The following is a 51,067-nucleotide window of genomic DNA, read 5'->3' on the forward strand; positions in this document are numbered from 1 at the left end:
TGTGTGAATTAAAAAAAAAAAAACTACTTTAAATAAGTGTCAAGTTGTTAGACATGCATTTATGTTTTTCATTTCATTTGGTTTCGAAAGCGTTTTACCATTTTCAAGACATTTACATTTAAAAAAAAGAAAATAAAAAATGACAATGAACAGTGTAGTAAAAAAAAAAAAGTCTAATATATATTTCGATTGCAGTTGTACACACACAAAACTGCAATCAAAATTATTCAACCCCCTGGAGACTGTAATGTAAGTATTTCTGACGATCCAGAAAAAATGCATCTATAACCATTTTGGGCTAATTAAAACGTATAATGTCAATATATAATGTACACCGATCAGGCATAACATTATGACCACCTTCCTAATATTGTGTTGGTCCCCTTTTGCTGCCAAAACAGCCCTGACCCGTCAAGGCATGGACCCCACTAGACCCCTGAGTCCAAGATGTTAGCAGCAGATCCTTTAAGTCCAGACTTGTTTGTTCAGCACATCCCACAGATGCTTGATTGGATTGAGATCTGGGGAATTTGGAGGCCAAGTCAACACCTCAAACTCATTGTGCTCCTCAAACTAGTGATGGGGAGATGAAGCCTTATGAAGCATTGAAGCCTTTCATCCAAGTTGTTCACAAAAGGGTTCATTTCTCGAGGCTTCATTTGCTCACAATACCACCTGGTGGCCAAAGTGTGTAAAACAAGCAGATACAGTACAGATGACCTGATGTGGTCAACCCAGGCAACGATTAGTTCTGTGAAACAAAGCAAAACCAATGTTACACCGTGTCTAGACCAGACGCGAGCGGCGCGGCGCGGCACGACAAAATACTATGGAACTCATTATAATCAGTGATGCTGTCTACACCATATGCATGGATGCGGCGCGGCACAACACGACAAATCCCCGACAGAAAACTGCTGCTGCGTTCTATTTAAGATGCATTGACACAAATTTCAAATGATTTTCAATGGTCGCTTTGTCCCGTCCAGTGTACTAGACAGACTTTAGCTGTTGCGGCGCAGACACTGTGTTACTCACGTAATAAACGTATTGGCTTGAAATGAATGGGTCTATCAAATGTGTGTAAATAGAGTCTTTGCCCATAACAGGCAGGAGGGGCAATATTATTAGTCTAAAACTGGAAAGTGGCCGAGTTTAACAGGGCAGAGGACTGTGAATTTACACGATTCGAACCGCTTCCTGAACCAGTCAGGCCAAGCGAGGCTTCAGACGTCATCAATGACGTCATTGCTCTAAAGCGATAAAAGCCTCGATACGCGCTTCACTGAAAGCTGCCGGGATTCCTCGACACACGCTCCGAAGCCTCGGCACAGAACGTAACATCACTACCTCAAACCATTCCTGAACCATTTTTGCTTTGTAGCAGGGCGCATTATCCTGCTGAAAGAGGCCACAGCCACTAGGGAATACCGCTTCCATGAAAGGGTGTCCATGGTCTGCAACAATGCTTAGGTAGGTGGTACGTGTCAAAGACATCCACATGGATGGCAAGACCCAAGGTTTCCCAGCAGAACATTGCCCAAAGCATCACAATGCCTCCGCCAGCTTGCCTTCTTCTCATAGTGCATCCTGGTGCCATGTGATCCCAGGTAAGCGATGCACACACACCCAGTCATCCAAGTGATGTAAAAGAAAACGTGATTCATCAGACCAGGCCACCTTCTTCCATTGCTCTGTGGTCCAGTTCTGATCCCCACTGTTGGCGCATTCGGCGGTGGACAGGGATCAGCATGGGCACCCTGCCTAGTCTGCGGCTATGCAGCCCCAAACGCAACAAACTGCGATGCACTGTGCATTCTGACATCTTTTCATCAGAACCAGCATTAACTTCTTGAGCAATTTGAGCTACAGTAGCTCGTCTGTTGGATCGGACCACACGGGCCACCCACGACCCTGTCGCCAGTTCACCACTGTTCCTTCTTTGACCACTTTTGATAGATACTGACCACTGTAGGCCGGGAACACCCCACAAGAGCTGCAGATTTGGAGATGCTCTGACCCAGTCGTCTAGTAATCACAATTTGGCCCTTGTCAAGCTCGCTCAAATCCTTACGCTTGACCATTTTTCCTGCTTCTAACACATCAACTTTGAGAACAAAATGTTCACTTGCTGCCTAATATATCCCACTCACTAACAGGTGCCGTTAGAGATAATCAGTGTTATTCACTTCACCTGTCAGTAGTCATAATGTTATGCCTGATTAATCTGTTACTGATACCAAATTACACGACAAAAAAATTGTAGTTAGTACTGTAATCTTGTACCAAATTGATATAAAAGTATCAATATACAAAGAGTAAGAAAATATATTCCATTCATTGTAATTAACAACATGAGGTGCATTAAACATTAAATTAAATAAAGGTTTCATAAACTGGGGTTAGTAAGGTAACTGCAGGCCCAGGGGTTTTAGAGTTAATGAAAAGCTAATAATTCATTAAATCATAAAAATGTAAAAATAAATAAATAATTTTAAAATAACATCAATCAAGATAAAACACTTACTAACAAAATAAAATATTTTATTTGTTTACCTGCATGCCATTAACCAATGTCATAGAAATGTGAACATTCAAATGTGATATAATTATTAAAATATTTATTTTAAAATCTCAAAGGTACTTCAAGTACATAAATTAGGCGAAAGAGGTTCAAAAGACAAAAAAAAGTTTGGGAATGCCCATAAATAAGAAATAATGTGAATTTGTGCATTTTAAAGTGTTTGAAAGACAACTCCAAAGACACATGGTTAAATAACCCACTGAGTGATAATTCAAATAAACATTAATGTGTTCATCAGTAGTTGATGCAATGTTGAAACACTTGAAATGGTTTTTGTAAATCCAGTGGTCAAATGCTGTGTAGCCACCTGACTAGTGAATGGTCTTTGTGAATGTCTACAAAACTGGAAGACTTGAGTGTGTATTAGCAGTAGGCTATTTTAGAAAGGAACATTTAAAAGATGAGGAATTAAGGAGAATCAATACATTTTGAATAATCTATTGCTATTGTGTGAACAATAATAATGTAATCAATAAAAAAGTAACTGTAGTCTTATTATGAGCATTTAAATATGTCATTTAATCTAATTACAAGTACTTAATTTTTGGAATCTGATTACGTAATCCAGATTATATGTAATCATTTACTAGCCTATCTGATCGTGCTCCTCCCGAATCTTGTTAATAAAACATCATTAATATATTATGATAACAAATAGCAACCATTAGGGACGGACTGAAGGTGGATAGTATGAATGCAGTCCGGACATACACCCTTATCGTCATGTGTCCTCACTTAAGGGCCATACAGACAAACATTGACAGCCAATCAGATTCTGACTTTAATGAGCTTGAGCATTTAAAGCAGCAGACAACAGCATGTGCTTATAATAAACCGAATGTCATGATCCATTGGCAGTTATCATTATAGATTTTATAGTTATCTTTCTTGATGTGAACAGGTACTTGCATCAGTCATGTCTTTTTCCTGCCATTCACAAGTCTTCTCCCGTGGCCTCATGGGTTAGTAAAATGTACATCAGATATGCACTTCAGAATAGGAACTAGTAAGTCACTTGGCTACTTTTTGCCTACTGTTTTTTTTCTTCATCCAGCACATATGTCAATCGGACTACAACTGGCCTTGGCACTGTGCATGTGTTTCAAAAGACAGAAGTGTTGCACGACATGTATTTTGCTACAAATATCTGATTATTGGAATGTGCCAGGTGAGTCAGAAATATTGTAATTACGATTCTGAACCAAGAAATGTCATATTTACAAGTGAAAACTCTGAACTGTACTGTAGATCAGAGGTTCTCAACTCTGGCCCTTTAGGTCCACTTTCCTGCAGAGTTTAGCTCCAACCTTGATCAAACTGAGTTTGAGTTTCAGCAATAGTGTCATGTATACTTGGCCAGATGAATATTGTAGCTGCCTATAAAACTTACTGTAGCTTAACCGCATGTAATCATACTTTGATATATTAGTTAAATTAAGCATCCAATTTAGAACACGAGAGGCTCAATTCTTAATTGAATTGTGACTGGACGCACAATTGATTTCTATAGTTCGATGTTAGTGTGATGTTAAACTACAGCAGCAAAATGCTAGGGACTCAGTCTAATACTCAAAAAGAAAATCACTTGTCCTCACCTACAGCTGTAACAATGTAAACTAAACAACTGAGTGAACGAATCCAAATGAATCTTTTTGGTAAACAGATTGTCACTGAGATGAGTCTTTCATAAAAAGTGTTTCATGTAATGTATAAAACCTGTCTTTTGATTAGCAAAAATGCACATTCTGTGCTTAAAAATCGCTCTTTGCTTCATTCACTGACTTTCCTAAGCCTGTATTGGCATGTGAGGCTGTGTACCTCTGAATAGCATGCGCTCACACTCTCCGAGGGGACTGTGAATGCTGCAGGCATATCAATATTTGGCTCCCAGCTTCTCATTCATGATTATTCAGAGGTAATGGAATATTTCAGAATCCTGTACCTCAGGCAAGCACACAGAGTATTTAAGTTTCTGAGGCTGAGGCTGAGGCGAGGCATACAATCAAGCGGCTCTGTTCGAGAACTTCCATTCACCTTACAAATGCAAAGGCATGCATGACCGTTGAGGAAGACTGGCAATGCTAATGATCAGAGGTAAACTCTGGAATTATGACATTGTGGGTTACCCTTTATTTAATCTTGGTTTAAGAGTGATGATCGGGCAGCAGTGAATCATGAGACATCCTGCCCCTGATCTGTTGATTTTGGCCCTTGTTATCTTGATCTTGTTGCACAAGAGTCCTTGAGGGTATCTATTGTCCCGGTTTTTTTCAGCTTCAAACCCTCTGGCTGTTTGTACTTTTCTACTGCTCCGCTCTAGTTCTTGTATCATGTATTGATTGGTTGGTCAGTCTCAAACCGAATTCACTTCATTTGGGCTCTGAGGAAATATCCTGCTTTGATTGGTCAGTATTGTTCTCTCGGCCAATGTCTAGCTGTGATTGGTGGATTTTGTCGCCTAAGGCTGTATTTGTGTGATTGGTTAGTGGTGTTTTGTTCAGGGCATCCACTGCCCCGGAGCTTATACACAGACCTCTGTACAATCTCCAAACAGCGAGTGCAAAAATAGTTCAGCATGATTGTTTCAACAAAAAAAGTCATTTATAAGGAGTAAAAATTAAAATATTGGGAAGCTGGACAACATAGACAACTGTGCAGTTCAAACATAAAAGATCCATACAATGTGACAGACGCAAACAGGGGCGGACTGGCCATCTGGACGTTCTGGAGAAGTCGGCCGTTGGCCTGGCTGGTTCATCATCAAAGAAAAAGTGTCAGATAAAGTGACGTTGACGGCCGACAAAAGGGGGCGCTAAAGCAATCTATTTTTGCTTATATAAGAAACCGAAACTGACGCAAAGGAGAGTGGGCTCATGATGGTAAGCAAAAGACTTGAAGATAAAGGCGGTTGGGAGAAGCTAAAAGGAAAAAAAAAGCGAACAGTTACATCAGGTTACCTTTGCTCGCCTCTCTCACTATACACAGCATGTAGCCTATAGCACTATAGTAAAATCCCAGGTCCGAGCGTCCACTTCTATTTATCACTCTGCAATGTCTGGCATGAATATTCCATTCATTCATAAAGAGACAGCAGCGATTCTACAACGGGTTACATTTGAGAGCTATTGAGTTAGAAAATAGAGTAAATGAAGTAGCCTATAATATGATTAGCCTGATTAACATGACACACACACACACACACACACACACAGAGAGAGAGAGAGAGAGACATATGAATACTCAAATTAAAGAATTCCGTTGCTTCAGGTTTCTAGATTCTAGGTTTATGTTTATCATTGTCATATACATTTTTCATTCTGCTCTTTTTATGTAGATTTCAAGTATTTTAGTTCATACAATAATACATTTATTTCAATCCTCTGTTAAAAAAAAATAGAAAGCATCACATATTTTGTAATGGTTTTACTGGCTGTAATGAAAATTGTATTGGTTTTAATGGAAACTGTAATGGCGCCTGTTGGTCTCTACTGGTAATTGTTCGCCTTCTATTCATGGCTTTTGTTAAAGCCACTAAATCCTAATGTAATATGTCCCAAAACACACTACAGGAAACCATTATTTAACGGTTTTAATGGTTAAAAGTTGATGGTTTGTAATGTTTGTTATGGTATTTGTAGTGGAAATCATTCAGATTTCTGTGATGGTTTCTATTGTTTTTGTCAGCAGGGTCACCATGAGTTTTGTGATGTTATTTGCCATAAATGCCATAGGACTGCTGTAATATTGTGAGATAGTAACAAATGTGGTGGGCCTATTTGGGAGAAAATCCAGGGCCGTTTTTTACTCCCAGTCCGTCCCTGGACGCAAAGAATAATTTTTTTGAGCCACATGGACCTAAATGTTTTTTTCTCATATGAAATCAGTTTAGAAATAAGTAATGATAAAACAATAGCACTTGCTTGCTATCATCACACAGTCATAGTGAAAAAGAAGTACACTTTAGTATACTTATACTGATGTTATTTTAGTATACTTATACATGTTGCAATTAAATGAAAATATATTATAATTTAAATTCAATTTAATTAATAAAAGTTATTAAATAAAAACTTTAGAATGCTTTTCTGACCCACTTAAGTACATCTTCATGTGTTATTTCATAATTACTTATGATTATACCACTAGCGTCCTGCCAAATACACTGACAAATATTTATGGTAAACAAAAATATTCTCAAATGTCATTTATATTGAGACATGTATTTAAACATATTATTACATTTAAACACATTTATAATGATGAAGTTACAATTTAGTAAAAAAAAAGATAAAAATTATAATCAATTTTAAAATATATTAACTTCCAACTTTCCAAGGGGAGCTAAAAATTATTAATTATCCTTTTGGGAAATCATTCAGTTAATCAGAATAAACTCTGGAACAAGAAATAGAGAATAATAAAGAGAAAGATTTAGACATTTAAATATCAAATAACAAATAAATAACAAATAAATGCTGCTGCAGATCATCTAACTCTGAAAACACAAGATTGGCGTCTTTTAACTAGGGATGCACGATACCATTTTTTCTGAACAGATCCAATACCAAAAATTCTGAGTATCGGCCGATACGATACAATAGTTTTTTTTTTTTTAAATCAATGTAGAATTTCCATACCTCTGTGTGTTGACCTGATCGTCACTGTTTTGTGTGTTAAACACAGTCTACTAAATATGGACAACTTTATTATAAAAAAAATAACAAATGAAAAATATAATCATAATCAATGACAAAAACACTATTATAAACTCCGTTAGTGGATAATTCAGCAGCAAAAGTTATTCTAGAAAAATCATGAGTAACAATGTTATAAAATCTAAACACTGGGTAATAAATAAAAGTGAATAAGTGTAGGACTGAACCTGGTAACATGTTACACATTGCTCTTTGTATTGTTGTAAAATACATTCATGAAAAACAAGTAAATATATTTATATATAAATATATACTATAAAATTAAAATACATTTCTTTTAAGTGTATAACATAGTAATGAGGCAGCAACATATAGGACAGAACAAGAAAGGCTATTAATAATCTTTCATTGTGCAAAAGTATTATAAATCAAATGGCGGCACAAAGCGCTTTATGCGCTACCGAGCGCAGAATGATGCGCTTGAAGCAACATGGAGTCACAGCGCACAGGCACAGCTAGTGCTCCGCATAGAAAAGTTCAAAGCACAAAGGGAAGAGATATGGATGCGTAGAAAGTAACATGATTTAGAAACAGCACTAAACTCCAGCAAGATAAAGTCCTTTTATGCAAAACACTGATCTTGAATATTGAATCATCTTAGAGAGTTAATCGTCTTGATGTCGTAACCGAACGCGACTTGCAGTTTGAACGCTGAATGGAGGATGACAGAACGCCGCAGCGGAGAGAAGAGTTTACGCAAACTTGAGTTTAATGACTTTAATATTCATCTGTGCCTCACATTAAACTATGGAACGGTTTCAGAAGACTTGGAATATAGTGCACAAAAACTTTATGGTGCTTTATAATGTTTTTGTTCCTTTCGTGAGGCTTAACAAACACAGAATAGTATACGCACAATATCGGATTTGGATCAGTTTCTCTGACTGATACCCCGATCCGGCAGAAAATTGCAATATTGGAGCCGATACCGATACTGAGTATCAGATCGGTGCCCTACCTTCAACCTCTGTTCTTTTCCTGCCAACTGCACTGGGTCTTTATATAGATGCTTATTCTACTACAGAGATGCAACCTCAAACGAGGCAAACACTAAACTCCCCTAGGCAGAGGCGGTTTTTTTTCTTCTAAAAGGCCTGTGTAATTTAAGCACAAAAACTCAAAACCATCTTTTCACTTATTAGCATTCCTCACTGCCTAAAGGAAAAGGAATTCACAAATGTAAAAACTAATTAAACTAGACTAAGATAAAATCCTCAGGTCTTCTGTTCAGTCTTTCCTTGTCCTTTTTTCTCATGTATTTTGTAAAATCACTAACAATAAGACACGGTATATTACATATAGAGTTATTTCCTTCCCTTTAGGCATAAACAATTACCATCAAACATTGGTGTCGGTAGGTAAGATTTTTTAAAGGTCCCATGACATGCTGCTTTTTGGATGCTTTTATATAGGCCTAAGTGGTCCCTAGTACTGTATCTTTTTGAAAGAAGTCCCTTACACTCACCAATACTGCATTTATTTTATCAAAAATATAATTAAAATTTAAAATAACCGTTTTCTATTGAAATATATTTTAAAATATAATTTATTCCTGTGATGGCAAAGCTGAATTTTCAGCATCATTACTCCAGGCTTCAGTGTCACATGATCCTTCAGAAATCATTCTAATATGCTCATTTGGCATTTTTTATATTAACATTTCTTAATATTACCAATGTTGAAAACAGTTGTGCTGATTAATATTTTTGTGGAAACGATACATTTTCTTTCAGGAATTTCTGATGAGCAAATTACAAAAGAACAGCATAATTGTCTTTACTGTCATCTTTGCTGAATAAAAAGTACTAATTTCTTTCAAAAACAATCTTACCGACCCAAAATCTTTGAACAGCAGGGTATCAACTGATTTTATAGCATGAAAAAAGTCAATCAAAGAGATTGATGAGCTTGGTTGACAGTTAGTGGTGGCCTTAAAACTCAAATCATGAAATGAATCACAATATACCAATTCCCTTTCTAAAGGAGTTTACTAATATTTAAGTGACATAAGAGCAAATGTGCAATTTCATACAGCCACACAAGAAGACTTACACATGTACTTAATAAAAAAAAAACAGCTTGTCTAAACACAGCCAGAAATTTAAAAATGACCAAATGCTCTGTACTCCAGACTGTTTATATATGTGATTGATTTTGAACACATATGTAAACATTTCCTGCACATCTGCACAGAATGAAGTATTAAGACAGTACACAGGATAACTCACAACAGAGGCGACTGTATGGACATGTGCAGGTACCTGGTTGGCCCCTGAGCCGGGAGCCTCCAGAGGTTTCCTCTTACGTGGCCCCGGGGCTGCCAGCGCTGCCAAATTTGCATCTCTGTGCTCCATCTGTGCCAAGTCCAACTGCTGCATCTAAACAAGGGCAAAAAAGAGAGAATGTGTGTTTGACAGTAGGGCTGCATGCTATTGGAAAAAACTCACATTGCGATATTTTGTTTTTCTGCGATATAAAAAAAAAAATCACTAGATGACTTGAATAGCTCTATTTGGGGGAAAAAATCAATGATTGGGGTGATTTTGTAGGTGAGTAAATCAGCATAGAAAATAAACAAATTACAAGCATAGATCAATATAATAGAACAAAGATACAAATTAACTAAACAGTGCTTTATATTTTTCAGGTAAGTCTAACAGTATTCAGGTACAGAAATTGAATAATCAAATGTAAAATAACAATGCATAGTCTTCACTGTATAAATTAAATCTAATAAATCTGTGTTAAAGCTTAAAGTGTTTTTCTCTTTGTGTTCTCTATGTTTTGTTGTTTAATTAACATTCATGACAGAAAGCAGGAACATTAAACTGCTGTGAACCAATATACTGTTACACATCCATTTTCTTTCTCAGTTGTTTACCTTCACCTAAGCCATAATCAACTGTGTTTACAAGGATACTTGCAGAGACATACATTTTGACATCATTTCGCGCGTATGTGTCATTTCAGGCACAAATAGACCTGGACGTGAACAGAATTCGGTGTTCCCTTTCCCTTGTTCCCAGTCACCGTGTCTACATCGGACATGAGCAGCGCGGTGCGACCATAGACTGTATACTATAATAGAACCCATTATAATCAGTGATGCTGTCTACATTGGATGCAGCGCGACTCGACAGAAACCAGACAGTAAACTGATGCCTCGTTCTACTTATGACGTACTGACACAAAGTTCAAATGATTTGCAAATGTCGCTTTGTCGAGTCCAGTGTAGAAAGACGTTGGGGCCGTTCACATGGCGCGCCTAAAAACGCGTGGAAAGCGTTGCTAAGCAACCGTGACCTGCGCTTTCCACGACGACCCAGAAGTTTCAACAAAGGATAAATGGATTTCCAGCACTGAAAATCGCGTGCAGTAGTTCTGCTACTAAATTCATTTAAAAATGAGTATCTCTGTACAGCTGTCGCGTCCGGTGTAGACAAGGTGTCTGTGTGTGAGCAAAGAAAACGATCAGTATAAATATAACGATCAGTATACTAAACATCGCACATCCTGCGATGTGACTATCGCGAATGCGCACATCGTGATATCGATGCTGAAACGATATATCGTGCTGCCCTATTTGACAGGCACTCAAAAATAAAATCAATATTTCCATTGGCTCACCCAAATCCACGTGGAATGTTTGTAAAAAAAAAAAACGGAAAGCTGTCATTGGTGATGAATTTTTTATTTTAGCACTATTGATTTTACCGATAGACTATGACAAAGAACCCAAGTCGGAGGCCTGTGCAAAAACACAAACATGTTACGTGCTCTCTAACACATGACTAGATGAGCGTTACCTTGTAAACAGACACACAACTCATCCAGAGGGCTTTCATTACATTCTGTTCTCTGTTTAGCCGCAGGCTTCAATTCCAGACCCAATATTAGACTCAATTAAAATGAGCCCCCAATTAGAAAGCCTTGTCTCCAGGGTATGTGTATGTATGTGTGTGGATTTGTCTATGTGGGGCACAAAAGGGACTTTATGAAGAGTATTGATCGTCCTCATTGCTATACAAAGGAGCAGAAGGAATGAAAAACAGGTTTTGGAGGAGGGATGCATGTATTTTTATTAACACCAACACACAGAAATCCCTTCTACCTCTTTGGCTCGCTGTTTCAGATGCTGTTGCTCTGAGTCTTCACTGTTAGCGCGACTCTACACGCAAATAGAGGGGGAAAAAAACAGTACATTTTAAATGGAGACTGATTCCTGGTGTTTTTTTCCTCTTTTGTTGTGTCTGCTAGTTACCCGGGCAATGCGGAGCAGTGCTTCTCGCTCCTCTTCCTCCCTCCTCTGTTTCTCCAGTCTTTCCAGTTGCTCCAGGAACTTCAGCTGACAGTGAATATCATTGGTCTGACTGTAGCGCCAATCATCCTCACCACAAGAAACACACACCACAGAAAACATTAGCATCCAACAAGACACAAAATTTGAAACTGTTGTTCACATCGGTTTATACAAGTCAACATGAAACTACCCATTTTGCATCCATATTGCAGTGTAATTGCAGGAAAAACAATAGTTGCCTAAAACAATAACTGCATCCAAAATCACATACATTCTCTGAGTTGGTACTTCTTTTGAGTAAGTACTTTGCAACCGTTAAAGTATGTTCTATGTAGTATGAATGTGTGTTATATGAATTTTATCTGGATGCACAACATTGTCATGTTGTTACTGTCATGTGACTTGTGTTATCAGTTGTGTTGCTTCAATGTCATTCACAATTCCTCTCCCATGGCCTCATGGGATGGTTAAGTGTCCATTTGATGTGCACTTCAGAATCTCTGTGGAGGTAGGTCATCATTTTACATACTGTTCTTTGTCTACCACATAACAGGGAAGCATGCATATTAAGACCCAGCCATAGCGTAGATATTTGACCATTTTGTGGTGCTGATTCCAAAAATAGCATGTCACACTTTGTGCATTTCGTAGCATTTTTTCTTTCCACAACCATTTCTAAGGTGAAGTCTTTTATTATCCCCTAATCAACCCCCCCCACAAAAACATGATTCCTATCTTCCTCTGAGACAGGTTACAACTATTTGTTCAATTCTCAGACAATTTTCAAATGTATGAAAATTTAAATGATACATTTTGAATATACTTATGAAAGTTTTGACTACTTTTGTTATTTTGCTAAGTACATTAAAGCTGACAAATATGTAACGTAAAATTCTTATTTTCTGGGGAAAAAACAACAACTGTTCATTATGGAAAGTTTTTATTGAAAATTTTGAACTCTGCATCATCAAAATAGGTAATACTTGGCTTTTTTTTTTTAACAGCATCTAACAACTCTGTAGTTGTTCTGGGAAGACTGATATGATATCAAAGTGTACTGATCAATGCTGCATGATAAGGATCAATTCTGATTTCATGGCATCTTCTCTGAACCCAAATTTTTGGTCCCACTTTACATTAGGTATCTTTAGCTACTATGTACTTATGTCAAAAATGTATTTTTTTTTAGGTACAGTGTACCTATTGAGTTCATGTTGAATTGCAAAAGACTTCAAACTTTTTATAAATTGCTGCTATTCAGGTGGGATACGGTTAAGGTTAGAGACAGGTTTGGAATTATGAGTAGATTTCAGTCATAGAGGTAGGGTTAATAGGGTAATTACAGATGGAACTACAAAAATTAATTAACGTTATATTTACAGGAAGGTAATTTTAAATAATTATTTTCAATAAGTGCACGGTATCAAATATTAATTGAAATCTGAGTACACAGTAGTTTAAAACACTTTATACTAAGTGGGTCAAAATTTTTATTAAGAAACAAGCTTTAATAAGAAATTATGAAAGTTTTTTATTTTCTCAATTACTTTGTCTACTGTTTTTTTTTTTAGGTAAGTTTACCTTATAAGAGATCTGTGGATGTTGTGCCACAATGGTTATCTTCTCCAGCAGGTCTTGATGCCTCTCTTGTGTCACCAGAGAGAGCAATTCAAGAACAGCAGGAGGACAGACCTCTGTGATACTCAAAGATCCACCTATGCACACACAATCGCACGTCTAAGTTGTAGTTCTAACATGTTAGAAGCACTCATTCTACTGACTGACTTAATCTGAATGTTATCAATGACAAGTTTCATTAATAATTTAAAATTCGGAACTCTTGTGGATCAATCCAGAATCACACAGAAAGTATAAAGATGAACCGGTGAATAAGAATTTTCACAAATCCAAATGGAATCGTTTATAGAATTCAGGACTGTATCTAAAATATTCTCATTCGATATGAGAAATGCCAACAGAACCTAATTTTTGGGAGAGTCGCAATTTTTTTAGGGGGGAAAATGTGCTGTGGTAAAATGTTAAATGGAGTTGAGATAATTCACTCTTATTTGTAGCTGAACACAATCAAATTAGCTTAAATGTATTAACATGTCAGATGTGCAACATGGGAAACAACTTTGTGAATGGCACATTAAAGTTCTGTGGGCACAGATTGCATGTATGCCTGATTATCACAGGGAGTTCTTCAGGAATCACATGAATCCTCCTCTAATTCAGCATTTGTACAGACCTATTTACTGCCTGACAGAAATGGAGATTGTGTAGAATTAGAGGCAAATGTCTTCATCGAGCTGGAATCCAGCTATTTTGTCGTTTTCCTCTGCTGTTTATATTGTATTCACATTTCCATAATGTCAGACATGCTTTGTTCCTGTTGGTCTGTTACGCTTGCCGAATAGACAGACATCTGCAAACACTCCAATTCCATCTCATTTTTGCCCTTTCTGCTGATGCGGACTGAGTTCCTGCGAGGCTAAGTCTGTCTCTTTCATTTCCACATTCTCTCTTTTCGTCTCCTCCTCCACACGACTCCCCCTACCTCCTGGCTATCTCCCTCTCTCCCTCCCTCCGCCTCTGTTGTCCTTTCTCTCGCTTGTTCCGACGCTTTTTTGATCAGTGCAGCAGAGTGGATTCCTGCCACTCTGGCAACTTTGCGCAGCTCGGCAGTCATTAGCATACTGATTAAGCAGAACAGGCTCATCAGAGATACCACTGATCAAAGACAGAGACTGCACTCGTGTGTCACAACACAGCGCAACATATGCCCCCCCAAAAAACACACACAGACAGGATGGAGGGAAATGCAATATCACTTTGAGTAAAGATACACTGATGTACAAAAAAAGCAGTTAATGCTATAGCTGAGGACAGTGAAACATGGAGGAATACAGCGTTCCAAAATGTTAGTTTTAAAACATTTTGCAATATTGAGTTACTAATTAAAAAGTTACTAATTACGGTACATGAGAAGTAATTGGTTAAGACTTTGTGTTACATTTTCTCACCTTTAGACACTCTTTCCTCCAAATTGGAAGTGCGCTGCATGGCGTTTGTTTTACTTTCAAAGTTCTGTTTTTTGCTTTTTGCAAACAGCTGGTTTGGTGTTTTAGCGGGTTTAAGCTAGTCTTAGCTGATTTAATATGGGCTTCAGCTACTCTGTCAGATTGGACAAGCAGGTGCTCAGTTGGTTTAGCTGGTCGGCAAGCTTTTCCCCAAGGCTGACCAGCTGAAAAATATTGAAAACCCCTCTAAAACCAGCCAAAAAAAAAAACAACAAACAGGTTTAGGGTCAGTGGCAATATCATATTTGATATATAAACTAGTACTATTTGATGCGACCTAATGTGTATTTACAAAGCAATTACAATTGAAGGAGACACTGTATTATGTACCTGAAAAATGCCTAATTGTTTATTATTATTAATCTCATGCTCAACTCAAAGTCAGCAAGACGCTGATTGTCATAACGGCCAAGAGCAAATTAATTTTGTTATTCTGTCTTCTATAATAAATAAATAATAATGAAAAATATATTGTGACAACACATATGTGTAATTGGAGAAAGTAATTAAATGGGTTGGGTGAAGTTACCGATCTGCAGCAATCGTGACTGAAGGGCTGATGGGAATAAAAAGGGCTCCTCTTGACAGGAGCGGATCACTGATCCCACAAGCTCGGAGCCAGAGGCCAAAATACGAGCGTTCTCCTCACTCAGATTCACGTCGGCCATGGAGGCCACATCATTAATGTCATCGTCATCTTTAAATTAAAGTCTGTCAAGAACACAAAAGGATAAGATTTCAATTTTGTCTAAAAATGAATACGCTAATGGTATAGCTCATCTAGAAATCTTAATCTATAGCGACATCGACTGCCTTCTATTCACATTCATCCTATAAAGAACCAATAAGCACATTCACCTGCTGTGCAGCAGGGAATGTCCGCAAGTCAGAGCTATTACCGGAAAGAGCCCGAGGTGCTGTCCTTGAAGCCGTGTGCATGCACTGGAAGGGGCGGCTGGAAAAAGTGTGTTTTAAACGCCTGAAGGTTGGACAGCCGCACAACAGCACCTGTGGGGACAGAATAAAAATACAGATATTTTTATCAGCTCAAAATAAATTGGGACACTTGGAGGTGAAAGACTCACAAAAGTAATAAAAGATCATCTAATCTTTCAGTGTATTGAGCTTTAATCAAAACGACGTTCATGTAATCCATATATATATAATTAGAATTATATGACCCCTTGGTAAATATGAGCAAAGAAGGCTATGACAAATTCTAAAAAAAAAAATAAAAAAAAATCTAACCTTTCATTGGGGTAAAACAATTGAAAGTGGGGGAAAAATCACATTATAAAATAAATGTTTTTCCACCAATACGTGTTGGCCATTATTAGCTCCCCTACAATTTTTTATGAATAAAGTATGTAGTATATTCCCATTCCCAAATGTTACATGTAAATGTCCAGCCATGACTTAAATAAAAAAAATGGTTGAACTTAACAAAATAGAAAGTGGCTGTGAGAAAATAGCTTAAGCATTGAAAATTCCAATTTCCACCATCAGGGCAATAATTAAGACATTCCACTTAACTGCAGATGTTATGACTCTGCCTGGAAGAAGAAATGTGCCTATATTATCCTAATGCACGGTGAGGAGGATAGTTTGAATTGACAAAGACTCACCAAGGATCACAGCACCTACATCAGCACAAATTGCTTGAGAGGGTTTAAAGAACCCCCCCCCAAAAAAAACTCCAGCATATTCAGTTGTCAGACGCTAATGGAACTTTAGACAGGACCTGGAACTGTTTTAACAGCATTTTTGATCAAATAAACACAGCCATGATGAGCATAAGGGACTTATTTCAAAAACATTGTACTGACTTCAAACTTTTGAATGGTAATACTACAGCTTATACCTGCTGGGTGAGTGTTGGTTTGAACGAGCATCTGTTTAGGTTGAGTTTGGCTCTGTGCAGGTAAGCCTGCCTGAGCTAATGTCAAAGACTGTTTGACGATTACTCCTTTAGGTTACTGGATCACCTGACAAAGTAAAAACAAAATCAATAAGAAGAAAGCATTCCTAAATAAATGTACAGCAATTTACATATACAGTAATAATACAGCAAAGATACAAAAATTATGCATATGAAAATATTCATAGAAGGTATGCTGTGTTTAGTCCACCTCGAGGACATTGTAGAAACCATTTTAGACAGGAGCACTTTCTGCAAACCCTCAGAGCACTTTCTGATTCTGAAGTAATCAAAACCTCTAAAGTCTATTCAGGTATATGGGAAATGAGCTTCTGTATTTCAGTGGAAATCCATCAAGACGTCCAATAAAATGGTGATATTAGATTACAGAAAAACAAATCATGACATTATTTGAATATGATAACATGTCATTCCTGGTAAGAAATGGGGTAAGACTCATGCATCTTTGTCTCTAGTGTAAAACTAATTTGGCTCTGCTTGGGCTTGTGGGATACTGGTGGTTTTAAGTGAATTAGCCTGTACACCGTGGGCGGTGGTGAGTTAACCAGGAAATGAAGACAAAGTGAAGAGAGGCTGTCATAAAAATGAACCAGTGTGCTGGGACGGAGGCAGTGTGAAATTAGAGGTTTCACTCTCACACAAACACACAATCTACTGAGTCTACTATTACATAAAACATCAAAACGGTGTATTCAGGATCCCCAAACACACATACCTGAATTCCAGACACCATACGGTTCACTACTATAACTATTGATAAAGAAATCATACCTGCAGATTAACATTAAAACGATGCACATCCAGGTTTGTTTCCATGTTGAAAACACGAACACTGAATGATCATTTGTTTTCCTTATTATCAGATTACTCTTCCGTTGTTTCATATAGGCAAACCCCTGAAATCATCAAGATGAATTACATTCCCGGGACTAAAAATGGGCCGGGGTTTACCAGCTGAGCCGTTCTGGTTGGCTGGTTGGGCTTGAGGGAGGAGCTGATGGAAGCAGTGGATATGTGGTTTGCGGCCTTGGTTGATGCTGAATCTGAGGGCTTGAGTTGGTCGCACTGCTGAATGAAGAGCTGAGAGTTTGTGGTGAGCTGACGGACAGCTGGCAGGCTCCTCTGAAAGAATTAATACATCAGCATCTCTGGTTATATGTCATACATGAGCTATGAAGCTCTGATAATAGATTTCATCTTAAAATCAGGTCAAAAATGAGGTCAGTACCCTCACATATACCCATATGACTTTGGTGAAGTTGCTGATAATATCTAAATGAGTTTTTCAAGTGAAGAAACTGCATTCACCTTCAGGAAAGGCACTAGATATGGTTGAGGGGATGATTTGAGCTCCATGTAGAGTTTTTCAGTAAACTCTTCTGCCTCTAGTTTCCCATCCTACATGTAGAGAAGAAAACAAATGCCCTTTCTGTATTGTGATATATTGATATTGAGCTCTGACATTCTGAGCCATGTTGGCCTAGCGAGTGCCACTCGATGCTAGCTTCATAAGAGTGACCAGAAAGTTTTTACATTTCTTCACATTCTCCAAGGTCTCCTGATGATAAAGAAAATTAAACATTATCAGTTTTATGATGCACATATTACAAATATTTAAAAATATTGGTATTGACTGATATTGGATATTTCATTTTAAACATCAAAATGTACTTTTAGATAATGTTCAATTAATGTTCAATTAATCTTTAAAAACACAACTTAAAAAAAAAAAAAAAAAGTTACAATTTTAGCAAATATACATTTTTCATACTGTACATACAAGTTGTGATGCCTTAATTCACTTGTAGCATTTATAACAACTGATTACATTTTTTTGTGTTTTATTTTTAGATTATTTAGACAAAAAAAGTGCAAAATTTTAATATCTGCCATTTATCGGACATAACATCAAATAATTATCTGCTTTTACGTATTGGCCAAATTTTATCCCTACTTTTCATAAAGTAAATGGAGGAATAATAACTTGAATATTGTTAGTAATGTTTCTAGATGAACACTGACTTGACTGAAGCAACTTAGGTTTATTTGATTATCCGTACATCAATTTTTTTGCCATGTGAGTATCACATATGTTACATCAGGCTTTTGATTAACCTTTATTCGTTCTTTTCTCAATCACCAATGTATTGCACTGTACTAAATGTTCTGCCCCATGCTTAAAACTAAAGTGTTTTGATAAAAAAAACGAGCATTTAAATATCATCTAACAAAGACATATTAATGGGAGATATTGAGTGACAACTGTTATTTATATGCATTTTCTGCAAGGAGTCTGCTATATTGTTATAAAAATCTCATGGATTTACATTACAAGCAATCAGAATTTCATCCTACTTGTTGGCCATATGAATATCAGCAAGCTCCATATTCTCATATATCATACTATATGAGCCATAAAAGCCTGGTGTACAATATATGACACAACAAAAAATAATTTTTTGTTTTGTTTTAAGATTAAAAAAAAAAAATATTTTGTCTAAAGTTTCCGTTAAAAAAAAAAAGCTTCTTTTCTGATTTTTATATCATAAGTCAGGCTTTCCAGGGTTAATATTAGTGTAACCCTACACACATAACTTGTAACACGAACTTACAGTTGTAACAGTGACTGGGGTTGATATTGTGTTTGTGCTGGATCTGGTCTGTACATTAGGAGACACCATACGTGGGGCATTACCCTGGGTGGAGAGAGCACCTTTGCCCACAGACTGCAGAGAAAATGAAACGCATAGACATGATTAGGTAGATGAAAGCAACACAGACTGACCTATATTTCTATTTAAATCACTGAAGGAAAGCTATAAATGCATTTCAGTCAACATCTTTCCCTGAAGTCAGAGTATGAATCATTTTTTTGTTTTGTTGTTTGGATCAATAATTGATGCAGCCAAAGTGAGTAATACCTTTACAGCAGAGGTATTAATTATGGTAGTTGCAGTGACAGAATTAGTCCTCTGGTTAAAGGTCCCCGGTGTGCTGCTGTTTGGAGTCATTTGACTGGCTTTGATAACAGGCTCCATGGTAGAGCTGGGCTTTCTGATGGCTGTCCCTATAACACCGGCTGGTTTAATAATGGTAGCTCCTGTTGTACATGATGGCATGAAAATAGCAGTCCCTGTAGCGGTGGGTGGTTTCTGAACGGCAGTCCCTGTAGTGGGGTTAAGTTTAATATTGGTAGTAGCTGACGCTGACAAATTAATACCCACAATATTTATTTTATAATCTTTTATATATCCCTCCATGGCATATTTAAGTCCCACTTGAATGGTGGTCCTTCTGTGTCCAAAATTTATCAAAAAGATAAAGGGACAACCAGGGGATAAATTGGGATTTGTTATGTGGGGGGGCTCTATGGTATCGAGCTTATATATATATATATATATATATATATATAACTAAGTTTTCACACTGACAGCTGTCATTGTAAGAGTGAGCAGCTCCGTTTGTTTGTCCGAGTTCGCAACAGTAACTAAGGGGGGCGGGGCTTACCGATAGGTCAATTACGAATCTTGCAATTCTGACTTTTTTTTCTCATTTCACTTTTCAAAGTTGTGACTTTTTTTCTCAGAAAAAAAGAGATGACTTTACATCTCACAATTATTTTGTATCTGCCACAAATTAAAAAAAGTAATTGCTGCTTATCATCACGCAATTGAGTTTTTTCTCTCAATTGCAGGTTTATATCTCACAATTCTGACTTTTTCCCTCACAATTTAAATTTTAATATATCTCACAAATTCTGACATTATTTCTCGGAGTTCTGAGTATGAATAATCAGTCTGAATTGTGAGATAAAAAGTTTTTTATACAAGCTCCAATACTTCTTATACAACCATATTAAATTTAAATGTTATCTAAAAAATATTTATTTTGTATTAAATATGTGTTTGTAGACACAATTAAATTAAAATATAATTGTATTAATATTAAAATATTATTTTTTAAGATAAATGCTAATATTCAAAATATAAAATGTGAATTATAATATATTAATTTTAAATTAATTCAAAAGTATTTGTATGACGCTTTTCATAATGAAAGATAATCATACATAAAACCTGAAAAAAAGAAAAAGAAAAAGGCATAACTGCTCATGCATAAACAAGAAAATTGTCCACGGACCCCATTTTGTCCCCCTGGTGATCCAAAGACCATAGTCTGAAAACCATATTTATCTCACTGGATCTTTGTTTATATTCCCAGCATTAAAAATAAGTGACCAAAATAACACACCTGTGAGGATGGGGGTCTAACTATAGCAGAGGCATTGGCACTAGCTGGTTTTGGCAGCATTCCTTGAGCCTGTGCCTGGGCCAGAGCCTGCTGAGAGATCAACATCAACTGCCCGCTGTCACTGTGGATTAACTGCATTCCTTCAGAGGCAGGGGAGAGAGTGTAAGACATCGCCAAGACTGATAAGTAGGCTTGATTGTTAAGTAGAGTATTACAGTTCGAATACACTAACAGACCAAGAAATTAAAAAGTGGATCCTGAATCCACCCGTAAAACTCACCTTGTGGGACCTGGAAGTTGGCAGGCAGCTGCAGTGGCATGGTCTGAGGTGTGCGTTTCATTGGTACACTTTGTGATGGGGTGGAAATCCTTGGCAATGTCACGACTGCCCCTTTGGCCGTGGTCAGTGTGGTGACCCCTGGGCTGGCTTATGGCCACGGAGCTTACAGAGACCCTTCCAGGCTGAGGAACCAGTGCCAAACTGGTGACCCCTGCTCCCTGAACATTAGACGTCACCACCCTGGCTCCTACGAGCACTGGTGTGGTGGATCTGATCTGTGCAGGGCCTGCTATGATCTTTGGAGCAGGTTCAGATGAGGCTGAACTGGAACTCATGACTGTTACAGGACGCTGACTAGCAGAGTTTGATGAATCTGCCTCTGCCTTCGGTTTTGGCTGTTCTCCTTCCCCATTAGGGGAAGCTAAATCTGGTTTGCTGTTTTCAGAGGTGTTAACATTAGCGTTCGAGTCTGACGTTTCTCTTTTCTTGTCTAATGAAGTGTCCACTGGATCCTCAGTGTTGCTTGTTTGCGCGTCGTTGTTGTTTTCTCCGTTCTCTGTTGGCGCACGAGACTGATCACTGTCTAATTTATCTGAACCCGATGTTTCTGATATTATTTAGTCTACTTTTTCGATGTATTAAACACAGATTGAATAATTTGGTAGAGAGGATAACCTTGACATGTTTTTCCATCTATTTGGTAGAATAATCAAATTTATATGTACAAATACGCGGGCGACATGACGGATATACAGCTTTCGCCAAGTCAGTAGTGATGTCCGGTTCGCGAACGAATCGTTCGATTTAACCGGTTCTTCTTAGTGAACCGGTTGAACCAGTTCACCAAATCTGACTGAATCATTTGAAACGGTTCGCGTCTCCAGTAAGCATTAATCCACAAATTACTTAAGTTATTCACTTTTTTAACATGGCTGACACTCCCTCTGAGTCGAAATAAACCAATATCCCGGAGTAATTTATGTACTCAAACAGTACACTGACTGAACTGCTGTGAAGAGAGAACTGAAGATGAACACGAGCAGAGCAGCCGGATAACGAACGTACACGCCCACTGCTGGAGCGGTTCTCGTTCTCGAGTCAAGAACCGGTTGCATCGGTTTTCGGATCACCAGTATACTGAACCTAGAACCGTTTCTTTCGGACACGTCCGATTTGAGAACCGATGAGCTGATGATACTGCGCATGCGCGATTCAGCGTGAAGCTACCGAACAGATTGCCTACTATGACTGACACAGCACGTCTGAACCGAACTGGTTCTTTTGGACAACTGATTCTGTGCTAATGTTATGAGCGCGGGTAAACCGAAGACTTGAATGAAGGGCAATCCGGCGAAACGTAAATTTACTTAATTACAAATAAACCGTAATGGATTATACATAGTAAGTGGAGCATATTTTCTGCGCTGATGAAGACTAATTTATTGACGTCATAACTGTAAAACATCCTAGTTTGCAGATCACTGCCTGTATATGTGTTGATGCTTTAGATACAAAAATCCAAATTGTAAGAAACGTATCAGATTATAATGATGTTTTAATTGACTGATGTTATGATTACTGACTTTATATTTGAATGTGTTAAGCCCGCGATAGACTTAACGCCATTACGTCATCGCCAATGACGTCATTACGTCGAGCGTAAAAGAACCGGTGAACCGGTTTTTTCAACCGGTTTATTGAATCGAACTGTCCGAAAGAACCGGTTCGCGGAAAAGAACCGAACTTCCCATCACTACAAGTCAGCAGTCGGAGGTGGAGATTTTGATTCACCCGAAGGATTCAAATCATTTGAATTCATCCAAACTATTCATGATTCTTCGGTTCTTTCATTGAGTGTTTCTGTACGCTACACAGTTACGCCAGTAGGTGGAGACAAGCGAATGTCTTTTTTTGTGTGTGAGTGAGTCAGTGAATCACTCAACTGATTCGCTAAAAGCACCGAGTCATTCAAGCGTTTGTTAATGAGATGCTTCGTTCAGTGCAGTTCCGAATCTTGTTTAGATTCAAACATCTTAATTGGCCCCTTTTCAGTCAAGGGCGTATTTGTTCAGTAAGATCCAACCAATGAAATGCTGACTTGAATGCCACTTGGTTGTTATACAGCCATGTTGCGTCCCAATGTGTCTACTTATAAAGTACACCCTTAAATTATGTACTCGTTTGGTGAAGAAAAAGTACATACTTTTGAGTGTGTAGTAGAAGAGTACGCAAGCTTTGGGACATACTATCATGTCACACAATTGTCTTTAAAGTCAGCATGAAACGGAAGTAGCGATTGTCTTTTTTTCTCTACTGTGACGTCTATCCGAGTGAAACGGCATCTGAAATGAGAGGGCGGGACTTGATTTCGTCCTTCGGGAATTGATTGGATCATTGGAAGTTGGGGCGTTGCTAACAAAATGGAGGTAGATCTGAATGCCAGTTTGCAGTTAGTTGTGGGGGGATTTCTCTCCACTGGATTCACTGCTGACACCCTAGCATGAAGAAATGTTTTATTTATTGAGGAAGACGATGACAAGAACGATCAACGGCACAAAACATGCCTAACAGCGCGCTCGCGAGAGAGAGAGAGAGAGAGAGAGAGAGAGAGGGAGAGAGAGAGAGGGAGAGTGCCTGAATGACTGAGCACGTCCTCCATCAGGTTAAGTCATATTCATAAAAAATTGTTTGCGATGTCCTTGTAATGTTGTGGTAATATCCTAATATCCTTTCAATTTTTAAGGGTAGTGTACTCCCCCATTGCTTGCGTCAGCACTGGTCAATGCTTTGATTTCTATAAAGTGAAGCATCAGCTTCAGCTTTTCCCCGTTGTTTATCCCAGTGTTTACCCCTCACGTCACTAGCTCCGCCCTTGCGCCATAGCTCGTGACCGGAAGAGAAGATGTGTCATTTTGAGGAGGGCGCATGCAGTATTCCATTAAAAATAAGAATTTTCAATTTTGATTTCATGCCAATTTTAATGGACCACTCTGTGACTCTGTCGCATAGTTACACGCACCCTGTCACTGTTAACTGGCCAGTCAATCATCTTTTCACAGTTAACGTCCTCTGCATTTAATTTCATTTAACTTCCTACCGTATTGAAGAGAAAAGAAGTAGCACGTTGATCTGCCAGCTGTGAGTCGTTTGAGAACTCTGCTCATATTTTGCATAATGACGCATTTAAAAGTTAATGGCCAAACTGATGTTTATAAAAGTTCACATTGTTGTTGTTGCAGATGAAATATAACACAGATAACATGAAATAAATATTTTATCAGGGTAAATGTTGATTGTTAGTAACTCGAATCCCTTTATCTAAACCAGGGGTGCCCAAACTCGGTCCTGGAGGGCGGTGTCCTGCAGAGTTTAGCTCCAACCCCAATTAGACACAACTGAACCAGCTAATCAAGCTCTTACAGGCATACTAAAAACTTCCCACCAGGTGTGCTGAGGCAAGTTAGAGCTAAACTCTGAGTTTGGGCACCCCTGATCTAAACCGTCTCGTGCACATCCGCCATGCTTGTAGTTTTTTTTTTTTACGCTTTTTATTCTTTGTTTGTAGTTCTGCAATCGGTCACTATATTGAATCCTTCGCCAAAGCGCAATGGATTGCATGGATCCACACTGAAAAAAAAAAAAAAAAATCTATCTTTGAAGCGAGAGAAAGTGAGCGCGTGGAAGTTAAGGAGAATGATTCACGAACAAAATGTCATGAGGTTTTCGCCAGTCGAATTGAATAATTGAATGAAAATTAATTGTACTCTTAAATAAATTCTTTAAGAAAAAGACAATCCCTTGAAACTTGTGCGTTATGTTGTAGCCATATTTTCCATATGTTAATACAGAAGTCTTTTTCAAAACTTTTATTAATAATTTCACATTACATTCTTCTACAAACTTTGATCTCATGGATTATAAACCAGTTTTAAGTGTAGCCGGACACTGTATATTTTTGATCAAAAAACAAAAAAAATTACATAATTTTTTTGTGTGTAATATTTAAAAGAAAAAATACTGCAGGTTACAACATATATTCATCTGACTGATTTGACAGTTTTCTATTTGAACTTGTCTGCTAAAATTATAAAAATGGAGAACAGTTGGGGAAATAAATATACTTTATAGTGAAATCTTTCAGATCATTCAGTTTCATGACTGCGTTTGTCAAAATGAGGGTTTGTCTAAGTCATATGATCCCTCAGAAACCCACAGCTGTGATTTACCCTTTATATGTGTGTGTGTTTGTGTGTATTTTTCTAATTAGTGCTGCTATTCCTCTCTGGTGTGATGTGCTATTTATGAGAGAAACATTTGAAGATTAGCAACATAAATTATTCATCAAACAGCTTACTAAATAAGTACTGTATGGCAGCTGAAATTCTTTACAGGATGTCATACATGTATATAGAGTGTAGCATTAGTTTAGCCACTTCCACTCCTAGCTGTCACGGTGAAGACAAATCCAGCAAATGTGCAGTCTGGCAGTCTTGAAGCTTTAAAACAAACCTTCACACAGAGAATCAAAATGAAGACCACTCAGTATAGCCAGAGAAGTTCAGAAAAATTTCCCATCTGAATTTCAACATATTTTTCCTTATTTGAAACGGTTTATTTAGGGGCAGTGCCAATGAAAAAAAAAGTCTCAGAGGATTACAACATGAATTAAAACATCCCTTATAATCAGTTAAAAATACCACATCCAGTTTATTGTTTGTGAGAGCTGGCAGCTAATCCAGTGGTTCCTGTTTGATTCGAATGACGGAGGTCGTGACCCCACGGTGACTTCTTTTGGTCTCTCTCCTCAGAACGTACTCACTGAACTGGGTTGAGTCCACACCACCTCCACAAGAAGCAGCAATCTCAAAACCTCTTTGCTGCAGTCGCTCCAGAACCTAATGAACACAAAAAATCCCAAACACACACCAAATTATTATCCTTTCATATTCTACCAACAGTAAACAATTAATATACACTATTGTTCAAACATTTGGGGTCAGTAAGGCTTTAATGGTTCTGAATGAAGTCTCATATTCACCAAGGCCAAATTTATTTGATTAAATTATTTTAAAATGTAATTTATTCCTGTGTTGGCAAAGCTGGATTTTCAGCAGCCATAGTCTTCAGTGTCACATGATCATTCAGAAATCATTCTAATATGCTGGGGTTTGGTGCTCAAGTGAGTTGTGCTGCTTAGTTTTTAGTGTCACGTTTGATCATTTTAATGCATCCTTGCTGAATAAAAGCATTAATTTCTTTCAATAAATAAATAAATAAAGCCTGACACCGAACAGTAGTGTAAATATTTTTCTCCACACAAATAGTTAAGATGTCTATTGGCACAGATGTTGCCTCTGAATCAACATTCTCTTGTCAACCTTGGCAGGTTGTCTTTACAAATGTGTTTATACAGCTTGAGATTCAAATGCAAAAAATTAGCAGAATGCTTTACTTGTTGGGATGCACATGTACTTGCTAAGGATGTGGAGCTTTAAAGATGCTGTACTATAAACAATCACTGTTTGAGAAGAACAGTGTGAAGACTTCAAATTTCTGCTTTTGTGTCTCACAGAGAGAGACATAGAGAAAAAAAAAACAGAATATGGATTTAGAACGACATGAGTAAATTTTGACTATTTTCATGTTTGTGTGAACTATCCCTTTAATTGAACACCCCTGGCACAAAATCACTGTCGTCTTCAGTTAGAAACACAACACAACAAAAGTGTTATAAACCATCTGTCCAGCAGCTCTCTCAACTGAACAAAATGAGATACTTAAACCACTTGCTTATTCTGTCTTTCTTTCTGTCTATTTCTCCGTCTCACTCTCTCTCACTGTTTCTTCCAGTCCTGCAGATATTCGCTCCACAGAACTGTGAGATCACATTCCATTAGTGTGCCTTGAGGATGTCCCTTCCTCTTTTTCTCTCCAGCACTGCCTAAATTTCCCTTCACTCCCTCCCTCCATCTACAGTTTTCCACCATCTTTCTCTTTTTTGGTCCCCACACCTCCCACCCACCCAACCTCTCATTTACAGGTCAAAGTTTCTGTCTGTCTGCACTGTGTGACTTTCCATCATGCTTTTGTCCTTCAATTCTCTTTTTCTCTCATTTTTCTTTCCTGTCTTCTGCCTCTACTTTTCTCAATCTCCTGCTTCCATTAGTGTGACGGCAAGTGCCAGGGGCCAAAAGATTTAATAAGCAAACAGGATTAGACAGCCTCTAGACATTTTGTTGTAAAATATACTCTTTTAATATATAATTAAAAATATAATCTTTACTTACAACTTTGAAAAATATATTTTTTTACTTAAGGTTTTCTTTTCAAGAAATTTGTTTACTTCAACATGATATCAGGACAGTTGTATCACATTTTTGTGTAATATTTTTGACTTTGTTTATGACTTGCATGGCTCGTGAATTCTCAAAAGTCAGTAAAAAAGTGATCAATACTTCATAAAAATGAATATTTAGTATAAAAATAAGTAAATAACTGGAATTGGCTGGTGTGTGAGTGGTGTTTAAGGTGTCACGCACCTGTACAGAGTTTAGGTGGCAGTATCCGTTTAGAGGGAAGCGAATGACGTGAGTGGAATCATGGTTCCAGCCTGCGTTGACGGAGTTGCACATGACGTCTCCTATCTCTGGGAAGATGTCCTCGATGAGGGCTTTATCACCGCTGAGAGTTATCCTCTCTCCCAGCTCGGGGGCAACGCGCACTACCACACACTCACACATGCGTGATGTGTACCTAGAGTCCTGCTCCGAACGCCAGTGCTCCAGCTCAGCCTGCAGAGGCTGCAGCTGGAAATATCGGGCCTCCTCATACAGCAGAGAGTAGTCCTACACACACAGATAGATGGCACAACTGATACTTAAGGAACGATTCACCTAGAAATGAAAAATCAGTCTTTGTTTATGGCTGTCTTTTTATTTTGTTTTTGGACAGCCCTTGGTCATTATATGAACTGTTGTATGGCAAGAAATGTGTAGTGATTCTTCAAAGTACTTTTACTTCTGTGTTTCATGAAAAAAAAAACAGCATATGGACAGAATGTTAATTTTGGGGCGAACTATTCTTTTATTAAAAAAAAGCCTATAATAATGCAGCATAAGATTTTAATTCCTACCTTAAAGTCATCTGGAATGAGCAGTTTTGAGGTCCTGAGGAAGTTTAAAATGTAGCGGAACATGTGTCCATCGCGATCTATAAAATAATGTTGCTTCAGGCTGTCCAATACAATGGGCTCCGTGCCATCAAACAAACGACCAATCCTGTGAGAGGAACAGACAGATGTTAAAATATTTAGATGAAATCGAACAACAACAACGATTAGCTTTCTTATGCAAGGTTTTTCCTCTCTCTCTCTCTCTCTCTCTCTCTCTCTCTCACACACACAAACACACACTGGTATTCCTATTATTATGGGGGCATTCCATGGGGACACATTAATGGTTTTTATACTGTACAAACTGTATTTTCTATCCCCTTACCCTAAACCTACCCCTCACACAAAACTTTCTGTATTTTTAGATTTAAAAACGTTTCTGTATGAAGTTGTTTTGAAAGACTTGCAGATTTCATTTGAAATGGTTACATGTGGTGTAACCATCAAGTAAAAAATAATATATTTTCTTTACACTGTACATACATGCGAGTATACACTACTTGATCATTATTTAAAAGAAAAAAGTATAATAAAAAGTATAAATAAAAAACTAAAATTTCAATATATTTTAAAGGTAAAGTTTTTTTTTTTTAATTTATTTTGGGGCGAACTATTCTTTTATTAAAAAAAAGCCTATAATAATGCAGCATAAGATTTTAATTCCTACCTTAAAGTCATCTGGAATGAGCAGTTTTGAGGTCCTGAGGAAGTTTAAAATGTAGCGGAACATGTGTCCATCGCGATCTATAAAATAATGTTGCTTCAGGCTGTCCAATACAATGGGCTCCGTGCCATCAAACAAACGACCAATCCTGTGAGAGGAACAGACAGATGTTAAAATATTTAGATGAAATCGAACAACAACAACGATTAGCTTTCTTATGCAAGGTTTTTCCTCTCTCTCTCTCTCTCTCTCTCTCTCTCTCTCACACACACAAACACACACTGGTATTCCTATTATTATGGGGGCATTCCATGGGGACACATTAATGGTTTTTATACTGTACAAACTGTATTTTCTATCCCATTACCCTAAACCTACCCCTCACACAAAACTTTCTGTATTTTTAGATTTAAAAAAAACTTAATTCTCAATAATTTATAAGCTTTTTTCCTCATAGAGGACCAAAAAATGTCCCCACAAGGTCAACATTTACTGGTATTACTATCCTTGTTGATCCCCATAATGTAGGGAATACCAGGTACACACACACACACACACACACACACACACAATTGATTACAAATATAGTTTATTTTTTCAGTTCAAAAATTTGGAGTCGAAGCTTGGAGTTCAAAAGCTTTTTTAATGTTTTTGGTGCTCAAGAAACATTGTTATTAATTTTTAAAAAGTTTAAAGGGTTAGTTCACCCAAAAATGAAAATACTGTCATTAATCACTCACCCTCGTGTTGTTCGAAATCCGTAAGACCTTCGTTCATCTTCGTGAAAACAATTTAGGATATTTTTGATGAAATCTGAGGGCTCTCTGACCCTCCAATAGACAGCAAGGTAACTACCACGTTCAAGGTCCAGAAAAGTACCAAGATGATCGACAAAGTAGTCCGTGTGACATCAGTAGTTCAACTGTAAAGTTACGAAGCTACGAGCTGACCCAGATCCGGCGTGATGACGTAATTACGCCGGATCTGGGTCAGCGCCGCCACACGCTCGCGTCATGATACTGTCGTTATTTTTGTTTTCTTTGCGCAAAAAAGTATTCTCGTAGCTTCGTAACTTTACAGTTGAACCACTGATGTCACACGGACTACTTTGTCGATCATCTTGGTACTTTTCTGGACCTTGAATGTGGTAGTTACCTTGCTATCTATGGGAGGGTCAGAGAGCCCTCAGATTTCATCAAAAATATCTTAAATTGTGTTCCGAAGATGAATGAAGGTCTTACAGGTTTGAAACAACACGAGGGTGAGTAATTAATGACAGAATTTTCATTTCTGGGTGAACTAACCCTTTAATATTTTGAATGTTAGCTTAATATTTCTGTGAGTTTCAGGATTTTTTATTAAGAAAGTTCAAAAGAACAACATTTATTTTAAATCGACATTTATTGATATAACTGATATTATATAAATTGACATGATTTTTTTTCTTTAATCTTTGGTATTTTCATACTTTCTTATTTGTTAGTATTTTTTTATTTTCCCATGTTTTTCCCACATTTATTTCTAATTATGATGTATATACAATAAAAAGTAACTATAACTAAGACTAATTCAAAGTTCATTCTCACATACAATCAGTCTGACAGCAGTTTCATGTGCTTCTCGACTGAGCAAGTTTTAAGATAAACTGCTCTAACCCAAATTCCCCAATATACTTCTATACAAATGTTGTCATGTGAAATTAATACATAGTGATCCTTTCCATATGTGTTGTAAAAGGCCAGTGGACTATTGTCTCTTAACTACAATAACAATGGTATTACCAATGTACTGTTTTTGCTTGCGCTTAAAGAGACGTCAGTTTGCGGAAAATAAATGATCAAAACAATCTGAGGGAAAATTGTGACTAGGTGTTATAATCCCTGAATATTGGGATTATAACACCTAGTCCTATTTTGAAAACTGCATGGAGGTTCTGATTTGATGGAAGTTTGAGAACCACTGTGCTAAAATATTCATTAAAACAATCTGAGTGTGCTCATGTAAATACATGAGCAGACTTTGACAGTTCTTTCGGTCAGCACAGTCTGCCTGAACTGTAGCCTGCATCTGCATCAGCATCACAGAGGGCAAGGCTGGAGGCAGCGACCATCATTGCTCCTGACGACGCAAATGTCATCATCCAGCGCCCTGCTTCCTGGCTCTATGATGAGTGCATTGTCATATTGATGTTTTTTGTGATCAAGTAGCCAAGGGGGGAATGGATCACAAGTGTCACTGATGCCAATGCTCTCAGAAATATCTATTTGACAATTACAAAGGCTTTCCAAGGCCTATACTAGATTATACCAGATCCGTTTGATTCTCTATGAGACAATATGTGTGAGACTCAGTATTTCTATGCCACTGTAAGGGACAGTGGGAGGCGGAAACTGTGTGAGACATGTGAGCAGTTGTGAAACAGGGTGCTAGTCTGGCTCAAAGCGCTTCAGGCTCCTTTTGGCCTGTGCTCTGATGTTTGACTCAGTCAGCAGCTACAAGACAATAATGCTCTTTGGCATTGCAGAAACATACCGGTCAATGAGCTAATGAGCACAGACAAGCCGCACATACACACACACACACACACACATACACATACACATACACACAAAACACACACATATGGAGCAAACACACATCATAACGGACTTGTGTGTGAACAGACAAATGCACAAATCCGTGTGCATCAGTGTCTGTATTGTGTGTTTTAGGTGCAAAACTTTAATGTAGGAGACTTATCCAAGACATAGGCTAATCAATATTTGTCAGTTGTATGCTTTTCAACATGCTGTATCACAGAATGAAACAACTCGTTAACTTAATTAAAGGCAATTATCAGCAATATGCTTTATTTGAATGTTTCTTCGTGACTTACCATGACATTGAGCTGTTTGAAATAAGTTAATTCTCTATTCGCAACACCTCAGAATCGATTCTTTTTTAAATCAATTCCCAGCCCTATCTATTACACTATGGTGTCCATTTCTATAAGGTTTGGTGTCTGTGTGAAATTTACCTGGACTCTGGGTATTTGGTTAATGTGGCCAGGCTGCTGGTATACATGTGACCCCCTACATCAATGTGGACCGGTGCGTTGGACTTCGTGAGCTGTGCAGGTGTGGGGATGCCAGCTGTACTCAGCGGGGAGACCGGCGAATGTGCCAAGATCGGCCGAGTCGACATGCCCACACTGTTGCTGCGATTCTCCTGAGAAAAAAAAGATGATAGGTAAGATAGGCAATTTCAAGATTAACATTTATATTAGGAGGTTAAATGAGTCAACATGAAATTGAAACCCATTTTACTTTGTTGAAAAAAACCTTGGGAGTTTATTTTATCATGAAAAGTGGATATTGACACCAGAACAGATGCATTGAGAATATAGATATACTGCCTAGGAAAATAGCATATAACAAGTTGTATGAACTTTTTGATATTTTCATTGAGATTGAATTTATCCATCAAGACTTGATTGGATCATGAAAAGTGGGCATTGAATAGACCAGAATGGAATGAGGTGGTTGGAAGGGAAGGGCTGAACAAGTAAAAGGCATTTGTGACGTCAGCAGAAAAGAAATGTCACAGGCCCGTGGTCGAAAGTTTATGGCCTGCGATGACCTTTGATTTGGCCTGTCGTGTTAAAAATGTAATTAAAAACTTTAACCAGACAGTTGGGTTAGTCCATATTTGATCCAAAGTTGGGTTGAAACCACCCAGCATTTTTTTTAGAGTGTATATATGTGACCACCCTGCATTTTGGGTCACAAGAATATTAAATTATTTGCTATATTTTGTTTTGTATCTATGTATGTTTATTTCTATTTACATGTGTATATATAAGTTTAATTTAAATTACTTTAATGTGTTATAATGGGTTTGCATTGAACAGGCCAGCTGCATTTTCCAAATTCTGGAAAAGTGTGGCGCATTCTCAGACAACAAAGATGACCGCTTGGGCAACCACTAACTCGTCTCTCTCTCTCATTTACTGTTAAGGTTAGTTATTTTTTATTAATTTTCATGTCAAACTATAATTTACATGCTTTAATGTTCAAGTAATTTGTTCAATTGATCATTTGTGTTATCAGTAATTTTAAGATACTTACCTGATACTTACCTGAGTTGTTAATCTGAGATATTTATGAGTAAAGTCCTTTCTGTACATATGGTTATTTATTTATTTGCTTACTGTGATTTGATTTAAGTATCTATATGTATTATTTGTTTCAACGTGTTTATGACAACTGTGATTCAAAGTTTCTGAATTAATCTGAAATACAATGTTTATTAAAGACAACAAAGAGGACCGCTTGGGCAACCACTAACTCTTGACTCTCTCTCGCTCTCTCTCTCTCATTACTGTTAAGGAAGTACTACATATATGTTTTTTACTTTTTGCATTGAAATGTAGAGAATATAACACATCTGAATTTTTTTTTTAAATGTCTGTTTTAATAATATAATTGGATATAATGCAACATTTACGTTCAGACCTTCGTAGCAAACGTTTGAGCACCACTGGTTTAAATTTTACAAATGCACATTTTTTTTCCTTTGGAATATTATGTCATATGTCAATATTACATAAACAGGTGACAATTTTGATTTAACTTTGACTTGATCTCTGTCACTAGCTGAAACCAAACAGATTTGCAGGTTTCCTGAACACTTCTATAGCCCCTTTTGCCTCAAACTCCCATCATCCATTGTCCTGTGTTTTTGGGAATCAACTTTTAAATGGCTCACTTATAGCCCTCTCTGCACACTAAACTAGAATGGGAAAGTATTTTAACAGAAACAACTGAAGCAGCCTCCTCATTTGGTTAACATGTCATGAGTGGAATGGGGAGCACAGCGCTAAATGCTTTACAACATAAACACAGATAATAATTTCTACCTTGACAACTACATTTGCAATATAAGTGGAAATAATTAAATTGACCTGTTACGATATTAATAGTGATTTGGCTGTCAGCACTACACAACATTACAGCAGCGCCACTCTCATTAGCATCAGTAGGGGCTCGTTCAATGGGCTTCGTCTGACATAACATCTGCTTGTGCTGGGAAATAACTGTTTGCTAAATCTCAATGGTCACTCTCTACTGAGGTGCAATGAAACAGCCATGGGCAGAGTTTCCTTTAAAGATGAAAAACAGAAAAAAGTTAACTGTAACATAAGTATACTTGTGTACTATCAATGCATTTTTTTGCCCAGAGCGGAGTAACAATATCTGAGTTGACTGTCTTACAGAATGAAACTTGCTGAGAGAATGAGTTCAGTGGACTGGCTTATACAGCGACCTGAAAAACAAGCATTAACCCTTGGTAATACACAGAACATGTGCAAATAAACATGTACCCAGGCAAGCACATTAAAGCACTAATGATAAACATCTCTGGCACAACTGGGTGTTTTAGCGGCTGCAGCTTTCTAATGGTGGCTGAATGGGGTGTTATGCCTATGGGAAGACTAACTTAGGTCAAAAAGACTTTTTCTTATGCATAATTAAAAAAAAAAAAGTCTTTTATTTTCTCGCTAAGTGTAGACAATGAGAAAATGAGATCATGGGGTGGAAAATGACAAAATAAACGTTTGTGGGTAATATATTTTTATAATTTTTTTTTATTGATTTTGAAAGTGACAGTAAAGACATTTATAATGTTACAAAGGATTTCTATTTCAAGTTCCTTTGTAACTTTTTATTCATAGAATCCTGAAAAAATAATTGTATCCCTGTTTCCACAAAAATATTAAGCAGCTGCAGCACAATGGTTTTCAACACTGATAATAATAAATGTTTAATTGATTATAATGTTTCTTGAGCAGCAAATCAGCATATTAGAATGATTTCTTAAGGATCATGTGACACTGAAGACTGGAGTAATGATGCTGAAAATTCAATTACAGGAATACATTACATACATTTTAAAATATATTAAAACAAACAAATAAATAAAAAAATAATTTCAAATATTTCACTATATATACAGTGGGTACGGAAAGTATTCAGACCCCCTTAAATTTTTCACTCTTTGTTATATTGCAGCCATTTGCTAAAATCATTTAAGTTAATTTTTTTTCCTCATTAACTTTCCGTACCCACTGTATATATATATATAGTCAGCCTTGGTGAGCATAACAGTCTTTTGACTGGTAGTGTACCTGTAAATGCAAAACATGTAAAACGATGGATCTAAAGGACACAATGGATCCATGAGGTAAAAAAGTCTCTCAAAGTTTCAAAGTCTCTGACTCAGAGACTTCACTGTTAATGAATCTCACCCACATCTCAGCATGTACAGCAACCGAGGAAGATATGAAAGCAGAGCATAGACTCACTTTACATCTGTTAATTAGCAAGGAGGGAGCAGGATATAACTGGATGTGAATGTGAAATTATGAAGTGTCATAATTGACAAGGCCTTTCAGTTCTTTTCTAGGATGTTTTCCAGGACTCTCTTCCCCGGGGTCGCTAATAAATACTTACCCCAAACGTTTTTTAAGACAAATACATGCTGTGCTTTTAAAGCATGGCAACTACAAACAAAAAAATACTTCAACATTAACATTCATTACGACAATATAGCCGTGGTTGCATTTAAAAAAAAGCACAGGTATAAACTCTTCAGGATTAATATTTTAGTGTGGTACAGGTACTGTAGAGCACTGTTTAATTAATATAGTGTCATGCAGCAGAAGACCACACTAAACAGCTCATCTCAGGCATTATATTTAGGAGTCATTGGTTTTTGCTGGAGCCCAGCACAGGTGCAATATTAGCTCATTCCTCCGCAGGCAACGAATGCTTTTATTTTTCACACTCACCTTCATGCTGAAGGGTGAAGAAATCTGTGCCTGTTTTAGTACAGCCTACTTACAAAGCATAATAATACCAACATATGAAGAAATCAGTCTTAATCACATCCCCAAATGGACCACCACTGGCAATTTGTGCTGCTGCCCCTCGGCAAAGATGGAGATGATGGACTTGTTTATAAAGATGGGGAGTTAGTTAGTAAAAAATGTACAAATACAATAAAGGTGTATTAATCTAAGTCTAAAAACAGTCCTTAAAAACACATAAAAAAATTTTTTTTTTAAATGAACATGAAAACGTACAATGCACTTGTTTTGTGCATTAATGGGGATCAAGTGGCACAATTCAAAGTTAAGTTTCAGCCTGAAATAGCACTCTTTCACAAGATAACACCATCATAACAAAATTGACTCATTACAATGAAGAAGTAAATCAGGGATTTGCTGACAAATGTTCCATGCAAAATGACACACACACACACACACACACACACACACACACAGAGATGAGTCAAATTTGACATCCCACGTTGTTTTAAATCATTAATTTGCATAAATATACTCGGTGTGAAAACCCAATTGTCCTCTGACTGGTGTGATTGACAGACAGCAGGGCCGCTTGGAAAACTAATCTGAAGCGCTGTTCTAAGCACGTGTCACGTGTCAAAAACGTTCCGTCTTTATACCGACGTGCTAAAGACATGAAATCGCTATTACCTGTGAGGGGAGCATACGAGGACTCTCTCCGTTGGGCTCGCAATGAGAGGAGACTAGCGCGGTGACAGTCGGAGTGTCCGCGCACTCCACGGCGGTGCGCGCGCAGAGTCTTTTCGGCGATGCCCCCGGTCCCGAATCGCTTACCGGATAGACAAGCGTCCGAGGGCGTTTGATCACCTTCTGCGGTTTGAGCTCGGCCTCGTCCTCGCAGCGCAGCACGTGCTGCAGGTGCGCTCCTCCGTTGGCCGTTTCCGGGGAGACGTGGAGGGGCGCTAACTTTGACCCGATGCCCGCAATGCCGTTGAGCGTTGCTATGGAGACGGCGCCGATGCAGTGGTTGGTGTAAGTCTTTGACAGTTTGGCGGCCCGCGACAGCATCTGCATTCTCGTGCCCAGCAGGTTCTTGCCTATGGCTTTGTTCTCGTACCACGTCGTGTCGGTCTCGCTGCAGTGATCCCGCGGGCGCTGGAAGAAAGCCTTGCAGAGAGGATTGCGCTTCGAGAGGTACTTTACGAAGCTCGCGTAGGGACAAAACTCCGTGGCGGTCTCGTACATGCGGGGAAGGTTGTCATCGTCCGTGTCCGATCTTTTTTTCGTCCAGGAGGCGGGACGAGACTTGTGGTACGGCCCGAGCGCTTTGAAATACACAAACTTGCGTCCGTCCTCGTCCACGGCTAGCCCGAAAGAGTCCTCCTCGAGCTCGCGCTGGTTCTCCCGCCCCCTCGTGCAGAAGTACATGCAAGTCTCGAACCACACTTTGTTGAGCAGTCCGAACGGCGAGCTGGCGCTGAACACGGCCGAAGTGTAGAGTTTTCTCAGGTCGGAGCGCGTGATGGCTTGCTTCTGCACCACGGGGCCGGCGCCCTGCTCCTCCAGCTTGCGTATGACCGCGGCGAGCGCGAGGTTGGCGCTGCGCAGCTCGGGGTCCTTGGTGAGGTCCAGCGTGCGGCAAAAGGGGGGCTCGTTCAGGTAGCGGTTGAGCGAGCTCCGGATGCTGATGAGGGAGGACTTGCTGTACAGCTGTCCGCTTTTGGAGCGCGCCTCCGAGTAGAACGAGCGCAGCACTTTGCAGAGCGCGTGCTTGTCCATGCTCTCAAAGTCCGTACTTTGCGCCTTCTCCGTCAGGTATTCCCGGAAGATTCGCACCGCGTACCGGGTGGCCAGGCGCGTGTTCTCGCTGAGCCTGGAGCGGTGCATGTCTCCCTCGGGTCCCGAGTCCAAAGCGGCGAAAACCGGGTCCCCCGCCGCCGCCGACTCGAGCTGGTCCGTATTCCGCATAAAGACCGCTTCCCCCGTTTCCACGGCAGCAGCGCAGCTGTCGGGCTCCCCGCACACCTCCCACTCTAACTCGGCTTCTTCTTCTGACACTTCTCCCTCTTCCCCTGTGATCTGGATCTCCTGAATCTCTTCCTCCTCTTCCTCGCCCGAGCCTCCGTCTCTCTCCCGTTCCCCCGCCATCGGGTCCGGTTCATCATCTTTACAGCAGTGGTCCCCGCTGCCAGGCATTCTCGCCATATTGCAGTCTGACAGTGTATGAGTCCCGAGGCACTGCGCATGCGCTATATTGGACCGCAGAGCTGAGAGCTTTTTGTGCGTTTTAGTGACCTTCAGCTACGAAAACAGGCACGCGCTCTTAAAGGTGCAGGGAAAGGGGAGCTAGATTGCCCAAAATTAAAACACACACACACACTTTCACACTTGAATTGAGAGATAAAGCGAGAGAAAGAGGCAAACGGTCAACTATACTCTGTATTGGACTGCAGCAGAATTAAGCACTAAATTATGCCTTTATTACATCCACACAGACACACACCTGCTAATTATTAAAGGGCTATGCAGCTCAGGCAGGCTGACTTGATTTGGGAGTTTCCAGTAGCAGCTGTGATCATGTCTAACCCTGAGGCCACATCCATATACTTTCGAGTGTGTATACAGCCTTTTGAGAGGAAAAGAGAATGTGACAGATGGGAGGGAGAGAGAGAGAGATGGTGTGGTGAGCTAATTGATATTTCTGTGCATGGTAAGAATAATTTTGACAGAATAAAGTGCACACCATGGGTTTGTGTGTGCAATGATGGCCAGCAGGCAGAAAAACACTCTAAAAGGCGAAAAACACAAAAGGAACAGTTCACAAATAAATAAATAGTCATTACTTTCGCACTCCAACCTCATACCGTAAAAATTATTTTTCAAAGTTTTAAGTAAAGATTGTTAGAGTAATTTGTTTTACAAGAAAATATTAAGTTTTTCTACTTAAGGATTTAATGTGTAATTCAATGTGTTACTTGGCATTTCTTTATGTTGTTTGTGAAATTTACTAGCAATTTCTGAGTGAAAATTTTCTCTACACTTAAAAATTTTTTTTTTTTTTTTACAGTGTACCTCAAAGAATATCCTGCACACTTTTTGATGTTTAATGAAAGAGAATGAGTACTGGGGCTGTCAAGCTACAAATAAAGCAACATAAAAGTATCAAAAACATGTTCATACACATCTTTAAGTCTTTTGAAATCATAAAATACCTTTGCAAGTGAAAAAATCTAAGTTGTTATTTACCAAAAATCTTGAGAGCCATTCTAGCTCTCATTGGCACATTCACGAGAGGATGAATAATTTCAATCTTTTGAGTTGACTCATTTCGATAAACCAGCTGATCCAGTTTACAGAATGGACTGATTCAGTTCTGGTTCAGATCAACTCACTGAATCACTGACTGAAGTTACCAGCTCACTGACTGGAAGATTATCAGTGAACAACACCTTAAATTTGTTTATTTGTCACATAAGGCTATTGCATGGCTTCATAAGACTTGCAATATATGACCTGAGTCATATGGACAATTTTAAGATAATTTTATGGTGCTTTTGCATCTTTTTTTAAGCTTCAAAGCTCCAATCCCCATTCATTGTCATTGCATGGAAAAGAGTAAAATTTTTTCTCAAAATGCTGTCTTTTGTTCCACAAAATCAAGAAAGGCATTAAGGTGAATAAATGCTGAATCGCCCCCAGTTTTTCATATTACTTGTGCCAGTGTGGCTGGTCTGTATTTAACTTCTACTGTTCTGATATGCATGTATGTGCTGTGATTTGCAAATGCAGCTCTGCTGGAGCTCACTGCAGACTTTCTCAGGTTAGAGCAGATTTTCATTTTCCTCTCTTATACTCCTCCGTGTAGCAATAGAGGCTATTGTAATGTAAACAGAGCCCCTCTGAACTGCATCGTGGCATGGATATTTTCATGTATGAATGATTCTAGAGTACTCAGTATAAAACTGCTTTTGGCCCTGTTAATAAAGTCCCATGCGCCATCTCTAAATCTATATGGCAAAATATGCCATTTGATTCATTACATTCATCCATTAATACAAGATCATCCTATATGAGTGACCTTGATCAAGAACACATTCCTAACACATTCCACGGGGAAGTCGTGGCCTAATGGTTAGAGAGTCGGACTCGTAACCCAAAGGTTGTGGGTTCGAGTCTCGTACCGGCAGGGATTGTAGGTGGGGGGAGTGAATGTACAGCGCACTCTCCCACCTTCAATACCACGACTGAGGTGCCCTTGAGCAAGGCACCGAACCCCCAACTGCTCCCCAGGCGCCGCAGCATAAATGGCTGCCCACTGCTCTGTGTGTGTGTTCACTGCTGTGTGTGTGCACTTTGGATGGGATAAATGCAGAGCACTAATTCCAAGTATGGGTCACCATACTTGGCCACATGTCACGTCACTTTCACTTTCACTTTCTAAGTGCTTCTACATTCACGCCTCTCTCCTCTCCCCTGTGTTTGTGTGTGTGTGTCGTGAGAACCCTGAGGCAACTGCTGTCTCAGTATAAACAGCACAGAGCTGAGGTTTTGCTCTGGAGAATAAGGCAGATGTTTGTCTCCGGCGCTGTGCCTCAGAGAGAGGCAACGCATGAGGAAGCGGATTTTAGAGCTCAGTAGGGCTCAAAGCTAGAGGAGGGATGAAAAAAGCTCTATTCATCCATCAGCAAATCAACAGTGAGCATCTGATTCATTAACATTATATACAGTCAGAGTCTTTCCACAGTCTTGTGAACATTTCTTTAAGGAAAAGATATGAGTAGATGGCAAGTAAGAGTGTCTGTGATGGTTTTGAAAAATGTTTACAGTATTTTCAAGAAAAGTTTAAATAATGAGTCTAATATGTCATGTGGCATAACCAAGTAAAAAAAAAATTATAGTAAAATAATATTTTGAATACATAATTCATCACTGAATAAATCATTTACAGAAAAGTTTAAAAAATATTTTTTAATAAAAAAATTATACATATATTATATATAATGTATAATTGTATACATAATATATTACACATATCATGACAGTAATTTTCAAAACATGTTTTAAAAATATTTTTATAAATTAAAATAAAATATCAACATATCATATTTCATTATGTCATGAATTATAAATTCAGAAATTACATTACGTTTGATGAAGTTTGGTGAATCTAAACTGACCTTGCCTTGTCATAAAAAGGTCAAATTATTTGATAATTTAAGTTTTATTGATGCTGACACACAGTCACCAGGGTCTGACGAATTCCTCTCTATGATATCATTTCCTGTTTTATTTTTTATGCATATTGGTTGCACCACATGACTCATGACTTTACTCATAAATGAGTTTTAAGAGTTTTTTTTTTACTTTACTGAATTAACTTCAATTGAGAATTTAAAAACTTGGAAAAGATATATTTAAGTCATTGTATACAAACTGTATTCTATTCATGTTTTTTTCAAATAAATTAATAGATTCAGAGGGAGAAAAATTGTCATAAAGTACCACAAACAGAACTTTGCGAATAAACAAACTGACAATGAACATGTAGAATCAGACTTCTGTTTTGTAGTTAGTTTTAGTTCCTTGCTTTAAGTTCGGTTTAAGTTTGTTGTTCAAACGTGCAGTGCTGGAGTTCCCGAGGTTCACAGTTCCCTGGGAGAAATCTGCCATACAGTCCCTCGCTTGAGGCCACAATGCCAATACAACCGGATCGTGATCTCGGTAACTCGAGTCCTCAGGTTACCCCTAGCGAGAACTAAACCAGCCACCTTTGTGTTAGACACCCAAATCCTTAATCATTAAATTCCCAGCACCCTTTTCGCACGGCCGAGGTAATGCCGGACCTGTATCTCATTTCTCTCCTCCGCACAGCACACATATATCCCAGTGTGAGGATGAGCCTCCATTTTGAAACGAGAGACTTCTCTTCTTTTGTCTCATTCTGTCATTCCTGCCCACAGGCATGTCACCAGAAACAGCTCTGACATCTCTCAAAGGAAAGAGAAGGAGAGGGAAAGACAGGGTGAGAGAGCTCGAACAGAAACGGAAAAAAAGAAACCCTCTTTTCCACATTTGAAATTCTCGTTAGCAGAGCCCATTTCACACCTAGATACCCAATTAGCAATTAGCAAAGCTTTAAAGTGCAGTCCTGAGCCGAGGCCCTGATCCCAGCCTGATTTGTATGCGCTTTGTGCAGATAGCGATAAGAGAGAGGCTGAATACATGTATAGTTTTAAATTTAATTTCATAATCATTTGCATGGCAGGGTAGCCTGCAGGCGAGAGGGAAAATAACATGCCCACTCTTCAAAAGGGCGATCAGGCTCGTTACATGGCTGTGCGGAGGATTGGAGAGGGCCTTTTTATGTGCAGGCAGGTAATTTGTTCCCTGACTAATCTGAAGAGATAGAGAAGTTCAGAGGAAGCACTTTTTAAAAAACAGTGTGAGCGCAGCATCACAAATCGCCTCTACCTCCGAGGCTTGGGAGAGAATGAAAGCGAGCGAGAGAGAGGAACACCAAGGTGCGATATAGCTGAACCTACTGCCAGAGCCTGAGGCTGCCAAAAAAGAGTAACTACTGAATGTGCGAGTGTGTGTCTGGGTATGTACGGCTCGGAGAGAGATAGAAACCATCTTGGAGCATGCCAACGTTGTGTGCCATCCAGTATGGGAGAGATGTAAATCATATTGAGCACCTGTAGTATGTGTCGGTCCTCTTTTGCCAATGCTTCAATAACGCACTGATATATTCAACAGTCATTGTGCTGGACAGTGTTATTTTAACATCATTGTTTTGCTAGTAATATTTTTAATATAACCCTGGTGATGGATGGTTCCCATTTAAGTCTGACCATAAGGCTACAGTTCATTTCACATGTTTGTGGCACAAGGGACAGGAAGATGGAAAGACTTTCATGACATTCTCCGCTTAATCTTATCCATATTCATGGGCGCATATGCAAAGTATGGATGTGTCGAGAAGCGCTGAAGACAGCATGAGGATTAGTAACCTGTGTTTGAGGTGATTCCAAGCCCACATTAACATGAATATTCTACAAGAGTGAGTCAGAAAATTCAGCAACTCTGCCCTGTCCGTGGGCAGCAATTCAGCTCGCTGCATGCAATCCATTGTGTGCGTTTTAGTGGGTGATGGTGTTCTGTACAGGAATGCTTGTGTTCTCTACGAGACCAATTACATTTGTACTTTATGATCCCCTACAGTTATACAAGACTCTTTCCAGATTTAACAGATGAGGCTGGTGCCGACTGTGTCGTTCTCACATGCCGATTCTGTCTGTGCAAAGTTTTCTCAGAAGAACAGGAACCTGTATTTCTATAGGCCAACTACAGAGCTCAAATCTGTCTATGCATATTTCCATCATGACAGTATTCACTAGCATGACATTTTCTGAATACAATGTCAAATTCGGATGTCAAACAATTTTCACAACACAGTAGGTGAACAGGATGACTTACTAGATCCACTGGGATTCTGAAATGTGCAACCAAAAGGACACCTTGCTTGAGGCAACATGAAACTGAAGAGCCCTGAGATTTGAAAAACGTTATCCAATTAAAAATGTAAAATAAATAAATACATTTAATACATAGTATTAAAGTATGAAAATTCGGACAGACAGAATTCAGACAACTGTATCAAAACTGTACTTTTTTCCACCACTGTGACTTCCTGTTACTGTACTTTCATCTTTGTCTGAAGGTATTTTTTGTGAAAAAAGAGCTTATCAAGATTTTTGGGGAATCATGTATTTTTATGAAAACCACATTTAAGCAAATAGATAGACATAAATATGATAAACAGATATCTATCTATCTATCTATCTCAGAAAGAAAGGTACAAAAGCTGTAACTATGCACTCTAAAAAATGCTGGGTTAAATACAACCCAGTGCTGGGTAAAATAGGGACAAACCCAGCACCCTTTCAAAAGTTACTAATATTTATCACTTAGGTACTTCTATGTACCTTTAAGATATTAATATGCACCGTTTAGAGGAAAATAAGATAAAATAGAATAAAATAATATATAATAAGATCAAATAAGCCCAGATAGATAGATAGATAGATAGATAGATATGACACTTGACAATTTGCAGTACAACACAGATCTGGGCATGTGTAAGCATACAGCACAGAATACAGAAGCAAAGCACACTCTAGTGCACACTATATGCCCTTTTTGATACCTCTCTTGGCCAGGTAACCTAATTAGACCGTATATCTAAAGACTCATGCCAGGTGACAGTACCACACACTTCCACTTGGACAACAACTGGCAATTCCACGAGCTGATAGCATGTGGCGCCTCAGCTGTGAGCCAACAGAATACAATTTACAGAACACAATAAACTGGTCAGAGAAAACATTTAAAGTGTCACGCGACATTCAGTGCACTTAAAATGCGATTCCATTGTAGCACGCGCACGTGCGTCTTGTTCCTCTCTCGCGCGCTCTGAGCGTGCAGCAGCTGTAGCGTATTATACATAGCCTGCGACGAGAATAAAGGAATGCTCGACTTTAAACAACGCTGTTAAAAATAACAACCGCCGCTAAACACAAATAAACGAGAAAAACATCCTCAGCATCACTCAAAAAGTGTTACAAATGTCTGAAAACGCACTCTAGTTGCGATCAACTTTGCCATTTGGCAACCCAAAACCTTATAGTATGAATACAAAAACAGCCGCTGTGTTGAAGAACAGATTTTCACAATCGCTTTCCACGTTCGCCTCGCGTTCAAAGAGCGTGCGACTTATCGTAGCGCATCGCGAAACCTAATCGAGGACGCCATTACGATATCAATCAATGATTCGAGGCTACGCAACAGAACAGTTTTACATGTGACAACGTACAAACTGCTTCAAGTGTCGTTTTGCGCTGCCATTACACATATAGTGAAGCGACAGGATGTAAACTGGGAGAAGAAGATACATATTTTTGTCCCAAACGCGCTCATCCTCTGGCACATGCGTACATGCAGCTGCGCTCTGAAGACCCACTGCCTCTCTCTGTAGAAAAAAACCCACAAAGCCCAATCTGGCGCTCCTCACCTGGAACATGGGACGTCCAGCGACGTGTCACCTCTCCGTGTTTGGGCTCCTGTCCGTGCCCCTCGCTCAAACGCTGAGGAATGGAGCCCAGCTGAAGCTGAATTCACAGAGAGTCGCTCCAGGGGTTTCACAACCCCTCTGGGCCAGACCCGGATAGAGAAAAAGAGAGAGAGAGGGAGAGAGAGAGAGAGAGAGCGTTCTCACACAAACGCCCCTGCAGATCTCTGCTCACTTCAGGACAACTAGTGAATTAACCGATCACAAGAATGAGCTATTTGTAATACACAAAAATGTGTATTTCTCTTATTCTAGGATGTAAAAATGGATCTGGTGATTTTTCTGCGTAAAACAGTCGTCCTTCTTCCTACAGCTTGCAGCGGGGACGCAGATTTGAATGGTTATGATTAGTTTTGATGGAACGCTGCCGCAGGCGCTTCCTGCAAATGGATGGTGTGTGCGCGCACGGGGGGGAGAGGGCCATTACACAGATTGAAACCTATGGCATGTATCTATAGCTATAGCTATGTAAAACCTGTAAATATTAGGGCATTTTAAAACGGTGATTGTGAAACGTAATGGAAATGATCTTACATTTTTCGGTTCTAGTCTTGCCAAGCCCTAAACTATTAGCTAGAAATGGCCCATTCTGAGTTCAGTTTCTATGCCTTTTTATCCAGCTCAACTAACTGGGAAGGTCATGGAAATATCATAGAGATTCATTGCTCAAAAGGTGTGGAAACTGCATGTCATTTTTATGCAAAATATTAACTGTTATCCAAAGTGTTTATTTCTCACCAGTTTTGCTGTGACTTGATGAATAGCTATATTTATTCTATTGGAAATGTCACTTTGGATAAAATGGCTTATTAATTCAGTATTCACTCACACACATTCACAACCTCGATAAAATGACGGTTGATGTGACATATTAGCTACATATTAAATGCAATTATGGGAAAGAATGACAACGGGACATTTACACACACACACACACACACACACACTGTCTGGTCAGCTATCCTTGTGGGGACTCTCCATAGGCGTAATGGTTTTTCTACTGTACAGACCGTATATTCTATTGCCCTACACCAACCCTACCCCTAAACCTACCCCTTACAGGAAACTTTCTGCATTTTTAGATTTTCAGAAAATTTAATTCTGTATGATTTATAAGCTTTTGTACCCGTGGGGACCACAATTTAGGTCCCCACCGTGACACGAGTCCCAATGAGTCTGTGTGTAGTCAGGTTTAAGTCCCCACCAGGATATATAAACCAGTACACACACACACACACACATACACACACACACACACACACACACAACCCTGAGAGCATTATGGCTGACTCCACTGTTTTAGTCTTTCTCTATGGAGACAGACTACCATCAGCATCCTATCTTTATTTAAACATACGCAGGCATCTTTCATTCTCTTTTCTTATTCGTCCTTACTCTCCATTTCTTGCTGTCTATATCTCTGACAGAAGAAGGATGATAGAGGGTATTAATCTCAGTCCATTCTCATTGAAAGTGTTGCCACTCTTCCGCATCTCCGGTGATGAGACACATCATTTATCTGCCTGTTCTCTGTGTGTCAGGCAGAGTCACGAGAACCATCTGTGTGTGTTTGAGAGAGGTTTGAACGTGTGTGTCAGGATCGCATGGCAAAGAGTGAGAAGGTATGAGGGAGTAGGTGTGCTGCGAACTGCGCGAAAAAGTGTGTTTGCATATGTTTATGTGCGCGCGTGGCACCTTCTCAGTTCACTCCGGGCACTGTGAGAATCGAACAATTTCATGCAGCGAGCAGAAGGGGAAATGAACTGAGCCGTGAGCCATAATAAAATTATCCAAATGTTATTATGGCGCTGGCTGCCTCTGTCCTACTTTAATACACATTTAAGCTCCTCCGGGTCTCCTGCTGGCACTAGCCCTGCTGAATAAATCAACATTAGCTTATGTCTAAATTATTAAGGAAGTAACTTAGGCTCCTGTTTATTGTATAAATTATTAGAAGGGTTAAAGTGTTAAATGCTTGATTTGCCATTTAAAATTCAAAATTCCCTAAGTAAGGGCTATTTCTCGGAGTTTCCGCATGGTGTATGCAGGAATATAAATCCCCAAGGTTGACATGATAAGGTGAGAATGAAAATGGCATTGTTTTTCGTAATTTTACAACATTAATTATAAAACGGATTTAAATTCTGATTGGCTGAGACATTCCAAGCCATTTTAAATATATAAAAGCACACCGATTTTTCGGTGTAAAAATTGGGGGCATAAATTAAGAGTATAACCACTTCTCAAGGCACCACTGCACCACTGCACCACTGCAGATAACTCATATATTATCGCAGTCCCGTGTTTATTGTCTTCATGTTTCATCATTCAAAACCAGTGCTGCCAGATTGGATGGAAGATTTCTAGCCCAAAAGCTCATCAAAACCAAAAACCGCCCAAAACTAACTGTCAAAATAATGTGATAGAATATAATTTCCATGTCAATCAAGGTTGATAAGGATAATTTTTAACTCCTTAAAACAAAATAATAATGACAAAATAATATAAAAATAGAAACATTTCCCAAGAAAACGCATCAAATCAGGGCAAATACATTAAAGAGAATGACCAAATATCACCATATGTACATCAAAAGGGCAATCAAGAAATTAACCTATAACCACAAAAACAAAAAAACAAACAAACAAAAATGTCAGTGTCAACAGCCAGAATAAGCCAATTTGAATGCAAAAGGGCCCATTGTAAGTGATCGGAATAAGCAGAATTATGTATTTCACACTCGTTCATTCACACAACAGACAAAATTGTCATTCATTGATACATATAGGCCTACTGTACGATAAGCCGACAATTAAAAATTAACAACAACAAAAATGCGCATACCTCCTGTCGCAGTTATCTTCAGACAGAACTAGAGGAAGCTTTTCATGGAGTAGGCCTATACGTACAACATAACGCAGAACTTTGCACAATCAAACTCCAAGTCCAATCAAGTCCAGGAGCTTTCAAGGATATACCAATCTGGACAGTTTAAAAGATGGATCGTATAGTCCCATTCAGCTTCGATCTTGATTAAATTAATGATTTTAGAGCGTTTGTGTCATCTCCCTTAGTGTAATTCATGTTGTGAGAGTCGAGTCACTCTCCCACTCTTTACCATGTAATTTATATTTAGGCCACTCTGGCATTGCTGAATATACAGCTATACATTCAAAATCTGATCTTTTATCGCGCTAAAAACCCGTCACTCATGAATCATCACGTCTGTCTGCTGATCCAGTGATTGGCTAAAAGTGCGGCAGCACCAGCCGCTACCTGCAGTGGGCGTGTACAGTACATGCACAATTTTTATTTTATTATTATTATTATTTTTTTTTTTACCAATTTGCTTATACAATTTAGATGTTTGAAAACCGCCAAACTTACCCCAAACCAGCCCAAATTTTGTCCACCCGCCCAAATAAATTTTTACCCACCCAATCAAATTCAAAACCACCCAATCTGCCAGTGCCAACACTGTTCAAAACGTTTCTATCTTCTTTTTATTCAGTCACAAAGATAGCTGGATGCCTTTGTCCGTATTAGGGATTTCCTGGAGCATCATTGGTTCTATTACTTCTGTGATGTATGTGGAGTTTCTGTGCGAGGGAGACCTCCGGCTGCCAGTATGAATGAAACAGACATTACATTATAGCGCTCAATAATGGCCAATCTTGTAGACATACGATAATCCATGGTGCAGTAGTGTTTTTTTTTTTTGTTGGTTAATTTGTTTTAAAAATCACATTAAAAACAAACAAACAAAACAAAACAAAAACCCTCTTAAGCCAAACCGAAAACTCACAGCCTCGTTTTCACCTGTTTTCAACCTAAAATCTATATATATACAACAAATAGGTTAATGAACTATATTACTTGGCAGAACTCCTAATTGTTATTTTTTAATACAATTTTATGAATAAACAATACAGTTTATTATTTGCAGCCATCTAGGGCTGTCAAATCAATCAATCAATCAATCAATCGCGATTAATCGCTTACAAAATAAAAGTTTGTTTACATGATGTGTGTACTGTATATATTTATATGTATAATATATCACATATATTTCTTAAATACAGGTATGTTTGTGTATTTACATATACATATACAGTACACACAAATATATATGTCAACACAAGCTTTTATTTTGGATGCGATTAATCACGATTAATCAATTTGACCGCCCTACTGTGTCATGTGACTTTTTGTCAGCCCACAAGGTAAAATAAATAAATAAATAAATATTTTGTTACATGACACATAGAATATAAAAGCTCAGTTGAGGTGACCTGTCCAAAGACAGTAAGCGAAATAATATAAATAAATAACAAAATCAGGTATGAAATAACATTCTCAGGACTTGAGACAAGCCCTCATAATGTTATTGTATAACCGATTTCATTTATTTATGCTTTCAGTAACTCAAAGAGACTTTCCAGAAAGGTCAATAATTTGTGCAGGAGAAGGCCTCTTTATTTAAATGAACTCCTCACACTAACCATGGTTTGAGTGTTAAATAGTCTATGTTACAATCAGGAAGATCAGAGTGGCATTCTTGAAGATGTAGACACAACCTTCCACACACATCTCATCACTGTAATTTGTCTCCAGGAATATTAATTGGGATGCTTAATATTACACAAAACCACAGTGTGAGCTTGCATGAATATTCATTGTCAGATTGTTGATTGTGTTTAGCCTCTGGCCCTGGCTTCAACTGTCACTGCATCAAACTTTTGTGCCTGTGTGTATGTGCACATGTATGCTTTGTGTGTGTTTCTCATGCGTGCATCGGCCTAAATGACTGACTGTGCTTTTGCAATTTTCATCACTTGTTTTGGTGTTTAATGTCAGTAATGACTTGTGAGTCTGTGAAGTTGGATTAATGCACTCATTCAAAAAGGCTTTGATGCTGGTAGTCAGTAGTCTGGGTAGCTTTCTGTTTCTATATGCATTATGATGGAGATGATCACATGGGAAAATAAATATTTTAACAGACTAACTGCTGAGTTTTTTTTCTTTCTCCAATTAATTTAAATGGAGCAATTAAGATTTAAATTTCCATAAATAGCCAAGGGAGGGATTGAAGAGTGGGGGGCTGCCTCTGCTACAGTCAAAAGCCTTAGGATTAACCACCTTAATTATAAATAAAAATATAAACAGTGCACACTCTTCCTCACTCCCTCCCATTCTGATTTATACACATATACAACAGGATTCCTGCACCTTTTAACCAATGAATTTAGAGGATTTATCCATGATTTTCCCAGTCGTTTGGGATAAAGATTATAATTTTTTTAAAGTTAAAAAATAAGTAACAAAAGATTGCAAATAGAAAGAACAAATGATTGGCAACACATTTTAATAATTATATTTAACAGAAATTTCCATTAACAATTTTATGATTTTTTTTAACATAAAAAAATATCAAAATTATTCAAACAAAAATTCCAGAATTTGCATGACCACATACACGTACAAACCCGTGCTCCAGGAAGTGAAAGAAATGGAGAGTTATAAAAGTGAAAAAGGCCAGCAGAAGGAGAATGACTTCGCAAACTGCATGTCTACTGCATTCTACAAGAGTCTTGGTTTGATCACTCACCAGAGAGGAGAGCTAAACACTCCCTGAAACAATATCAGCAGAAATCTGGCGTTTTTCACTAACAGTTAAACAAATGTGCTTCAGTATTGTTGGAGTTTCTGGGTAACGACGCAATTTGAGGATGTGCTGCCCTCTGCTGGTAAAGAGATGTAAATGCAAGCAAGAATTATAGAAGCTCTTTCTTTATATTTTAGCTCTTGAAGGTGAAATGGGCACAAGAAATTCCAGCTATTTTTAATATAATATAATATAATATAACATAATATAATATAATATAATATAATATAATTAATATAATATAATATCATTTTATGGATCAAACACATTAGTTAAACAAAAAGCCTAAAATAACATACTTTTATAACAAGTTGGCTATTAATATGAAAGAACTGAGACTGTGATTATGCTTGATTGTGACAAAATAAATATTTCTGAACACTTAAAAGAAAAATGAATCTCAAACATTTCACTAGTAACATTTTTTCACTGATTACATGT

General features: G+C 38.3%; 1 protein-coding gene and 1 pseudogene across 1 annotated transcript; both read right to left on the reverse strand.

The window, feature by feature from the left end:
- Positions 1-8,430: 8,430 nt before the first annotated feature.
- On the reverse strand, positions 8,431-21,766 carry LOC107701460 (transcription initiation factor TFIID subunit 4-like; annotated as a pseudogene).
- Positions 21,767-25,153: 3,387 nt separating this feature from the next.
- Positions 25,154-38,079, reverse strand: LOC107701518 (uncharacterized). Its single transcript, XM_016503558.1, has 5 exons — positions 36,525-38,079; positions 32,004-32,194; positions 28,991-29,135; positions 27,692-27,997; positions 25,154-26,047 (listed from the first exon to the last, which is right to left on the reverse strand). The coding sequence occupies exons 1-5, from the start codon at positions 38,037-38,039 to the stop codon at positions 25,883-25,885; spliced, it is 2,322 nt and encodes a 773-aa protein (XP_016359044.1). The 5' UTR covers positions 38,040-38,079; the 3' UTR covers positions 25,154-25,882.
- Between the last annotated feature and the right edge of the window lie 12,988 nt (positions 38,080-51,067).

The sequence above is a fragment of the Sinocyclocheilus anshuiensis genome, unplaced genomic scaffold (assembly GCF_001515605.1).
Source record: "Sinocyclocheilus anshuiensis isolate Anshui unplaced genomic scaffold, SAMN03320099.WGS_v1.1 scaffold1051, whole genome shotgun sequence".
NCBI lineage: Eukaryota > Metazoa > Chordata > Actinopteri > Cypriniformes > Cyprinidae > Sinocyclocheilus > Sinocyclocheilus anshuiensis.

Excerpts from the sequence above, each read along its gene's own strand:
- LOC107701518 (XM_016503558.1), bottom strand. The coding sequence starts at position 38,039 with ATGGCGAGAATGCCTGGCAGCGGGGACCACTGCTGTAAAGATGATGAA. Across the intron at positions 32,195-36,524 it reads CTCGTATGCTCCCCTCACAG|GAGAATCGCAGCAACAGTGT; the intron begins GTAATAGCGATT and ends TTTTTTTCTCAG. Across the intron at positions 26,048-27,691 it reads GCCACCTAAACTCTGTACAG|GTTCTGGAGCGACTGCAGCA; the intron begins GTGCGTGACACC and ends TGTGTTCATTAG.